The sequence below is a fragment of the Cherax quadricarinatus genome, chromosome 67 (assembly GCF_038502225.1).
Source record: "Cherax quadricarinatus isolate ZL_2023a chromosome 67, ASM3850222v1, whole genome shotgun sequence".
NCBI classification, from domain to species: domain Eukaryota; kingdom Metazoa; phylum Arthropoda; class Malacostraca; order Decapoda; family Parastacidae; genus Cherax; species Cherax quadricarinatus.
Genome location: NC_091358.1, coordinates 9493540 through 9565628, shown reverse-complemented (window position 1 = coordinate 9565628; position 72089 = coordinate 9493540). Strand labels below are relative to the sequence as shown.

The 72089-nt window shown below is 40.5% G+C and overlaps 2 protein-coding genes across 3 annotated transcripts in view; one reads left to right on the top strand and one right to left on the bottom strand.

Annotated features, from left to right (window-relative positions):
- LOC128699657 (histone H2A deubiquitinase MYSM1-like) overlaps positions 1–13212 on the bottom strand; it is a 16201-nt gene extending 2989 nt beyond the window's left edge. The window contains exons 1-3 of one of the 2 annotated variants that reach the window (XR_011393883.1): positions 13066–13212; positions 7962–8226; positions 3162–5440 (exon numbers count right to left, since the gene is read on the bottom strand). Coding sequence is in view for 1 of the 2 variants with exons in the window: in XM_053792412.2 (XP_053648387.1) it covers positions 3236–5440; positions 7962–8226; positions 13066–13145 (2550 nt within the window). In the remaining variant the exon portion in view is untranslated. Of the gene's footprint in view, positions 5441–7961; positions 8227–13065 lie in introns of both variants that reach the window. The other variant, XM_053792412.2, reaches the window with a different exon arrangement.
- A 9532-nt stretch (positions 13213–22744) lies between these two features.
- Positions 22745–51927, top strand: Ak6 (adenylate kinase isoenzyme 6). The gene is made up of 4 exons (XM_053792411.1): positions 22745–22885; positions 28179–28330; positions 43611–43756; positions 51686–51927. The coding sequence occupies exons 1-4, from the start codon at positions 22855–22857 to the stop codon at positions 51876–51878; spliced, it is 522 nt and encodes a 173-aa protein (XP_053648386.1). The 5' UTR covers positions 22745–22854; the 3' UTR covers positions 51879–51927.
- The last annotated feature ends 20162 nt before the right edge of the window (positions 51928–72089 follow it).

The window sequence follows — 72089 nt, the reverse complement described above, 5'->3', positions numbered from 1 at the left end:
TAGCTGAACTCGAGTCCTGGAAGTGGGAAATACAATGCCTGCACTTTAACCCTTTCAGGGTCCAAGGCCCAAATCTGGAGTCACGCACCAGTGTCCAAGATATTTCAAAAAAAAAATTTGTTATTTTTTCTTATGAAATCGTAGAGAATCTTTTTGTGAAGGTAATAAAACAAAAAGTACGAAAATTGGTGGAAAATTGACGAAATTATGCTCTCGCGAATTTTGATGTGTCAGCGATATTTACGAATCGGCGATTTTGCCGACTTTGACTCCCATTTTAGGCCAATTACATTATTCCAATCAACCAAATTCTTAGCTATTTCACTAGTATTACTTCTATTCTATCGATTGAGCACAAGAAATCGCCAAGTCAACTGTTTCAACTACAAAATAAAGTGATCGGAAATTGTTAATTTGGCCAATTTAACACAAAGTTCAAAATATTCCAATTTCAAAATAGGGTCCAGAATGAACAATGTAGGCATTCCTGGCACTAAACTAACATTTCCTCTGTTCATTAGTTATGTTTTGAGGCTTTACAAATAAATTCCATTTTGATTTTTTATTCACATAATGAATTTTTATTCACACCAAAAAATAGATGATTTACTGTTATGCAATACTGTAATAATTGTATAAATATCATCACCATATTTGTGAATGTATATTAGACCCACCAGCTGATGTGTATTAGATGTGTGAGGTCGTTTGTTTACTCTTGAATATCGGCAAAAATTTAACATTTCCGCTACTTTGAGCTCAGTTTCAAGCCATTTCCAATGCTAAAACCAATCAAAATCATCTATATTTCTGTAATATGTCTTCCATTCTATCAAATGAGACCAAGAAATCGCAAATACAACTATAAAAAACATACGAAAAAACACTGCAAAGTTGCTGTTTTAATCGAAAAATCATGATTTCATTTTTTTTCTCTCATTATGCACAGTGTGCTGCAGGATCTGTTTTATGTGGTGCACACATACCACATAGATGTATTCTCTCATATCTAGGCCCAAATGTACCACTCACAGTTTATCAGAGTGAGCTGAGCTCATGGCGTAGATCTACGGTTTGGACCCTGAACGTAAAGCCGTAGATCTACGGGACGGACCCTGAAAGGGTTAAAGGCGGGGTTTGGGATAAATATTTAATGTCTGGAGTGACATCTGAACTGTCGTATCTGAGTGCCTATGCAAAGACAGTGATTATGTGTGAATGACAATGAAGGTGTTTCTTTTCTGGGTCACCCTGCCTCGGTGGGAGACGGTCAATGTGTTAAAAAAAAAAAGGAATAAACTTTGAAATAATAAAAATAATTACATTATAATCAAACTAAACACTAAACCTGTGAAATATCAGAAGACAGAAACAGTCATCCTATACTGTATTGCAATACAGTACCATACTGTACTCAGTATTTGTTTCTCAGATATTATTAATCACACTGCCAATATCTTAGCACATGTGCTGAGGGATGCTAAGGGTTTTGAGCATCCAACAGGTTTTTGTGAAAACAGTGGAACCTCGGTGTACAACCAGCTCCCTACTCAAACAAAGATCATCACTCAATCAAACAAATACAACCTGCAAGAACTTGCTGTAAACTATTTTGTGTTTCTTCGCATTTTTTGGTGTGTGTTTTTTTTTATTATTTGTATAAATAAGTCGCCATAGGGCCTACGAAGATTAGTGACAACAACCAACCAAACAGAAAATTGGTTGGGAAGAACTTGTTCGATACTCAAATGGAATGGCACTCGAACAGCCTTCTGGAATGAATTGAGGTCGCATACTGAGGTTCCACTGTACAGCCTCTCCTCATTTAGCAACAATCATTTACCGACGCCTCGGACTTACGACAGGCTCTCTGACCAGTATTCATACTTAAATAATGTATGTATATTAGAGCTGATTTCCTCTATTCTGTTTATTTCAATATACAGTACACTAGTGTATAAACATTTAAAAATATACCAGAAATATTATAAATGGTGCAAAGGTGACATTAAAACAATATCAAAGAAGGCTGACACTAACTCACTACCATTATAGTATGCTCCTCACTTAGCAACGAATTCGTTTACCGACGTGATCTTAGGAACAGAACTCTGTCATTAAGTTAGGAGAGGCTGTACATTAGATCAGGGCAAGTGGAAGCAAATAGGTTTTATGATGTGACATGTTATTGAAGTGTGAGCAAGGTAACAGTCATCAAAGGATTCAGGAAAACTGGTTAGCTGGACTGTCCTGGAGGTGGGAAGTATAGTGCCTGCATTCTACAGGAGGGGTGAGGCTGGTACTGTTCAGAGAGCTATTTGAGCTGTGATATTAGCATGCATCTGGCAAGACAATTATTGAATGAATAATGATGGATGTGTTTCTTCCTTTCTGGGTCATCCTACCTTGATGAGAGATGGATGATATGTTAAAAAAAGCTTTGGTGTGTTTCGTGAATTGCACTGATTACAAAATGCAAATGTATCACCCATGTGAAATTACCAATAAATATGGGCCATTGCATAATGACAAATTTGCTTACAGTGAGGGGAAACCTTTACAGAGGGACCTGACAAGCTGTTGGAGTGTGAGCAGGGTAATATTTAGTGAAGGGATTCAGAGAAACTGGTTATTTTTATATAGCCGAACTTGAGTACTGGAAATGGGAAGTACAGTGCCTGCACTTTAAAGGAAAGGTTTGAGATATTGGTAATTTGGAGGGATATGCTGTGTATCTTTATATATGCTACTAAACTGTTGTATCTGGGCATCTCTGCAAAAACAGTGATTATGTATGAGTGAGGTGAAAGTGTTGAATGATGAAAGTATTTTTCTTTTTGGGGATTTTCTTTCCTTTTGGGTCACCCTGCCTCGGTGGGAGACGGCCGACTTGTTGAAAAAAAAAAAGTTTTAAATGAAAGTTAATAACCTTCATTAAGAAATACCTTATATACAGTAATCACCACATCTTTGGAGATGAATATAAAACATAACTTTAGTAATTAAAGACTTCAGCTACAGTAGTATAGAATATTAAAAAACTTCAAAGTATCAGTAAACTTAAAAGTATATGGCTTGAGTACTATTGTACAATAATACTGTACACATTTTTTAACTAAGATTACAATGTGATAGTTTAATCAAGTCATTATACTTCATACCTGTAATATACCTGTGACCAGTTTTGAGGGCTCATCTACCCTCAGAAGTCTGGTCTGAAAAGTTTTCCTATTAATCAGACATCCAAGCACTCCCTAACGGCAGCAAGGAAAGTAGTTCGTACAGATTGCAACGGCCCATGGAGATGCAATGGGAGATGATGGTTGACAGAAGCTATGGCCTTTTCCCAGTATGTCAACTGCCCACGCCACTCTCTTCTCCATTCTACAGCCATGGAATCCTCTCTAGCTCCTGCAACTACTGCTCTAACACCTTGGCACACCTCTTCCCATGCACCAGGTATCAGCTCACTCACAGACCAGAACAGTTTATATGGGCAATGGGATAATTCTACTCCATCCTTGCCAGACCTACCATGTGGTGGCTTATCTAACACTATACAACGTATTTCAGAAGCTTCATTGCGATTTGTGGGACAAAAGGGACTTACTATAATACCCAAAAATGGAGCATCTTGTCGTGCAAACCAGCGTTGCATCTGATCTTGACTTTCAACATCCTGAACAGATGGATTAGGTGGAAATGTTGGATGCGAGTGATACCAACCTACTACTTGTACACCACCCTCGTGAATAGCAGTACATGCAGCACTTTGAGATACAGGACACATGTCACACTCCACTCCTGAACTAACTGCTTGGGTGGGTACTGCAACAGTCACATAAAGTTTCTGTGCAGCAGGATCATAATAACCACCCAGTAACCCCATCACTTCAGCATGGGAAGTGTGAGCATGCAGATCTAATGTTATTAATGCATGAGCATGTACCACAACAGAAAATGGAGGTAAAGTGTCTGGGTCATATTCGAGGCAGCGAATCAATTTGAATTGTTCGAGCTTTCCACCAACTCGACCAGTCCCATGGCCTGCTCTACTACGAGGAGCTTCAGGAATGTGACACGCATCCACAATTGCTCCAGATTCATCATGACTAACTGTAAGACCTCCACCTTCACTCATTGCGGCATCCCATTTCTTTTTCTGCTTCTGTCGATTCATTTCTGAACGATCTACCTTTGCTAAAGGCTTACTTGGTATGGATAACTTTTCTTTTTGTTTGACACCCACAACTAATGGCAAACTGTAATTGCTCTCTGGACAGCCAAAATTAATAGCACCAATTTTCTCTAGGTATTCATGCACCTTACCTATGTAGTTAACATCTCCACAATTTTTTAACCCTGCACGGACTGCAGTTTTCCTCATATATTTAGGTTTCACCCGTTTCCAGAAACTAATAAGATAATTTCTTATTTTCAAGTACCTTTCTGGAGTTTTTACACCTTTACCATCAAAGTACTCAAAGTGGACTTTCTTCTCTTCATCTGTAACCTCATCTAAAATTAATTCTCTCTCTTCAGTCGGAGGAGGAAAAATAAAAACTTCTTGTTTTTTATTTTCTGACCTAAAATCTTCACTTAATTGTGTGTTCTCTTTACATTCTAAAGATTCATCAGGATTAGTGGTGTCATCAGGCTTTTCACAAACTGTGAGATCACTAGGAGGTTTGTCAGCTATTATCAGCTGTTCATCATCACTGATATCGATATCAACATCACTTTCTTCCATCTCATCTTTAACTAAGTGGACAACTTGTCCCAGTGCTGGCATATGAGTTGTGTGGAAATCATTTTTTTTATCTATCTTATGAGAATATTCTGCTTCTGCAACATTTTTTCTTTCATTGCTGTTTGAGCCAATTGTGATTTTCAGCTTTTTTTTCTTCACTGAATGCTTTTGAGGGGACTTCAATTTAAATGGTATCTGTGAATTATGAGATGTATTTTTCTTCTTTAATTTGATTTGATTGGTTTTCATTTTGGTTTTTCGAGTTTTCTTCTTCTGATTTTGTTTTGACGTCTCAAATTTTAAAGAAATTAAACCATCTGACTCTATCACCCATTCTTCACCAATACATGGAACAAATATTTCACCAGAAGAATTAAACCCTTTGCTCTCATTTTCCATGCTACCTACTGCCTGAAAATCAACAACCTCAACATTAACATTTCTTTTTGGAGAAAGTGGTGTGGTTGTTATAGTTGTTGTAGCAGTTTCAATAAGACCTAGAGGATCTTCAAAATCCGTGGTGATACAAACTTGTTCCACTGGCACATGTACACAGGTCTCCCCAACAGCTTTGGCTTCATGGACAATGTTAGTGCTCTCGGACCATTTCTTGTGAAAACTGCGAACTTGCCCAGATGATTTTGTAGCAATAAAATTTGAAATTCTGCTCCAATTTGGCCCAAAAAGTTCCTGCAAATAGTAAAAATGTATTACCTATCAGTACTGTATTTCCTACAATTATGACAGGAACAGAACAGTAGAAAAAATGTGAATACAGTGCATGTACTGCAGCTGAAATCTGTATAGTGCAGATCATGTAATGGAAATGCAAAATACAGCATTTCTATTACATCATTCTTATTCAGAATTATTTTTTTTAAATTAACCCTTCAACTGCCAATGGGATGTAAATTTAAGCCAACTGAAACTGCCAATGGTGTAAATTTATGCCCTAAATTCTAGTGCCTCCAAAATGGCCACAATCAGACTGGTTAGGTCTTCATGAGAGAAAACAAATTTGCACCATGGGTCTGTGCAGTATAGAAATAAATCCTGGCATTAATGAGGCATTGGAAGCATTTGCAAAATGCTCACCCCAAAATAGGATTAGCCTCCTACATAGCTCTTTGGATGAAACTTGCATGTACCGAGGATAGCAATGAGGACTTAAGCTCTGTGAGTTTAGTTAAACTCATGTGGGTAAAAGTAACACTGGAAATGTCCCAAATAATGACCTAAAAGCTGATGACCACATATTTTCCACCACTGGAGTCTCCCAGCCAGCGACCAATTGACAGCAGTGCTGGTGTAAACCTGAGGTTTTCTCGTCATTATTGACTATTCATCAATAACTGGTACACAAGCACTTTATTACCTGTCATTCCCTTTAAGCAACTGATAGACGTTTGCGGTACAGTTTGAGGATCGAGGAAGCCTACACCCAAATTTTATGTATTTGCCCAGGAAAATCAAGTGCAAGCTTTCATTGACATCAATATCAAGGCATTTCGGTTGCATGATAAGCGAGATGTAACTATGTTGACTACCATTCACCTGAATGAAATGCAACATACCAGTAAGACAAACAAGCACACACATGAACCTACTATGATTGATTACACTCACTAACAACAGTTTGGTGAACAACTGTGATATGCAGACTGGTTTTGTGGACTGTGTGCATAGGAGTTTCAAGCAGTGCATCAAATTGCTCTTTCACCTCATCAATATTGCTATGCTCAATGCATATGTGCACCAGGTAAAGGCCAGCAGGAGACCACTAAAAGAACTTCAATCCGGCCGTCATCAGCCAAATCTCAACTAAATTCCATATAAACCATACCACAGGCGGGGATAGAACCCGCGATCAGAGAGTCTCAAAACTCCAGACCGTCACATTAGCCACTGGGCCAGCTACCCACAGTGGCTAACACGATGGTCTGGAGTTTTGAGACTCTCTGATCGCAGGTTCTATCTCCGCCCGTGGTATGGTTTGTTTGCAATTGTGTCATTAAGATTTTGTGAGTCAAATTCCATATAAGAAAGAAACATTACTATGTACTAAACACACATTCCTACACATTCATGATCTTCCAAATTCATGGACTTTGATTATCTAATGTTTTTCCTGAAGGGCAACCAGCTAACAGATTTAATTGTCCAGCTTTTTCTAGCTCAATGACTTTCCCATGCTCAATTTTTTTAATTCAGGTCATTATTTATTAGGAATGTCAATAATAACCAGATTAATACATAGTATTACAAAAACATGGTCTCTGAACCACAAAATTAATCTAAATCTGAAACAAAAGTTGTTACCAAGACATGATTTTGAATTATTCTCAGTACCTCAAGGATCTGCAGATTTGTAGGTATGACTGTACAAATTGAAAGCAAAATATGGAAGAGAAGAATAAAATTTGAGTGTATGCTAGTATGGTACAATATTGTATGGCAAGGCCAATATACCAGTAATCAAAACTTGGTGGCTGCATGGATTGTACTGTTTTATGAAGCGGTAAACCATATGGGTCATTAGGTGCAAGGTGTGGTGGAGGCTTGATCCTCTGACCATTAATCATGGCTCAATCTTTGACCAGTCGGGCTTTTCATTGCCTAGAATAAATTACAAACTGAAAAGTAGTTAAAAAGATTGCTGGGAATGGTTTAGCAGTCCATATTATCTTGGTAGCTTCTTTAGAATAATAAAAACTACTTACAATTACTAGATAATCATGGGGGAGCGCTAAACCCATAGGATTATACAGCGCATGTGGGGGGAAGGGGGGATGGAAGGTATTCAGGTTCAATTCAGGGAACTGAAGCACAGATCCAGTTCCCTACATCAAGAGCCCCTCACCAGCTTCAAGGAACCTCCCTTGAAGAGTAAAAACTACTTATACTAACAGAGAATGACAGTTACAGCAATGCTGTAACTTTATGAGTGAGATCAAGAAGTGTGGCTTATTTCTAATGGAGTTCATGGGTCCTTTTTCCCAGGATGAAACACATAACATTTGACTAACTCCTATGTACAGTTTTTCTTTTAACTTGTAGGTGAACAAGAGTAGCAGATGTAAGGAAACTAGCCAAAGTGTTTTGCCTTGTCCAGTACTCAGCAAATTTACCACTCCCAATTCTTCTTTCTAAAAATAAACTCTTCCTTATGAATGTTAATATTAACCAATATTACTGACCACAGTTTTCTTACCAGTCCTTTCTGAAATAAATCCTTCTCAAGTGCATTCCAGTGGCTTTTTCTTTTGCAGGCAGTAACATTTCTTTTGCTCTCTGGTGATGCAGATGTTTGCTGGGTGTTAATTCCACCACTAACAATGACTGTACTTCCATGTGAGGTAGTAGTGCATGACTGATTGCTTGTAGTAGTAGTAGCTGTCGTGTGTAATGCCACTCCTGCTTCTCCAAATAATCCAAATTCCCCACCAGAGTCAAAATCAAAGAAGTCAGGTTCACTTCTGAAAAAAGCAAACCAAACTCTAATAATTTATTAAACAAATTAATTAAAAAAATTAAAAAAAAAATTCTTATAAGCCTTACAGGAGTTACAGAAGATATAAGTAACTGAACACATAATATGATACAAATGTAGGCACAGAAGAAAGCCATTAACCCTTTGAGGGTTTTTGACGTACTAGTACGGCTTACGACCCAGGGTTTTTGACGTACTAGTACGCCTAAATTCTAGCGCCCTCAAATCTAGTGGGAGAAAGCTGGTAGGCCTTCATATGAAAGAATGGGTCTATGTGATCAGTGTGCACAGTCTAAAAAAAAATCCTGCAGCACACAGTGCATAATGAGAAAAAAAAAACTTTGACCATTTTTTTGGAATAAAACAGCGACTTTGCACTGTATTTTCGTATGGTATTTATTGTTGTATTCTAGTTTTCTTGGTCTCATTTTATAGAATGGAATACATATTACAGAAATTGAGATGATTTTGACTGGTTTTACAATGAAAGGTACCTTGAAATTGAGCTCAAAGTAGCAGAAATGTTCGATTTTTACCAAATTTCAAAAGTAAACAAATCGTGCCAAGCGTGCAATACACGTCAACTGGTGAGTCTAATATTCTTTCACAAGTGCACCAATAATATTTATACCATTTTTTACACTAATGCAGTAGTCTGCATAACAGTAAATCTTATATTTTTTGTGAGAATAAAAATTCAAAGTGGAAAGCAAAAGAATATAAGAGGGGCCTTGAGACGTGACTAATGACCAGAAGAAATGTCATTTTAGTGCCAGGAATGTCTTTCTTGTTTATTCTGGACCCTATTCGGAAATTGGCATCTTTTGAAATTTGTGTGAAATTGGCAAAATTGCTAAATTCTGACCACTGTACTGGATAGTTGAATTTCATAAATGGGTGGTTTCTTGCACCCATTCGATAGAAAAATGGAGTTCTAGCGAAATATTCATGTGTTTTGTCGACTAGTACAGTGGAATTGGCCGAAAATGGGGCTCAAAGTGGGCAAAATCGCCGATGCGTAAACATCGCCAAGACCGCTAACTTTGCGAGAGCATAATTCCGTAAGTTTTCCATCAAATTTCAAACTTTTGGTGACCTTATGATCGGGAAAAGATTCTCTATCTTTTCAAAAGAGAAAATAATTTTTTTTTTTTTAAATTTGGCCGACCCTGAGAACGAATTTCGGAGAGGGCCTGTCGACCCTCAAAGGGTTAATTATGCAACAGATTTCAAGCAAACTAATCATAAAACTTACACACGATTTAAATATAAACACACAATATGTAAAACATATAGTACCATACAGTACAATACCAGTATAGCTTGTGTAGATCTGGTAATTTATTATAATGTAATTTATTATAATGTGGATCTAGTAATTTATTATAACGAGGTAGGATGTGAGATTTAATAGGTGCTTTTTAACAATATTATTAAAGATGTTGATAGTTCCAATTTTCTTTGCTTTTTATTGACATGTAATTTTTGAACAGGTTTAGATGTACACATGGAATGTCAGAGATATTTATTCCTTGCACTGTGACTGTGTGTTCTGTTGAGGATCTCCAGATAGACTTTAAGTTCTGGGTTAATGTTTGAGTTGAAAGTCCTGAAGATATAGCATGCACAGTAGAAAATGTGAATATTATATTTTGTATGTGAAGCAAATTTAAACTTTTGGAATAAGGGTGTGTGTGTCTGGAGCCTGAATGAGTGATTATTATGAGAGCTAACTATTTCTGAGTAGCAACTAATTTAAGTAACTCATTTCAACAGTAGTTTGTTGTGTGTGGTATCTTGTCTGTTGATGAAAGTACTTGAAAACATTTATATGAGTAATGCTGTACTAAATCCTATGCCTAACCAACCCAATCATTATATGATCAGCTTTGCTGATCATATAATGAGTCACACCACCAGATTCTCCAACAGCCAAAGCATCCCTAACCATGTACTAGACTCTTGTCAGGACCTGGAGTTGATCACCTCAGCTGAGAAGATGAAGATACAGTGGAACCTTGGTATACGACCAGCTCCCTACTCAAACAAAACTCAGTACTTGACCAAACAAATATGACCTGCCAGAACTTTGTTGTAAACTATTTCATGTTTCTTCGCATTTTTTTGTGTTTTTTTTGTATTAATTGTATAAATAAGTCACCATGGGGCCTACGAAGATTAGTGATAACAGCCAACCAAACAGAACGCTGGTTGGGAAGAACCTGTTCAATACTCAAACGGAGCGGTACTCGCACAGCCTTCTGGAATTAATTAAGGACTCAACCGAGGTTCCACTGTACTTAACAGGCATCCTCTCTAACAAAGAGGTGCATTCTGGAGATCCAGTTGCATGATGAGACTTGGCTAGAATATGTAACCAGATACAGGTATCTAAGCCACAAAGACTTGTTGTAACAAGTCTTTGTGGCAGCTTTTTATCCCAGGAATGGAGCTAATGTTAACTGAAAATGATATATGTATTTGCTTACATTAGATCACTGGTTATGCCACATCCCTACTTGTTCTTGTATACTGCACCTGGAGTATACCTGGAGAAGGTTTTTGGGGTTAACGCCCCTGCAGCCCGGTTTGTGACCAGGCCTTATGGTGGATCATAGCCTGATCAACCAGTCTGTTATGAGCCACAGCCTGGCTGGTCAGTTACTGACTTTAGATACCTGTCCAGCACCTTCTTGAAGACAGCCAGGGGTCTATTTGTAATCCACCTTATATATGCTGGGAGGCAGATGAACAGTCTTGGGCCACTGACACTTATTGTGCTGTCTCTTAGTGTACTCATAGCACCCCTGCTTTTCACTGGGGGGGATGTTGCATCTCCTGCCCAGTCTTTTGCTTTCATAAGGAGCAATTTTCATGTGCAAATTTGGGACTAGTCCTTCTAGGATTTTCTAAGTGTATATTATCATGTATCTTTCTTGCCTGCATTCCAAGGAGTACAGGTCAAGGGACTTCAACCATTCTCAGTAATTTAGGTGCTTTACTGTACTTACAGGTGCAAAAAAAGTTCTCTGTATATTCTCCAGGTCTGCAATATTACCTTCCTTGAAAGGGGCCATTAGTGTACAGCAATATTCCAGCCTAGAAAGAACAAGCGATCTGAAGAAAATCATTACTGATTTGGCATCCCTAGTTCTGAAGGATCTCATTATCCATCCTATCATTTTCCTAGCAGATGTATTAGATACATTGTTGTTATCTTCAAAAGTCAGATTCTCTGACATTCTCACTCCCAGGTCTTTCACATTAGTTTTTTGCTTTATTGTTTGATTGGAATTTGTTTTATACTCTGATCCAGCTTTTATTTCCTTGAGTTTTCCATAGCAGAGTAACTGAAATTTGTCTTCATTCAACTTCATGTTGTTTTCTAATGTCCAGTTAATGACTTGGTTAATATCCACTTGGAGATTTGCAGTGTCCTCGATGGATGAACACTGTCATGCAAATTCTGGTATAATAAGCAAAGGAATTCGGGTGTGTGTTGTCTGGTACTGGACTGGCATCCTCTCTTATATTTCTATGTTCCTCAAACATTACTTTGTACAACTCTCTAATCTATCCTTACCTCATCTCTGGTATTTGTGTTTGGAGATCTACCACAGCAAATCACCAGAGTCCAATAATAGCTCAACAAAAAGTGGCTTTTTGAGCTATTATTGGACTTGGGTGATTTGCTGTGGTAGATCTTCAAACACAAATACCAGAGATGAGGTAAGGATAGATTAGAGAGTTGTACAAAGTAATGTTTGAGGGTCATAGAAACATATAAGAGAGGATGCCTACTAATTTGGAGACCTTCTTTGTTGTGTGCTGGATGTGGGTACTGAATGTCAAGTTGCTGTCAAAGTAAAGACCTAAGAATTTTCCCCTCGGGTTGTCTTACAACTGGAGATCTATTAATCATTATAAAGAGCTGGACACTTGCAATTCCATTCCCAAATATCATGTAGAAGGTCTTGTTAATATTAAAAGTGAGATTATTGGTAGTTATCCAGGTAGATATCTTAAAGATGATTCTCTTTAACAGTATTATTGAGAAAATTTGGATTTGAGTGGGAGATGACAAAGTTGTGCCATCTTGACTCACGAAATCGTAATGAGATGATTGCAAACAAGCCATACCACGGGTGGGGTTTGAACCTGCGGTCAGAGAGTCTCAGTGACTAACACAACGGTCTGGTGTTTTGAGACTGACTGTGGGTTCAAACCCCACCCGTGGTATGGTTTGTGTCTGCATACAAAAAAGGTTCAAGTAACTGAGATGCATTGAGATTATTGACGTATATAAAGAAAAACAAAGAGCCAGGAACACTCTCTCAGGCACCCATATGTCGATAGCAGAGTTGCCAAAGTTATGCCCTTGATGGAGACATATTGTCAGGGCAATATCTCTGGTTCTGGCAGAGGACAAAACCTCAGGTTTCAGTAGTCAGGACAATACCTCTGGTTTACAAAATGATGGATCACTGGAATAAATTATAATACGAAATACTACAACCATTAGATATGTAAAAAAAATATATGAACGAATTACTGAAAACAGGACACAGCTTTACATACTAGCATTACATACTAATGGTTTTCTTTTGTGCCTACCAATGTTTTATTACATGTAAACTACATTTTTTCTGTGCCACACAAACAAATAAATATTTGCATTTGTATTCTGTAAGTAAAGAGAGGTAATTACAAGCAGTCCAAGGTGGCGCCGGGAGCCACTCAGGTTTTCACAAAAAAATCACTGTATTTTAGCCTCCGCAGAATGTAAAACTTCTGTCAAGTATAAAATAAATTATTGCTTTCATACTTAAAATCCAGATCGACTAGTCCCACCACATCCACGTCCAGAGTTCCTCCCAACTCATCAGACGACGCCATTATCAACATAACATTTGTTATTGTTGGGTTTAAGGGTTGAGATGGTCAGAGGTTGTTGGGTTTAAGGGTTGAGATGGTCAGAGGTTGAGTTTAAGAGTTGCGACGGACTGAGGTTGTTGAGTTTAAGAGTTGCGACGGACTGAGGTTGTTGAGTTTAAGAGTTGCGACGGACTGAGGTTGTTGAGTTTAAGAGTTGCGAAGGACTGAAGGCCATAAATTATAAGATTTCTACATTGTTTTAGCCGGAGAGTCAGCCACCCATGATAACCAGAGAAAGTCAGTGCGTCATTGAGGACTGTCTGTCTTATTTCTATTGGGGTCTTTCAGTCTTGTCTCCTAGGATTCCACCCACAACAGCCAACTAATACCCAGGTACCTACTTACTGCTAGGTGAACGGATACAGTAGGTGTAAGGAAACATGCCCAAAATTTCCACCCATGCCGGCGATTGAACCACGGATATTCAGTGTGTGAAGCGAGAGCAATGCCTACCAAGCCACGGAACACCCTAACTCCAAAGAATTAAATAAATAAAAAAAATAAATAAAACATGTTAAGCGCTAAACCAATGTGGGTCATTCAGTGCAAGACTTGGTGGAAGCTTGATCCTATTTGTACTCACCCTGATGTCCTGTCTAACTTTATTTTTACAAAATACATCATTTTGATGTATTTTACAAAATACATTATTTTATAGAAAGTCCCTGGTTATGCAGAGCATTTCGGACTGCTTTAAAATTAACTTATAAATATTGGATACCTGGAGGGTGTTCGGGGGTCAACGCCCCTGTGGCCTGGTCCATGACCAGGCCTCGCGGTGGATCAGGGCCTGATGAACCAGGCTGTTATTTCTGGCCGCACGCAAACCTATGTACGAACCACAGCCTGGCTGGTCAGGTAACGACTTTAGGGGCCTGTCCAGCTCCGTCTTGAAGACAGCCAGGGGTCTACTGGTAATCCCTCTTATAATAATAATAATAATAATATCTATTTCTACGAGTACATGTACAAGGTATACAGGCCTAGCTGATACCAGTCACGTACTAGTATACATAAAGCCCCTTGCTATACAGAGCATTTTGGGCAAATTAAGTCAGTTTTGTCCCAGAATGCGACCCCACACCAGTCGACTAACACCCAGGTACCCCATTTTACTGATGGGTGAACAGGGACAGCAGGAGTCTTATCGAAACACGTCCGTATGGGGTGATCGATACCCGGATCTCAGTGTGTGAGCTGTGTGCCCTAGCAATCGAGCTACGGGACACCTACATAAAAGAGAGAAGCTTACGACGACGTTTCGGTCCGACTTGGACCATTGACAAAGTCACATTGACTTTGTCAGTGGCCCAAGTCGGACCGAAACGTCGTCGTAAGCTTCTCTTTTATGTGCGGGTCATTTGTGTATCGTTCCAGTCACGGTATTGTGCCTTTTTTTGTTATTTACGGGACACCTATGTTTGCTGGGAGGCAAATGAACAATCTTGGGCTCCTAACACTTACTGTATTGTCTCTTAGTGTACTCAAGGCATTCCTGCTTTTTACTGACGGGATGTTGCAACGCCTGCCGAGTCTTTTACTTTCACAGGGAATGGTTTCCGTGTGTAAACTTGGGACTAGTCCCTCTAGGATTTTCCAAGGGTAATATTATTATGTAAGGTAGTAGGTTGGTAGACAGCAACCGCCCAGGGAGATACTACCGTCCTGCCAAGTGAGTGTAAAACGAAATCCTGTAATTGTTTTACATGATGGTAGGATTGCTGGTGTCCTTTTTTCTGTTTCATAAACATGCAAGATTTCAGGTATGTCTTGCTACTTCTACTTACACTTAGGTCACACTACACATACATGTGCAAGCATATATATATACATACCTGGAGACCTGGAGAGTTTACCTGGAGACCTGCAGAGTTTACCTGGAGAGAGTTCCGGGGGTCAACGCCCCCGCTGCCCGGTCTGTGAGCAGGCCTCCTGGTGGATCGGAGCCTGATCAACCAGGCTGTTGCTGCTGGTTGCACGCAAACCAACGTACGAGCCACAGCCCGGCTGATCAGGAACTGACTTTAGGTGCTTGTCCAGTGCCAGCTTGAAGACTGCCAGGGGTCTGTTGGTAATCCCCCTTATGTGTGCTGGGAGGCAGTTGAACAGTCTCGGGCCCCTGACACTTATTGTATGGTCTCTTAACGTGCTAGTGACACCCCTGCTTTTCATTGGGGGGATGGTGCATCGTCTGCCAAGTCTTTTGCTTTCGTAGTGAGTGATTTTCATGTGCAAGTTCGGTACTAGTCCCTCTAGGATTTTCCAGGTGTATATAATCATGTATCTCTCCCTATCTACCCTATCTACCTCCCCTATCTACCCCTCTGGGTTTTCTATTTTCTTTCTAGTTTTTGTTCTTGTCTATTTCCTATTATCTCCATGGGGAAGTGGATCAGAATTCTTCCTCCGTAAGCCATGCGTGTTGTAAGAGTCGACTAAAATGCCAGGAGCAAGGTGCTAGTAACCCCTTCTCCTGTATATATTACTAAATGTAAAAGGAGAAACTTTTGTTTTTCCTTTTGGGCCACCCCGCCTCGGTGGGATATGGCCGGTGTGTTGAAAGAAAGAAGAAAGAATATTATTATGTATCTTTCTTGCCTACTTTCCAAGGAGTACAGGTCAAGGGACTTCAAGCATTCCCAGTAATTATATGTGCAGTATGAGAAATTATGTGGGTGAATTTCACAGTTACAATCCCGAATTAACATTACACACACATAACTAGGGAGAAGTCTAGTACATTTAAAACTGATTACACTTACTAATACTAGTTGTATCCTGGAGACATATAGGACTTCAACAACATTGGGTCACATCACTGTGCCCAATATTAGATACCTCACCTATTTGGTAAGTTGATACCGTGTATCATCCTCATTATGACCAGATAAGTAGATTATTATTATTATTATAATCAAGGGGAAGCGCTAAACCCGTAGGATTATACAGTGCATTCAGGCTTAATTCGGGGAACTGGAGCACAGATCCAATTCCCTAAATCAAGAGCCCCTCACCAACATCAAGGAACCTTCCCTGAGGGGACCAGATAAGTAGAGATAGCTAGCGGTCCTCCAGTGAACTAGAGTGAGGGAGGAGGACGCTGGTAGCCATCTTTGAACAATGACAGTGTTAAGAGCACCTTACAAAATTCTATCTTTTGAGTCATACACGGTTTCCCAACGTTACCTGGCAGATAACAACGTGTTTCAGAAGCCTCCCAACGAATTTGTGAATAGGAGTCTCTGCGTCAGATCCGGTGGTGATAGCATTTCTGTATTTAACCCCAAGTCACGTAGCCACACAATACCGGGTGGGGAAAAAGGGATAGTTAACTTAGGATTAATAAGCGTGCCCATGACCAACGATCAGGTAATTTGTAATTTATATTTACTACAGTTAACAGTTTTTACTCCTGAGAGTTGTACAAGCCACTTGTGAGACTGAGATGATAGGAGTCTTGGGGGACATTGTCAAAAATCCTTTCTAGAGAGCGTCTCACAAGGAGGCAGATATTACAAACGTTTTCATAATTAAGGAAATAATAGAATATTAGTTCTCGTGTAACATAACATCTTTAAAAGTCACTGAAGATGCACATTACAAAATTTCAGATAAACAATATTATCCCCATTAATTCTTACACACAAATTCTAGGAAAATTATCAAAATTCTCCACATAAAACAAAAAAATAACAACAGATTTTATTTCCTTGCAAGATTACATTGAGATTATGAAATTACAATAATGAGTTGCAGTACAAAGAACCACTATCATGCCTGGCATTATGGGCAGACTTTATTTAATGGCTTACAGACTACATAATACTAAAGAAATTGATCATAGTTTGTTTAAGTTGTACATCTGTTTTTGTTTATAGTAGACAGTAATTTTACTTAAATTACAATAATTTCAAAAATAAATATTAAAATTATATTATGGGAATATAACATTGTGAGTTGCTGAAAGTAGTTTACAATATGAGAATGTTACAGTTGGGTGTAAGGCAGTATTGTTTTGGGTAGGTATTTATACTACAATGTAGTATTAATCAATGTATAAACTTTGGGCGTCTAGTTTCGAAGTTTTAAGATTTAGGTAATTGGGAGATTTTTGGGTAAAGTTAAGTATTTAGTTTAGGGTGAGTAGGTAGTTTTTGAGAAGAGTTTTAAATTGATGTTCAGACCGGGTTACTTTAATATTTACTGGTAATAAATTCCAAATTTTGGGGCCCTTTATGTGCATAGAGTTTTTACACAGTGTGATATGGACACGGGGTACATCAAAAAGAGATCTGTGTCTTGTGTTATGGTCGTGTGTCCTGTTAAGGTTGGTGAGAAGAAGTTTGAGTGGACGGTTTATGTTTGAGTGTAGTGTTCTGTGTATGTAGTAGGCACATGAATAAGTATGGATGTTCTTTACGGTGAGCAGTTTTAGACTTTTGAATATTGGTAGAGTATGCTGTCGGGAGTGGGAATTTGTTATCATTCTGATCACAACAGTGCCACGATCACAAGTGCAAAGAAAATGATAGGATGGATAATGAGAACGTTCAAAACGAGAGATGCCAAGCCAATGATGATCCTTTTCAAATCACTTGTTCTCTCTAGGCTGGGATACTGCTGTACATTAACATCTCCATTCAAATCAGGTGAATTTGCAGATCTAGAGAGTGTACAGAGATCCTTTACTGCACGTATAAGTTCTGTCAAGCACCTGAACTACTGGGAACGCTTGGAAGCACTTGACTTGCACTCGTTGGAACGCAGGAGGGAGAGATATATCATAATCTACACTTGGAAAATCCTGGAAGGAATGGTCCCGAATTTGCACACAGAAATCACTCCCTACGAAAGTAAAAGACTGGGCAGGCGATGCAAAATACCCCTAATTAAAAGTAGGGGCGCCATTGGTACACTAAGAGAAAGCACCACAAGTGTCCGGGGCCCAAGACTCCCACCAAGCATAAGGGGAATTACCAATAAACCCCTGGCTGCCTTCAAGAGAGAGCTGGACAGATACCTAAAGTCAGTGCCGGATCAGCCGGGCTGTGGTTCGTACGTTGGACTGCGTGCGGCCAGATGTAACAGCCTGGTTGATCAGGCCCTGATCCACCGGGAGGCCTGTTCGTGGACCGGGCCGCGGGGGCGTTGATCCCGGAATAACCTCCAGGTAGACTGCAGCCTTTTGCTGGGTTATTAATGGTCTTAGGTGATTTGATGTTGTTGACCCCCATGCACAAATTCCATATGTGAGATAAGGGTAGATGAGTGAATGATACAGTGCAAGGAGAGCTGATTGTGGAACATAGTACCGTATCTTTGATAGTATGCCTACTGTCTTAGAGACTTTCTTGGAAATTTGTTGTATATGTGTCTGGAATTTGAGGCTACTGTCAAGGTGGATTCCTAGGAATTTTCCCTCTGTGAGTCTTGTGACGGGTGATCCGTTTAGCGTTATGTTAAGTAGAACATTTGCAGCTCTGTTTCCACACTGAATGAAATAGATTTTGTCAGTATTGAGGGTTAGCTTATTAGTCATCATCCAGGTAGATATTTTCTGCAATTCGCCATTAATAGTGTTGCCTAGTATGACTGGGTTTGGGTGAGAGAAGACGTATGTTGTGTCCTCTGCAAATAATATGGGTTTGAGTAGTTGTGATGTATTCGGTAGGTCATTGATGTAAATGAGAAAGAGGAATGGGTCAAGGACACTTCATTGTGAGACACCGACTGTGATTGGTACACGTATTGGCTTCTGTTACTAAGGTATGGCTTTAGGTAGTTGAGGGAGTGCCCTCTTATACCACAGTGTGTTAGTTTAATGTGCAGCAAATCATGGTCAACTGTATCAAAAGTTTTACGTAAATCAATGAAGATTCCCAGCGGGACTTCTTTCTTCTCGAGAGCGGTGTATATTAGTTCTTGCATGTGTATAATGGCATCATTTGTGCTTTTATTATTCCTGAATCCAAAGTGACAGGGGTTTAGTATGTTGTGTGAGACGAAGTAGGAATAGATCGGTCTATGAACTAATTTTTCAAAGATTTTAGAGAGCAGAAGTAAGTTAGATATTGGTCTATAGTTGTTCAAGTCCGCTTGATCACCTTTGTGGATCGGGGTGACCCTCGCTATTTTGAGAATTGCTGGGAAAGTGGAGGATTCGATGGATTTGTTAAAGAGTGTTGCAATAATTGGTGACTACTTGTGAAGCATTTTTGTACATGAAAGGTGGTAAGCTATTTATGTCTCCTGCCTTGTTTTTAAGGGTGTTGATGATGAGCGAGACCTCTGTTGGGTTGGTTGGGGCTAGGAATAGTGTATTCGGGTAGGTGCCTGTGAGGTAGTCTAATGGACAGGTGTTTGAGCTTGGGATTTTGCTCGCTAGATTCTCTCCTATGGTGCAGAAGAAAACACTGAGTCTGTTTGCTGTTTCAGTTGGTGGGCATAGGGGTTCGTCTGACTTTGTTAATTTGATTGTTTTGTTTTTGGATATCTTTTTAGTTCCTAGAATTTCAGATAGAGATTTCCAGGTCTTTTTCATATCACCTTTTATGTTATGTAATCTGTTCTCATAATACAATTTTTTTGACCTTATCAGGCTGGTAAGGATTGACGAATAAAGCTTAGCATGGTCTCTAAGTTATTTGACCCATTCTGTACTGTTTTTCATATAGGTACTTTGTGTTACTGGATTAAGGATGCTGAGTGTTAGTCAGGGACTGTTCTGTCTCTTAGCTGTGATCTGTTTAGTTTTTTTAGGGCAATGCTTGTTATAGAGGTAGCGTTTTTTTTTTCTTCAGAAAATTATTAATACATTCATTCATATCTGTATATGTTTCAAGCTCATGCCAGTCGACGTTATTCATAGCTGTTATAAAGTTATTAACAGCTGTCTCGTTATGTAGTCTGAAAGTAACTTTAGTAGTGTCTTGGGGCAGTTTATGAGAAAGGTAGGATAGTGATCTGTGGTGTTGTCTGTGATTATGCCTGATTTTAAAGGGGATATGTTGTTAGTCCAGATGTGGTCTAATAAAGAGGTACTAGTCTCAGAGATTCTTGTAGGTTTTGTTATTGTTGGTAGCAACAAGCAGTTGCTCATAGTGTTTGTGAATTCGGTTACTTGTGGGTCCTGGTCATGTAGCAGATTTATGTTGAAATCTCCTGTGAAAGTTATCTGTATATTCTCCAGGTTTGCAATTTTGCCTGCCTCGAAAGGGACCGTTAGTGTACAGCAGAACTCAAGCGATTTGAAGATTAATTAAATTGGTTTAGAAGAATGTTAAGGTTTGCAATCTTGACATCAACTTTTATAGCCATCTGACCTTCCGCTAGCTTACTGGTCCACTCTTTAAAAAAAAATAGATTATCTCAGATTATGGGTCCTATAATATGCACTAGAGGTGGACCCCATCTGTATAAGGAGTCGTAATAGCACGACTGCAAACAAATCAAGGAACGGGTGGGACTTGAATAAATGGCAAGTGAGTCATAAAACTCACAGGACAATGCGTTAACCACTGGGTCATCTGGCTCTAATGAGATTAATCCAATTAAGTATATTTCTGTACACCATAGGAAGGTTAGCAAAGGCTACCATCTTGACATAAAATCATAATAATACTCTTGCATACATATCGCGAAATGGGAGAGTTCATACCCCAACCATTCCGTGATTTATATAGGGGAGTGTAGTAAAGTGTGGTCTGGTGAGTGGTCTTACTGACCGGCGGTCGGTTTCATACGGCCGTTTGGTTCATACGGTGGCCCATGGCCTGGTAGGCAATGCTCTCGATTCACACGCTGAGTGTCTGTGGTTCAATCCCTGGCAAGGGTAGAAACATTAGGCGTGTTTCCTTACGCCTGTTGTCCCTTTCACCTAGCAAACAAGTAGGTACTTGGGTGTTAGTTGACTAGTGTGGGTCGCATCCTGGGGAGCAAGATTGAAGGACCCCAATGGAAATAAGACGGTCAGTCTCTATGACACACTGACTTTCTTGGGTTATCCTGGGTGGCTAATCCTCCGGGGTTAAAAATCCGAACAAAATTTTATCTTACAATTCCGCGTTCATATGGCCGTTGGGTTCATACAATTGCCGGGTTCATAGGGCCGTCAGGCTCATACAATTGCAGGATTCATACGGCCGTCGGGTTTACCCTCACCCTCGCCCTGTACCTACATGCCCACCACCCAGGTACTCCTTGTCATATTGGGGCGTCCATGGCGGCGCCCACAACCTTAGGGTTTATAAAGGGCTGGTGTGGCAGTTGGTGTGGGGGCAGGGGCACCCTCCAACACAGTTCTTGTACAGAACAGTAATGGAGTAGGAGGCTTAGAGGTAAGGTGGTGTTGCTGTATGTCCGGACACTGCCTTGGTATGGATTTTATCATCTGGGCAGCCTCCAAATCTCCTGTGTTAACCTAACAAGAAGCGGCGGTGCGGATGATCACATACTCTAGCGCCAGACAACACATCAAACCACATAAAGGGCCCGAAGATCTGGAACTCTTTGCCCGAAGCAGTAAGAGGTCCCCTTCCCACAAATCAGTTTTGGACATGATACATAGTTGCACAAGGAATTATAGTTGGGTGTACATGCCAAAAGCCCCTTGTATGCAGAACATTATGGGCAGGCTTAAAATTAACTTAAGATTAACTAAGCAATGATATATTCAGTGGTAAAAATTACAGTAAACAAAATACAACATGAAGTACAAATGAATATTTTAAACAATGAAATTTGAACCTTTCAATTAAGAGGCATTATAATTGTACAAATTTGTAGCATAACAATGTATAATATAACAAAATGATCAATATGCTATATCAATATGCTATTTGTAGTGCAGAAACAGGTCACTTGGTCATTAGATGAGTTACTGTGCATTCAAGAGAATGGATTATTCTATTAGGTAATGTAGGGCTAATGTTAGGACTAGACTCAAAAATCCTCTCATCTCTCAATAGCAACCATACCCACTCTGTGCTAAACTCGAACCAAATTTAAAGCAACTCCCAAATATTTTATTATCCCTTAACAGTTAAGCCATTATTACAAGCTAAAAAATGTATGTATCATTAATTGTACTACTTAATATTAAAAATAGAGTAAACAAACTTAATTACAAACTTAAAAATGTGTGTTTGTATCATAAGTTGTACTACCTGGTATTAATAGACTAAAATATTGAATTTTTGTATTCTACCACTCTTCATCAGCCTAGACTTAAATAGTCTGTAAGTATTAAGTTAAGTCTGGCCGAAATGCCCGGTATGATAGTGGAGTATTTGCATTAATAACTAAAATGTAATTCGTTCATGATTGTCACGATATATAGACGTGTAGATGATTAATTACCTTTATAACTTGGTCTTGATTGTGACCAGATCTACCTGGAGTTCATTACCTTTGTAACTTGTTCATCTATCAAAACTTTGGGGCCCAGTCCCTGGACCCATTATGTACCTCTGTAATCTTTTGACTACCGCCCACAAGATGGGTATGGTGTGCATAATAAAGATATTAAACTAACGTCGGGTACATACAATTGCCGGGTTCATACAGCCGTCGGGTTCATACAGCCGTCGGGTTCATACAGCCGTCGGGTTCATACAGCCGTCGGGTTCATACGGCCTTAAAGTGTCATTGTCCTTTAACCTAACCAAAATATTGCTTCACCATGAAGTCTGGTCCGAACATACTTATAACAGGTGAGACAAGTATTAACGGTAATTACACTGCACGTGTGAGGAAGAAGGTGGAGAGGAAGATGGAACTTCTGTAACTGTATCCATTTTTTCACGTAAACAATTTATTACTGTCATTTGTCCCCCTTGTGGCCCTCTTCTCTTTCTCCTATACATAAATGACCTTCCAAATGCTTCGCAAATACTCAAACCCACACTATTTGCAGATGACACTACATACGTCTTCTCTCACCCGAGCCCAGTCACGCTAGCCAATACTGTAAATACCGAATTACAGAAAATATCTACCTGGATGAGGACTAACAAACTTACACTAAACATTGACAAAACCTACTTCATTCAGTTTGGTAACAGAGCTACAGATGTACCTCTTAACATAATGATAAACGGATCACCTATCACAAAACTAACAGAGGGAAAATTCTTAGGAATCCACCTTGATAATAGACTCAAATTTCATACACATATACATCAAATTTCTAAGAAAATTTCCAAGACTGTAGGCATACTATCGAAGATACGGTACTATGTTCCACAGTCAGCCCTCCTGGCCCTATATCACTCTCTTATTTACCCCTATCTCACCTATGGAATTTGTGCATGGGGCTCAACAACAATTAACCATCTCAGACCACTAATTACCCAACAAAAGGCTGCAGTTAGAATGATAACAAATTCTCACTACAGGCAGCACACTCCACCAATATTCAATACACTAAACCTACTCACCATACAAAACATCCATACTTATTACTGCACCTATTACATACATAGAACACTTAACTCTGATATTAACCCTCCCCTCAAACATCTCCTTGCCAACCTCAACAGAACACAAGGCACAGATCACTCTTTGATGTTCCTCGTGTCCATCTCACACTATGCAAAAACTCAATGCACATAAAAGGCCCTAAAATCTGGAATTCATTACCTGTAAATATAAAAGAAACACTACCTCTTTATAAATTCAAGTCTCTTCTCAAAGATCACTTACTCACCCAAAACCAAATAAATACTGAATAACTGAACCTTATAAATTGTATATCTTAAATGTTTCTCATAATTATATCACATAAACGTTAAACCTAAAACCCAATCTAACTTTATTATTTTTTAAATACACTACCTAACAGAATCACTACCTAACTGAATGCAACCATATGACCTGTCTTTGTAATACTCACTTGTGCTTTATAGTAATCTGTTTACATTAATGTTTTATCACTGATTTCATCATTGCTTAGTAGCAGCGCTGTATAGTCCTTGTGGCTTAGCGCTTCTTTTTGATTATAATAATAATAATAATCATTGCTTAGTTAATCTTAAGTTAATTTTAAGCCAGCCCGTAATGCTATGCATAGTATAAGTGGCTTTGGCATGCTGCTCTTATCTGTATTTTTTGTACCTCTGTATATTCCAAATAGGGAAATCAGATCAAACAAAAATGATCCTAAATGGATGAACAATAGATTAAAATATCTGATTGGTCAAAAGAGAGGCATATATAGGCAAATCAAAAGAGGAGAGGGGCAATTAAGAAATCGATATATTCAGTTAAAGAGAGAAATAAAAAAGGGAATTAGAAAAGCAAAAAGAGATTATGAGGTTAAAGTTGCAAGAGAATCGAAGACTAACCCAAAAGGATTCTTTCAGGTATACAGAAGTAAGATCAGGGACAAGATAGGCCCACTCAAAAGTTCCTCGGGTCAGCTCACTGACAGTGATAAGGAAATGTGTAGAATTTTTAACACATACTTCCTCTCAGTTTTTACACAGGAGGATACCAGCGATATTCCAGTAATGATAAATTATGTAGAACAGGACGATAATAAACTGTGCACGATTAGGGTCACAAGTGACATGGTCCTTAGGCAAATAGATAAATTAAAACCTAACAAATCCCCAGGCCCTGATGAACTGTATGCAAGGGTTCTAAAGGAATGTAAAGAGGAGCTTAGCACACCTTTGGCTAATCTTTTCAACATATCACTACAAACTGGCATGGTGCCAGATAAGTGGAAAATGGCAAATGTGATACCTATTTTCAAAACAGGTGACAGGTCCTTAGCTTCGAACTATAGACCAATAAGCCTAACCTCCATAGTGGGAAAATTTATGGAATCAATAATTGCCGAGGCAGTTCGTAGCCACCTTGAAAAGCATAAATTAATCAACGAATCTCAGCATGGTTTTACAAAGGGGCGTTCCTGCCTTACGAATTTATTAACTTTTTTCACTAAGGTATTTGAGGAGGTAGATCATGGTAATGAATATGATATTGTGTATATGGACTTCAGTAAGGCTTTTGACAGGGTCCCACATCAGAGACTATTGAGGAAAATTAAAGCACATGGAATAGGAGGAGAAATTTTTTCCTGGATAGAGGCATGGTTGACAAATAGGCAGCAGAGAGTTTGCATAAATGGGGAGAAATCAGAGTGGGGAAGCGTCACGAGCGGTGTTCCACAGGGGTCAGTGTTGGGCCCCCTGCTGTTCACAATCTACATAAACGACATAGATGAGGGCATAAAGAGCGACATCGGCAAGTTTGCCGATGACACCAAAATAGGCCGTCGAATTCATTCTGACGAGGACATTCGAGCACTCCAGGAAGATTTGAATAGACTGATGCTGTGGTCGGAGAAGTGGCAGATGCAGTTTAATATAGACAAATGCAAAGTTCTAAATGTTGGACAGGACAATAACCATGCCACATATAAACTAAATAATGTAGATCTTAATATTACGGATTGCGAAAAAGATTTAGGAGTTCTGGTTAGCAGTAATCTGAAACCAAGACAACAGTGCATAAGTGTTCGCAATAAAGCTAATAGAATCCTTGGCTTCATATCAAGAAGCATAAATAATAGGAGTCCTCAGGTTGTTCTTCAACTCTATACATCCTTGGTTAGGCCTCATTTAGATTATGCTGCACAGTTTTGGTCACCGTATTACAGAATGGATATAAATTCTCTGGAAAATGTACAAAGGAGGATGACAAAGATGATCCCATGTATCAGAAACCTTCCCTATGAGGATAGACTAAGGGCCCTGAAACTGCACTCTCTAGAAAGACGTAGAATCAGGGGGGATATGATTGAGGTTTATAAGTGGAAGACAGGAATAAATAAAGGGGATGTAAATAGTGTGCTGAAAATATCTAGCCTAGACAGGACTCGCAGCAATGGTTTTAAGTTGGAAAAATTCAGATTCAGGAGGGATATAGGAAAGTACTGGTTTGGTAATAGAGTTGTGGATGAGTGGAACAAACTCCCAAGTACCGTTATAGAGGCCAGAACGTTGTGTAGCTTTAAAAATAGGTTGGATAAATACATGAGTAGATGTGGGTGGGTGTGAGTTAGACCTGATAGCTTGTGCTAACAGGTCGGTTGCCGTGTTCCTCCCTTAACTCAATGTGACCTGACCTGACTAGGTTGGGTGCATTGGCTTAAGCCGGTAGGGACTTGGACCTGCCTCGCATGGGCCAGTAGGCCTTCTGCAGTGTTCCTTCGTTCTTATGTTCTTATGTTCTTATGTGTGCTCAAATTGGAAATAAATAAAATAAATAAATAAGGAAGGTTCCTTGATGTTGGTGAGGGGCTCTTGATTTAGGGAATTAGATCTGTGCTCCAGTTCCCCGAATTAAGCCTGAATGCCTTCCACATCCCCCCCACGCGCTGTATAATCCTCCGGGTTTAGCGCTTCCCCCTTGATTATAATAATAATAAATAATGTCATTTGTCCAACAAAGTGTTGGGACTCATTACTTGCACTTCAGTCAAGGGAGGTTAAATAATTTTTTTTAGGTACAGGTACACTTAGTACAATAATTATACATAGTGTAAATTACCAAGGATAACCCAATAAAGTCAAAGTGAATTATTTCCATTGGGGTCCTTGATGAAGTTAAAGGGCTCTATTGCGTGACCCCTCAAGGAGGTTCCTTGATGCTGGTGAAGGGCCCTTGATCTAGGGAATTGGATCTGTGCTCCAGTTACCTGAATTGAGACCTAATGCTTTCCATTCTCCCCCCCCCACACAGATGCTGTATAACCCCAACGGGTTTAGCTCTCCCCTCTAATAATAATCTTGATTCCATGAATTTTGGTTACCCTTCTCTTCCATGGATCAACCCTTATTATCTCCCAGTCCTCAAGCATATAGTACTATGTAAAACAGTTGTAATAACTTTAAAACTTATTGTACTTGGGTGTAATTGTACCTAAATAGCTGTATAGCCCTTGTGGCTTAGCGCTTCTTTTTGATTATAATAATAATGTACCTAAATAAACCCCACCCCCAGTGCGATTTATTTAGATACAAAGTTGTCATCATGATGACGGCTTTGAGGGGACTTGAACTACAGTTAGTCACGGCCATGCTGTGTCTGTAAAAACTTGCATTTATAGTCAAAGAGGTGCCTATGCTAACCTTCCTATGGTGTATAAATATATCTAGTTGAATGACTCTTATTGTAACCACCTGGCCCTGTGGCTAATGCATCGGTCTGGAGTTTTATGACTCTCTGATCACAGATTCTATCCCCACCCATGGTATGGTTGGTTTGCAGTCGTGTCATTATGATTTCGTGAGTCATTCCGCTGTTAATTTCTTTCTTTCATATCTCTTCTCTTTTCTCTTCTCATGTCTTTTCTCTTCTCTGTTTCCTTTTTTCTCTCTTCATCTGCCTTTTCTTTTCTCTGTCAGTGTCTTCAAAGGTAGCTTACTCATATATGACTACTATATTTTTGTTGAAACCATCAGAGGGGAATGAAATATGTCATCTCACTTCCTGGAGTGAGTTGCTGCACATACCTGTAAAAATTCCTGTCAACAAACAGCAAAAGAAAAATTGAAGTGCATTGGTTTCTGCACATGATGCCCTTTTGTTATCTTCTATGCTTGTGGCTTCCTTGTAAGTCACCAGCATCGAGAAAAGGTGTAGAATAACACATTGAGAATTTCTGCATTATTATAGATGTGCAGAAAAGCAGCGAAGATACTGCTATAGTATTGTATATGCACATGTTGCAACTTTTAAACAACAGGCTAAGTGGAGTGGCAAATGGAGAGAACTTGTGATCACCCAGGCTTAAATTAGAAAGCACAAATAGTGCCCCTCGCATCACATTATGCAGGGATTTGTAGATAGGTGGAAGAGAAAAATTAATATCCTCATGCTTTGGGTTATGTTGGTGACAAATTTATGAGGTCTGGTTCTATGTTTTATATGGTTTAGTTTGTCTTTTATTTGGATTCTAATAAATTGTGAATATACAATTTTATTTTTTGCCAGGTACACCAGGAGTAGGGAAGTCTACATTAGCACAACAATTAGCTGAACGTTCTGGACTGGAATGGATCAGCGTAGGAGACCTAGCAAGGGACAATAATTTTTTTGATGGTTATGATGATGAGAGAGATTGCCCCATTCTGGATGAAGATAAAGTAAGTGATATAATAAGGCCTAATAATAATCACCATATATACATGTATATGATGAGAGAGAATGCCCCATTCTGAATGAAGAAAAAGTAAATGATACAATAAGGCCCAATAATAATCACCATATATATATGTATATATGTAACAAAAAAAGGCACAGTATTGAGACTGGAACAATACACAAATAACCCGCACATAGAAGAGAGGAGCTTACGATGATCTTTCGGTCTGACTTGGACCGAAACATCGTCCTAAGCTCCTCTCTTCTATGTTCAGGTTGTTGTGTATGTATATATATGTCATGCTGAATAGGTAAAACTTGCGATTTTGGCATAAATAGCAATGCTCTTCTTGCCGAATAAGGAAAGCGAAAATTAGTGTATGCAATAATTTTGCAAAAATCATTCTGAATCTAACAGCAAAACATATTTCATTATGTTTGTTTGTTATTAAATTATTGTAAACTTATCTAAAATATATTTACAGTGGACCCCCAAGTTTTGTGATTAATCCATTCTAGAGAGACTGCCGAAAGTCAGAATTCACGAATGTCGGAACCATTTTCCCCCATAAGAAATAATGTAAATCCAATTAATAAGTTCCAGACACCCAAAAATATTAACAAATTTTTTTTTTGTGTTAGATTAAATGTAGATTTACATACAGAAAAGAATGAGAAATCAAATATAAAAGAATAATAGCACCCTTCTGGCAAGACAGTTATGGAGTGAATGATGGTGAAAGTTTTTCTTTTTCGGGCCACCCTGCCTTGGTGGGAATCGGCCAGTGTGATAATAAAAAAAAAAAAAAATCTTTATTGAAGGCTCTTGTTTTTGTATGGAAGACAGGAGGAGGGGAGAGGATGGAGAAGTAACACTATTGTTTGGAAGGAAAATCTCCTTCCATCAAGACTTTAGGTACCAAGTCCTTATCTGGGGTTTCTTCCCTTCTCTGTTTTTTAATGGCACCAGGACCAGCTTGAGAGTTACTGGACCCTTGTTGCACAAAAAAAAACTGTCCAGAGAGCTCTGTTTCTGGCGTCTCTTTAAAATTTGCCAAAAATGGGACATGGTATTGTCATTGTACATGTTGCCACTATGGCGTGCAGCAGCTTTGTCAGGGTGATGTTCCTCCATAAATGTTTGCACCTCACTCCACTTTGAACAAATGCCCCTAAGCTTTGAACAATTCACCTCCTTCCATCTCTCTTCCTTCTCTTCTGAAGCAATTTCCTGAGCTGTACTCTGTTACTGTTGCAGATGAAGGTCTTGCAGCTCTTCAGTGGTTAGCAATTGACTGTGGTCCTCCACCAACTCTTCCACATCCTGGCTACTCACATTCAACCCCATGGAATTCCCTAGTGCCACAATAGATTGCACAACTGGCATAAAGTTGCCAGGGTCAGCCTCAAACCCTTCAAAATCTTTGATGATTTCTTTGTTTAATTGTATTGTGTTTCTCACCTTCTTTAGCAAAGGGTTGGCACTAGAAGCTTTCTTTGGGCCCATAGTGGCTTATTTAGCAGTTTCAAGCACCAAAAACAATGGATTATTATGAAATGTATCATATGAACACCTGGAATAATGGTCACTCACGCAAAAACAGTGCCACACTGACGCTCTGAATGTTGTATGGGAGCCTTTGTGTATGCCTAGCCACTCCTGGATTACGGATGCGTTCCATACGACGGACGAATCGCGAGGCAAATCACAAACCATGAGGCTTTATTTTGACGAAAAAAGTTTCTAAAAGTCGTAAGTCACAAAGGGCAAGGCTCATGAAACTTAGGGATCCACTGTAGTTGGATTGGGCTGAATTAAATTGCACTTGTTATAATAAGGTTAGGTAAGTTTTCTAAGGTGCTTTTGGTACAAAATTATTAATTTTTACATTAATATAAATGAAAAATGTATATCTTTAAGCGTACAGTGGTACCCCGAGTTTCATACAACTCCCAACTCTAACAATTATGTAAGTGTAGTATTGTAAGTGCTTTTGTAAGTGTATTTTTTGGGGTCTGAAATGGACTAATCTAATTTACATTATTCCTTATGGGAACAAATTTGTTCAGTAACGGCACTCGAACAGCCTTCTGGAAGGAATTATAGCCAAAACTCGGGGTACCACTGTATAAGAAAAAATTTTTAGAGAGGACTTAATTTTAAATGAGTTATTGCTAATTGACCAATTTTACTTATACGGCAAAACACACACACACACACACACACACACACACACACACACACACACACACACACAGTGTAGTGGGTCACAAGCGCCAGGCTCCGAGAATCTTAGTGCTTTTAGGGCGTGTTTTAGCAGCTAGAAGCAACCAGTGTTAGTGACAACGTCAGTGAACAACCCTACAAGTGATAACCAGTGTATTAGCAAACATAAATAAAGTGAAGGCGAGAGAAAGCCTGAAATTATACAACAAAATTTCAAAGCGCCAGTCGTTGAGGCCTAGTTGGCACCTGTTGCCACATTGTTACACATATACAAAGTACAAATCGAGTGACTAAAGAGAAAAGACCAAATAGAATTAAGAGAGGCATAAAGTGATAACCAGTGTATTAGCAAACATAAATAAAGTGAAGGCAAGAGAAAGCCTGAAATTATACAACAAAATTTCAAAGCGCCAGTCGTTGAGGCCTAGTTGGCACCTGTTGCCACATTGTTACACATATACGTACAAAGTACAAATCGAGTGACTAAAGAGAAAAGACCAAATAGAATTAAGAGAGGGTGGCTAACGACAAAATGTGATGTAGCACACAGAGTGAACAAGCTAGCCAGAAAGGGGATATATATATATATATATACATACATATACATAAATATATATAAGCAGAGGTGGTGGCAGCAGTAGGCCTGAGGGAGTAGCGCCGCCATAACAGGCTGGGTGTCATCACAAATAAGTAGTGTACTTACCCAAAGTGAAGTGTAAATTATAAAAGTAGCAGTATACAAGTGATAAGTGTGGTAAATGAGGACTCAAAAGGGCAACGAGATAAGAATAGCGAAGAAGCCAGCGGCGGAAGGGCGAGGTGCACGAGTCATCGTACAGCAAGCATCGTACAGCGAGCATCGTACATCAGGCATCTGGATGGACGTCCCCTCTGACCAGTAACGTACAAATCACCTGTTTTGTGGTTGGCGGGAAGTCTGAGTGATAGAGCCGGCCCAGCGGTCACTGGTAACTCGATATCTAAACCCTGCTCCAGAGCGATTATCATACACACAACACCTAGCAGTAGTAGGAAGATAAACTTTGTAGGAGTAAGGATTAAGCAGGAGGATTAAGTCGTGGCTAATGGGACTACAGCCCTGACAACAGTTTCGAGAGATAATGGTCTAGGACACAAAGACAGTACAATCTGAGAAGCAAGTACTGGGTACACATGTAGTAAAAGGTAGTACATAACTAGGTGAAAGAATGACTTGTTAACACACGCTAGTATTATAATTATTAGAACTACTTTCAGTGTTAATGGTATCTCATTAGTATTACGGATACACAGAAGTGAATTGTATTTCTGGGACATATAAACAACTGACGTGCTCACACACACACACACGCGCGCACACACATACACACTCGGGGCCAGGAGCTGGGTCTCGACCCCTGAAACCACAACTAGGTGAGTACACACAGCTGATCCTTGGAATTTGACCGCCTCCCCCACAGACCTCTTACCTTTCCCTTCCCTCGCGTTTCTCCCTCTCAATACCCTCTTTCCCTCCTTTCTCCCTCTCTCTCTCTTTCTCTCCCTCTCCCTCTCTTTCTCCCTCTCTCTACCCTTTCTCTCCCCCTCACATTTCTCTCTCTCCCCCTTGGTCTTATCCCTCACCCCCATACTCTCTCCTCTCTCTCCCTCTTTCTACCCTTTCTCTCTCCTCTCTCTCCCTCTTTCTACCCTTTCTCTCTCTCCCCCACACCCTCTCCCTCCTCTACACATGTAGTAAAAGGTAGTACATAACTGGGTGAAAGAATGACTTGTTAACACACGCTAGTATTATAATTATTAGAACTACTCTCAGTGTTAGTGGTATCTCATTAGTATAACGGATACACAGAAGTGAATTGTATTTCTGGGACATATAAACAACTGACGTGCTCACACACACACACACACGCGTGCACACACATACACACTCGGGGCCAGGAGCTGGGTCTCGACCCCGAAACCACAACTAGGTGAGTACACACAGCTGATCCTTGGAATTTGACTGCCTCCCCCACAGACCTCTTACCTTTTCCCTCCCTCGCGTTTCTCTCTCTCATAGCCTTCTTCCCTCCTTTCTCCCTCTCTCTCTCTTTCTCTCCCTCTCCCTCTCCCTCTCTTTCTCCCTCTCTCTACCCTTTCTCTCCCCCCTCACATTTCTCTCCCTCCCCCTTGGTCTTATCCCTCACCCCCATACTCTCTCCTCTCTCTCCCTCTTTCTACCCTTTCTCTCTCCTCTCTCTCCCTCTTTCTACCCTCTCTCTCTCTCCCCCACACCCTCTCCCTCCTCTAGCCTTCTGTCTGTGGTAATAAAAAGTAAAAAAAAAAAAAAAAAAAAATGGGTGGCCTTAGAGGACGGAAACCCAGAGATCTGGTGGACGAACCAGGGAGGAAAGACTGGGAGCTAGAGCTCCAAAAAAGGGAGGAAGAGTGGGGAAGGAAGATAGTAGAGCTTGGTAAGAAAATGGAGGAGCGGATAGCTGAAGAGTGCAGGAAGTGGGAAGTACAGGTCTTAGCAGCAGAAGCTAGGATACAGTGCTTAGAAGAGAAACTGCAAAGCCTGAAACAGATTAGAGAGACAAATGACAATTCAGGTGTGACATCAGGAAATTCAAAGTCAGGCGCAGACAAGGGGATGGTAAGCAACAACGGAGACATGCCGAACATGAAGGCCCTATCAGACCCACGTGGGGCCAGGGAAAAGACGACGAGCACACTAAGATCAAACGACAGGTCCGAAGACAATGAAGGTATGCTATATGCAGAGATTCTAACAGCCAACTGCAGTAGCAAGGGACAGCTGGTCAGGAAAGACAGTCCACTGAGAATAGAAGTTTCAGATATGGCAGGGACTGAAGGCAAGAACATGTCAATGGAAGGAGATAAAATGCCTCAGAGGACGCAGATGGAGACTCAGTGGGAGGAGGAAAGGGCGAGGTCAGTTTTTGTGTACGGGCTCCAAGAAGCCAAGGGGGCCAACTTTGAAGAAATAAAACAGGAGGAGAAAAAAATGATTGAAGGCATGAAAACGACATAGCATCGAAAGTCAAATCTGACCCGAAACTGCTGTATAGCCACATTAGGAGGAAGACAACAGTCAAGGACCAGGTGATAAGGCTGAGGAAAGAAGGTGGAGAACTCACAAGAAACGATCAAGAGGTATGTGAGGAGCTCAACACGAGATTTAAGGAAGTATTTACAGTAGAGACAGGAAGGACTCTGGGGGGACAGACCAGATGGGGACACCAGCAAGGAATACACCAACAAGTGTTGGACGACATACATACAGATGAGGAGGAGGTGAAGAAACTGCTAAGGGACATCGATACCTCAAAGGCAATGGGACCAGACAACATCTCCCCGTGGGTCCTTAGAGAGGGAGCAGATATGTTGTGCGTGCCACTTACCACAATCTTCAACACATCCCTGGAAACTGGGCAACTACCTGAGGTATGGAAGACGGCAAATGTAGTTCCCATTTTTAAAAAAGGAGACAGAAAAGAGGCACTAAACTATAGACCTGTGTCATTGACGTGTATAGTATGCAAAATTATGGAGAAGATTATCAGGAGGAGAGTGGTGGAGCACCTGGAACGGAACAGGAGTATAAATGCCAACCAGCACGGATTCACGGAAGGCAAATCCTGTGTCACAAACCTTCTGGAGTTTTATGATAAAATAACAGAAGTAAGACAAGAGAGAGAGGGGTGGGTTGATTGCATCTTCTTGGACTGCAGGAAGGCCTTTGACACAGTTCCCCACAAGAGATTAGTGCAGAAGCTGGAGGATCAGGCACACGTAAAAGGAAGGGCACTGCAATGGATAAGGGAATACCTGACAGGGAGGCAGCAACGAGTCATGGTACGTGAAGAGGTATCACAGTGGGCGCCTGTTACGAGCGGGGTCCCACAGGGGTCAGTTCTAGGACCAGTGCTATTTTTGATATATGTGAACGACATGATGGAAGGAATAGACTCTGAAGTGTCCCTGTTCGCAGATGACGTGAAGTTGATGAGAAGAATTAAATCGGACGAGGATGAGGCAGGACTGCAAAGAGACCTGGAGAGGCTGGACATGTGGTCCAGTAACTGGCTTCTCGAATTCAATCCAGCCAAATGCAAAGTCATGAAGATTGGGGAGGGGCAAAGAAGACCGCAGACAGAGTATAGGCTAGGTGGACAAAGACTACAGACCTCACTCAGGGAGAAAGACCTTGGGGTGACCATAACACCGAGCACATCACCGGAGGCACACATCAACCAAATAACCGCTGCAGCATATGGGCGCCTGGCAAACCTAAGAACAGCGTTCCGATACCTTAGTAAGGAATCGTTCAAGACACCGTACACTGTGTATGTTAGGCCCATACTGGAGTATGCAGCACCAGTCTGGAACCCACACCTGATAAAGCACGTCAAGAAACTAGAGAAAGTACAAAGGTTTGCGACAAGGTTAGTTCCAGAGCTCAAGGGAATGTCGTACGAGGAAAGGTTAAGGGAAATCGGACTGACGACACTGGAGGACAGAAGGGTCAGGGGAGACATGATAACGACATACAAGATACTGCGGGGAATAGACAAGGTGGACAGAGACAGGATGTTCCAGAGAGGGGACACAGGGACAAGGGTTCACAACTGGAAGCTGAAGACTCAGACGAGTCACAGGGACGTAGGAAGTATTTCTTCAGTCATAGAGTTGCCAGCAAGTGGAATAGCCTAGCAAGTGAAGTAGTGGAGGCAGGAACCATACATAGTTTTAAGAAGAGGTATGACAAAGCTCAGGAAGCAGAGAGAGAGAGGATCCAGTAGCGATCAGTGAAGAGGCGGGGCCAGGAGCTAGGACTCGACCCCTGCAACCACAAATAGGTGAGTACAAATAGGTGAGTACACACACACACACACACACACACACACACACACACACACACACAACAGACACACACACACACACCTAGCCAAGCACATAAAGAAACTAGAGAAAGTGCAAAGGTTTGCAACAAGACTAGTCCCAGAGCTAAGAGGTATGTCCTACGAGGAGAGGTTAAGGGAAATCAACCTGACGACACTGGAGGACAGGAGAGATAGGGGGGACATGATAACGACATACAAAATACTGAGAGGAATTGACAAGGTGGACAAAGACAGGATGTTCCAGAGATTGGACACAGTAACAAGGGGACACAGTTGGAAGTTGAAGACACAGATGAATCACAGGGATGTTAGGAAGTATTTCTTCAGCCACAGAGTAGTCAGTAAGTGGAATAGTTTGGGAAGCGATGTAGTGGAGGCAGGATCCATACATAGCTTTAAGCAGAGGTATGATAAAGCTCACGGCTCAGGGAGAGTGACCTATTAGCGATCAGTGAAGAGGCGGGGCCAGGAGCTCAGACTCGACCCCCGCAACCTCAACTAGGTGAGTACACACACACACACACACACACACACACACACACACACACACACAAACACACACAAACACACACACACACACACACACACACACACACACACACACACACACACACACACACACACACACACACACACACACACACACACACTACAAACCTCATCCAAGGAAAAAGATTTTGGGGTGAGTATAACACCAGGCACATCTCCTGGATGCACATCAGCCAAATAACTTGCAGCATATGGACGCCTAGCAAACCTAAGAACAGCATTCCGCCAACTTAACAAGGAATCGTTCAGGATCCAGTACACTGTGTACATTAGGCCCATATTCGAGTATGCGGCATTAGTTTGGAACCCATACGTAGCCAAGGACGTAAAGAAACTAGAGAAAGTGCAAAGGTTTGCAACAAGATTAGTCCCAGAGCTAAGGGGTATGTCCTATGAGGAGAGGTTAAGGGAAATCGACCTATTGACACTGGAGGACAGGAGAGATAAGGGGGACATGATAACGACATAAAATACTGAGAGGAATTGACAAGGTGGACATGTGATGTAGTTCAACCCCTCCCCCTACATGACAGACAGAGACAAAATGTTCCAGAGATGGGACACTGCAACAAGGGGACACAGTTGGAAGCTGAAGGCTCAGATGAATCACAGGGATATTAGTAAGTATTTCTTCACTCACAGGGTAGTCAGGATGTGGAATACGTAGTTTGGGAAGCGATGTAGTGGAGGCAGGACCCATTCATAACTTTAAGCAGAGGTATGATAAAGCTCATAGTGCAGGGAGAGTGACCCAGTGGTGACCAGTGAAGAGGTGGGGCCAGGAGCTATGACTCGGCCCCTGCAACCACAACTAGGTGAGTACACACACACCTGCGTGTGCAAGTCGCACTTTTAGTGCTCTGTGAATATAAGTGTTTTTGAGGGCTACCCAAGGTTACTGCAGGGGTCATTAAGTGTGTCAAGGTAATGAACAATCCTTGAATTGATTTGCAAGTTGCCCAGAGCCACATAAGTGTGGGGTGAGCCACAGTTTTGTAAGTGAATTTGAAAATTATATTTGTTGGCGCAAGTCAGAGTGGGCAGGCCTAGTGTGATGCAGGTGACATTGCCAAATGTGTCATCCAAGAAAGATAATACAGTGAAATAAATGTGTGACCAATGAAAGAAGTACAGTGAATAGGTTATATTATATATCGACAAGAAACGGAGGTGGATATATGCCAGGACACCACAACGAGTTGGACAATCTATGGGCTGGTTTTCAGGGAGTCGGGTGAGAGTTCCAGTTAACCACCAAGTGGTTTGTGAATGGTCCAACTCTCCTAGTTCGATAAAGAACAGGATATCAAGTACTCAATAACAAATTGCAATTGGTAATTTATAGCAGAAGAGGATGAGCAGACAGGTGTTTATGAGACTAGGAAGAAGGAAAAGCATAGAATACATAAACTAGTAGGTAGGTGTGGGTCAGGTCAGGTAGAGGAGCACCGTAGACCATGTGTCATATGCAAACCCCACATACACACTCGTACACCATAACACACAATCCCATCCACTACTTTTCACACAATAAACCCACATTTATATAGTTCCACACACAGTCCTTCCCACCCACACTTAGACCACACACATTCCCACACATATACACACCCCTGCGCTCCCCCCCAACTCTCCCATTCCCTCACCTGATCCATCCACTCTTACCCTCCTCCTCCTCCTCCTCCTCCTCCTCCTCCTCCTCCTCCTCCTCCTCCCCCCTTCCTCTCCATCTTTTCCCCCTCTCCCATTCTCTCTCCCCCTTTGCTTCTCCCTCCTCCTCTCTCTCCCCATATCCCCCCCTCTTCCCACCTCCCCACCTCTCCCATTTTGCCACTGTCTCCAGCTTCCTCCTCTCTCTCCCTTTTCCCCCCCCTGCACACACACACACTCAGACAAACACACATCTCAAACAACTGCACAGAAATACATAAGTTTTTCATTCTGTGGCAACCCCAAAAAAAAAAATGGGGTATCAGAGAGCAGGATGGAAAACCAAGGGACTGGAGGATGAGTCTGGGAAGGAAGATTGGGTAGCAGAATGTTTTGTTAGTGGGATGGATTGTAAAGGACCTGCCAAGTATGGGCCAACAGGCCTGTTGCAGTGTTCCTCCTATCTTATGTTCTTAATTTGTGAAAAGGGAACATGAATGAGGAAGGAAGCTAGAAGAGCTTAGCATGAAAATGGATGAGAGGATAGCTGCAGAGAGCAGGAAGTGGGAGATGCAAGTCACAGTAGCAGAGGCTAAGATATAGAGATTAGAAGAGGAACTGAAAAATCTGAAACAGCCTAAAGAACTGAAGAACAGTGAGGGCATGACATCAGAAACTGTTGCCTCAGCCATAAACAAATGGACTTTAGGGAACGAAGGAGTGAAACTGTATGCAGAAGCTCTATCAGACCATCGTGGAGCCCAAGAAAAAAAGAGGATCACATCAGGAACAATTGAGGGGATTGTAGAAAATTAAAGAGCTAAGCTATATGTAGAGACCCTAACAGACCACAGCAGTGCTCAGGGAGAGCTGAGAAGGGAAAATGACAGACCACTGGGCCCAGGGACAACAGATAGTGAAGAGACTGAAGTATGGAAAGCTGCAATGGAGGTAACTAAATTGAACCAGGGGATACATAGGGATGTGCAGTGGGAGAATGAAAGGGAGAGATCAATCTTTGTTTATGGGCCCCAGGAAGTTGAAGGGGAAACTTACGAAGCAAGAAGACAAGGGGAGAAAAAAGCGATTGAAAGCATCATGAAAGCAATAGGAGAAGACCACATGACCCAGCTGGCAAATTTTCTGAGAATGGGGGGGTTTACCAGAGGAATAATCCAGCCAGTCAGTGATTTTCAAGGCAGAATCGGCTTGAAACAGGATCCTGCAGAAGAAAGTGCAACTAAGGGACATTTCCACATACCAGAGGTTGTATCTCAACTACGACAGAACACGAGAAGAAAGGCAGAATCTGAAAGGGAGGGTACAAAGATGAAAGGAGGAAAGAGAGGCAAAGATGGAGATGGACAGAAGAACCCAGACTCAGGAGGAAGATCAAATGTAACCTCCTTCACAACCACCTACAGAAGCCCCCTAACCAGGACAACCCCACTGCAACCAAGCATTCTAATCCAAAACACACATGCCATACCCAATGCCCCTATCCACCTCATTACAAACTCCACCTTCACAGCAACCACCCATAGTTCCTCATCAGGTCTCCCGCTTCCCCAACCCCATTGTACCCCCGAGACCACAGTTTTAGAAAAGAATTTAAAGGTTTGGTATTGAAATGCAGATGGAATAACAAATAAATGTGATGGGTGACATGAAAGAATCAAGGAGACATCCCCAGACATAATAGCACTCGCAGAAATGAAATTCACTAGGGTGGTAACTTATGCAATCCTTCCATCCGGATATCAAATCCTGAGGAAAGATAGAGAGAGCAGAGGGGGAGGAGGAGTTGCACTGCTCATTAAAAACTGGTGGGGATTTGAGGAAATGAAAGGAATGGACAGAATGGGCAAAAGGGACTACAGAGTAGGAACAATCCAGTCTGGGGGCCATAAAGTGGTAATTGCAGTGATGTACAACCCACCACAGAACTGCAGGAGGCCAAGAGAAGAATACAAAGAGAGCAACAGAGCAATGGTAGACACTAGCTGAGGTGGCCAGAAGAGCTCACATGGGTAGAGCAAAGTTACTAGTTATGGGTGATTTCAATCACAAGGAGATTGACTGGGAAAACCTGGAGCCCCTTGGGGGTCCCAAAGCATGGAGAGCCAAGATGATGGATGTGGTACTGGAAAACCTCATGCATCAACATGTTGGCAACACTACCAGAGAGAGAGGTGAGGATGATCCAGCAAGACTGGACCTAGTATTCACCTTGAGTAGTTCATACATCGAGGATATCACGTATGAAAGGCCCCTTGGAGCTAGTGATCATGTGGTTCTGTTCTTTGAATACATAGTTGTGCTACAAGTGGAGAGGGTAGCAGGAATAGGACAGAAGCCAAACTACAAAAGGGAGGACTACACAGGCATGAGGAACTTCCTGCAAGATGTTCAGTGGGAAAGGGAATTGGCAGGAAAACCAGTAAAAGAAATGATGAACAATGTGACAACAAAATGCAGGGAGGCAGAGGAGAGGTTTGTTCCCAAGGGAAACAGAAATAATGGGAGGACCAGAACAAGTCCTTGGTTCACCCAAAAGTGTAGGGAGGCAACAACTAAGTGCACTAGAGAATGGAAAAAATAGAGAAGACAGAGGACCCAGGAAAATAAAGAGATTAGCCGAAGAGCCAGAAACGAATATGGACAGGTAAGAAGGGAGGCTCAGCGACATTACGAAAATGATATAGCATCGAAAGTCAAGCCTCACCCGAAGCTGTAGTATAGCCATATTAAGAGGAAAACAGTCCAGCAGGTAATCTGACTGAGGAAGGAAGGTGGGGAGTTCGCAAGAAATGACCAAGAAGTATGTTAGGAGCTCAACATGAGATATAAAATTATTTACAGTGGAGACAGAAAGGACTCCAGGAAGTCAGAATAGGGAGGTATGTATGCCAACAAGGGATACACCAACAAATACTGGACGAAATACACACAACCGAAGAGGAGGTGAAGAAGCTGCTATGTGAACTTGATACCTCAAAGGCTGTGGGACCGGACAACATCTCTCCTTGGGTTCTTAGAGAAGGAGCAAAGATGTTGTGTGTGCTACTAACAAAAATCTCCAACACATCCATTGAAACTGGGCAACTACCTGAGGTATGGAAGATGGCAAATGTAGTCCCAATTTTTAAGAAAGGAGACAGACACGAGGCATTACACTACAGACCTGTGTCACTGACATGTATAGTATGCAAAGGCGTGGAGATCAGGAGAGTGGGGGAGCACCAGGAAAGATAAAAACTTATAAACGACAACCAGCACAGTTTCAGGGAAGGAAAATCCTGTGTCACAAATCTGCTGGAGTTTTATGACAAGGTAACAGAAGTAAGACACAAGAGAGAGGAGTGGATAGACTGCATTTTCTTGGACTGCAAGAAACCCTCAACATAGTTCCTCACAAGAGGTTATTGCAAAAGCTAGAGGATCAGGCACATACAACACAGAAAGCACTGAAATGGATCAGAGAATATTTGACAGGGAGGCAACGAGTCATGGTATGTGACGAGGTGTCAGAGTGGGCACCTGTGATGAGTGGGGTTCCACAGGGGTCAGTCCTTGGACCTGTGCTGTTTTTGGTACATATGAATGACATAACGGAAGGGATAGACTCAGAAGTGTCCCTGTTTGCAGCTGATATGAAGTTAATGAGGAGAATTAATTTGGATGAGGATCAGGCAGGACTACAAAGAGACCTGGACAGGCTACAAGCCTGGTCCAGCAACTGGCTCCTTGAATTTAATCCTGCCAAATACAAAGTCATGAAGATTAAGGAAGGTCTAAGAAGACTGCAGACAAAGACTTCAAACCTCACTCAAGGAAAAAGATCTTGGGGTGAGTATAATACTGATCACATCTCCTGAGGCGCACATAAACCAGATAACTGCTGCAGCATATGGACATTTGCCAAACCTAAGAATAGCATTTCATTACCTCAGTAAGGAATTGTTCAAGACTCTATACACCATGTGTGTCAGGCCCATATTGGAGTATGCATCACCAGTTTGGAATCCATACCTGGTTAAGCCTGTCAAGAAATTAGAGAAAGTACAAAGTTGACGTGTCGGCGGATGGATTTATGAAGCATGAGGTTAATCATAGAATTGATGAGGGAAAAAAGGCGAGTGGTGCGTTGAGGTATATGTGGAGACAAAAAACCTTATCTATGGAGGCAAAGAAGGGAATGTATGAAAGTATAGTAGTACCAACACTCTTATATGGATGTGAAGCTTGGGTTGTAAATGCAACAGCGAGGAGGTGGTTGGAGGCAGTGGAGATGTCCTGTCTAAGGGCAATGTGTGGTGTAAATATTATGCAGAAAATTCGAAGTGTGAAAATTAGGAGAAGGTGTGGAGTTACTAAAAGTATAAGTCAGAGGGCTGAAGAGGGGTTATTGAGGTGGTTTGGTCATTTAGAGAGAATGGATCAAAGTAGAATGACATGGAGAGCATATAAATCTGTAGGGGAAGGAAAGCGGGGTAGGGGTCATCCTCGAAAAGGTTGGAAGGAAGGGGTAAGGGATAAGGGAGGTTTTGTGGGTGAGGGGCTTGGACTTACAGCAGGCGTGCGTGAGCGTGTTCGATAGGAGTGAAAGGAGACAAATGGTATTTGGGACCTGACGAGCTGTTGGAGTGTGAGCAGGGTAATATTTAGTGAAGGGATTCAGGGAAACCGGTTAGTTTTATATAGCCGGACTTGAGTCATGGAAATGGGAAGTACAATGCCTGCACTCTAAAGGAGGGGTTCGGGATATTGGCAGTTTGGAGGGATATGTTGTGTATCTTATATGTATATGCTTCTAAACTGTTGTATTCTGGGCACCTCTGCAAAAACAGTGATTATGTGTGAGTGAGGTGAAAGTGCTGAATGAATGATGAAAGTATTTTTCTTTTTGGGGATTTTCTTTCTTTTTGGGTCACCCTGCGTCGGTGGGAGACAACCGACTTGTTAAAAAAAAACAAAGGTTTGTAGCAAGACTAGTTCCAGAGCTAAGGTTATTGTCCTATGACGAAAGGCTAAGGGAAATTGGCCTGACGACACTGGAGGACAGGAGGGTTAGAGAAGACATGATAATGACATATAAAATACTATGAGGAATTGACAAGGTGGACAAAGACAGGATGTTCCAGAAATTGGACACAGAAACAATGGGTCACAATTGTAAGCTGAAGACTCCGATGAGTCAAAGGGATGTTAGAAAGTATTTCTTCAGTCATAGAGTTGTCAGGAAGTGGAATAGCTTAGAAAGTGATGTAGTGGAGGCAGGAACCATGCATAGTTTTAAGACGAGGTTTGATAAAGCTCATGGTGCGGGTAGAGAGAGGACCTAGTAACAGTCAGTGAAGAGGCAGGGTCAGGATCTGTGACTTGACCCCTGCAACCACAAATAGGCGAGTATAAAAGTTGCAAGTTTTACCTATTCGGCACAACAGGTATATTGCTTCCCCATGATTATAATGAGTAATAGTAATAATTCTTGACAAACCTTCACTGTGACTACTATCATAGTAGCTATTTTTTTTTTTTCAAGAATCATCAGGTGATACATTATTGCTAACTTCCACATGCATGTTAAATGATGATGACCACATATAAGAATTTAAGTAATACAGTAATAATATTTAACTAGTAAATACAGCACTGAATTAATGGTTTGTTGAGTTTATAACTTTTGTGTTTATGGTTGAATTTTTATATGGAATGACAGTGTTAAACATGTGTGATTTGCACATTTTGTTACATGTGATGATCAGTATATCAGCTGCCTATAGAAAGTTTGTAGAATATATTTCTGTGTTAATATGCAATGTTTTAAAAATTTTGTTTTTAATTAAATTATATTATTTGTGTAATTAATTTATATGTTAAGTATTCTTATATTACAGTAACTGTTGCTATAATAGCAGAAAAGATAAATATTTACTTTTTCTTTAGGTGTTAGATGAATTGGAGGATATGATTGAGGAAGGCGGCAAAATAGTTGATTATCACGGCTGTGATTTCTTCCCAGAAAGATTTTTTGACATCATATTTGTGCTGAGGACTGATAACACACTGCTATATGACAGACTTGCTGCCAGGTATAGTGGAAATTCGTTTTATACATTTTAATTGTTTATTTGAATGAGATTATACAGTATGTACAGGTGTCCCTTGCTTTATGTGATACATGTAATCCCAGCCTATGGTACACAAAGAAATTTCAACATAAACTGTCAATCTTAGGGAAGCTTTCTGAGACTTTGCAAATTCTACATTTCTTGACTAATATTTACCATTAAAAAAGACAGTGATTATGTATGAGTGATGGTGAAAGTGTTGAATGATGATGAAAGTTTTTTCTTTCTTTTTGGGTTTGTTTTCTTTTTGGGCCACCCTGCCTCGGTGAGAAATGGCCTACATATTAAAAAATAAGTTTCCATATGTGCACCAAATGACCATATAAAAAGAAATCCATTTGGTCCAAAATGAACTGAGAAAAAAATCAGCCCAAAATTTAATCTAACTCTGTATACTATTAACAGAGATAGAATCAAGGGAAAAAATTTTCATGTTGATTTATTTTTACCAAAATCTATGATATAGCAGATAGGCACTAAATGACCACATACCAAAAATTTATTCAACAATTAATCATTATTCTCTTCTATTTTGCTCTCCCGCTTCCCTTCACCAACAATCACTCAATACTTGAATGGTATACAATACTGACAAGATGAAAATTAGACACACGTGCAACACCTGGGTATCTTTATTATAGACGTTTTGCCAACCAGTATATAAGTGCCACGCTCCATAACTGTGCCTCACTTCCTTCAAGACTACAGTGCTCTTCGCCAACTTCAAGGCTGAGAGACTGATTACCTCATCTTTTGTATATAATTCTTTACATAATGTTTTTGTATTGATAAAGCCCCTGGTTGGCAAATCGTCTACAATAAAGATACCCAGATGTTGCGCATGTGTCTAATCTTCACCAACCACTCAGCCTGTTTTTATCCTAGTCCCAACTTTGTGCCAATGCATGTCATAGAATTTTGTTGAAAATATACTCATTAGGTTACTTTCTTTCACATTCCTGTCTTATGAATGTCAGTATAAACCAGTTTAGTGTTTAAAGAGTTAAGGTTAAGAAATCAGTGGTCCTGGTCTTGAATGATTGCACAAGAGCAAACTCATACCACACATCGTGAATAACTGGTAGAAATGGAGCCGTAAAGCAACAGATATCTTTACAGCTTTACTTAACATGGGTTGGATTGATCCACTGATAATTAGTATAAATTTACAGTTTTAAGTATATTATAGATTTAAATTTGTATCACCATCAGTATGTACTGAAATAGGATGGTAGATCATATTTCAGTATATTTAATTGCTATGTACAGTGGAACCTCAAATATCGAACTTTCTTCAGTCCAGAAGGCTGTTCGAGTGCCTTTACTGAATGAATTTATTCCCATCAGGAATAATGTAAATTAGATTAGTCCATTTCAGACCCTCAAAAATACACTCATAAAAGCACTTACGAAAATACACTTACATAATTGGTTGTGTTGGGATCAGTTCGATTTTTGAAGTTCCACTGTACTGTATGTACTTCCTGTATTTTTCCTAACACTGGTTCTGTACCTATGTAAAACTCCTGTACATTTTACAGCTAATTATTAAAATGTATATTTTTCAGAGATGTTTCTGTGAAGCTTTTTTTTAATAACACTTTCACTAGTGGCTGCTTCAAAATACAACAGGCTCATCCGAGAGTATGTTTTAAAGAACCATGTATTGTGTAATTGTAAGGTAACAGGTTTTACGCAGGATGATATAAGAAGTTTTAAATTTGTCAGTGATCTGCCAGAAGAAGTAAACAACACACAAACCCCACTGATCAGTGCCATTGAAAGCACTGCCCTCTTGTATTATTCAACACAATGTTCTCCTGCCTTTTGTTATCCTCATCTACCATACCAGTCAGAATCACTGAGATATCTATTTCTTTAGCTTCAGTGGGATACGGCCAGTTTGTTGAAAGGAGAAATCTATTTCTTCATTAGACCAGCTATAAACCCACGAAAGACTGGCATAGTTACAATGTAACAGACCACTTCTCCACTAATCACAGACATCAACAACAACAAAAATATTGAAGGCAAAAAATAGCAGGATTCCACAGCAAAGCATCAGTAACTTTATTTCCTTATTGAAAGATATTAACTGCATTGGAGAACTAACCATCACTACAACATTAGTGCAGGTTTGAACATCTTACCAGATAAAATTAAAGAGTCTATACAGTATACACTGCCTCACGAAATCATAATGACACGATTGCAAACAAACCATCTGATCGTGGGTTCTATCCCTGCCCGTGGTATGGTTTATACACTGCCATTTAAAAACCAAAACATATCAAGCCAGGTTAACCAGTAAGTTGCTTAGATCCATTGATGAAAAATATGACCATGAAAAAAATTACAGTAAATACTCTAACAAAGTGCAAGTCATGTGTGCAATAATCAGCTCATACCGTAATGAAGTGAAGGGCATATGGAAAAAAGTAGAATTATGTTCCAGACACCTCCAAATTTGCCAACAAATTTTTTTTTCTATTGCATTAGGTTAAAATTACTATGGTATAACTTCCCTTATATTCTGTTAGTGCTTTTTTTCTTGAAATGGAAGAATGTGGAGAGGGTTGGTCTGAGTATACTAGACCAAGGTGGATGGCTGGGGTGCTTGTGATGACATGGATGTAAAGTTACCTCTGGAGTGCTCAAATATTCTGTGATGTGTGTCTGGTATGTTTTACTCTACATTAATACTTGATGGAGCTGACCAAAAAAGTATTTTAAAACTCTCAAACCATTCAGCACTGAAAATAAACTGTTGTGAAGGCTCTCCTTCCATTTGACACACTTTTTATAGTATGATGAAAACTATATTTTTTCTTTCATCCACATGTTCAGTAACTTTTCCATCATATATAGCTGTAGTGATCTCTTAGTGTACAACCTCTTATTTTTTCTCATCATTACTAATTGTACAGTTGGTTGATTCATTCATGCAAAACTCATGGTAGTTTCTGTCACATGAGCCTGGCCCATGGCCAGGCTCTGAGAGTAGTAAGACTTGAAACTCATCAAAGGTATATCACAGGTATACACCACCTCTAAGAATATCCAACACTTCCATTTTTTCAGCAGTCATAAATTCATATCTCTTCTAAGGACCTCCAGCATCACTAGCATTCCTTTTGGGTGTCATGGTAATATGTAGGTGACAGATATATTGATGAAAAATATTCAAAATAACTTGATGAACACAGTAAGGAAGGCACAATATATTTCTAGAATGCCACTGTAAGTGGTGTTGAGTGTCAGTGGGGAAAGGAACCATGTAACATGGTGTGTAGTACCCAGTTTTCTTGTAATAGCAGATTCCTCGATACTTTATGATGCATAATATCAATATTTTTGCCTGCTATCCACTTTTTTATTGTGCTTTTTTGAGTTGTGTTGCAAACAATTCACACATTGTGAAGTTACATTGTAAGATGATTGATTGTATAGTTAGACCTGATCTCCCCCTTCCCCCCAAAAATATTTTTTTGATATCTAATAAGCAGTCTCTTTCGATTCAATCAAGCCCCTCAACATGTCAAAAAACATCTGTATAAAATGTTAATACGACCTATACTCGAATACCCTTGTGTCCCAATGTCATTAACAACAAAGACCAATATGCTACGGTTACAAAGGGTCCAGAATAGAGCTCTTCGCTTCATTACCGATACCAGGAGGAGAGACAGAGTTAAAATGGCAGATTTACACGTACAACAAGATATTACTGCCATAAATGTACGCCTTGACACACTAAAAAAGAAACAACTCTATACAATGCAAGAACTATACATGCCAGATAGAGAACATCCTATACAAGTGGTAAATACCACGGATTATATCATCAATACTCCTCCTCACAGGACTCAAAGAATGACTCTCCCACAGAGGGTCCGTCGTTTTATACATAAAGATGATTACCATCGACCCATGATATTGAGCAACCTCCCTGATGAAGAACATTGGGTAACACCAGAACCCTTCTATGTATACTGAGAACATCATCGCCCCCAATTAGGGAGAAATCTTATATAACAATCTAATGTAAAAATTATGCTATTTACTATGGCTGGACACCACCTGTAAGAAGCCATTGTCACGTAATTCTATAAACTGGCCAGAAAATTATTGCCTTCATTGTCGCATAAATATCTGTTGTGCAATCGCAAAAAAAAAAAAAAAAAAAAAAAAAAAACAATTGCAACTTGTATAATTACTACCAATTCAGAGTCATGTACTTATATATCTGTTATATCTATGTGACTCTGATGGGTTAGTCTTATACCTCTTAAAGAATATCTTATCATTTCACGTACACTTTTTGAATTACACCAAAGTGGTTGGGCCACTTACCTTTTATATCCTACCTCTCTCCCCCCTCCCACCCTTTTCCAATATTTCTATCCTTACCCATCCTTCTTCCTTACCCATCTCACCAAAGCTCTGGTCTGGACAAGAACAAGAATAAGCTAATTAAGAACTCTAAACAATATTTCTTGAATAAAAACAAAAGAGGACATAAAATAGACTTCGAAATCTCTCGTAATTCTTGGGATCCTCTAAAACACAATGAAAGTATGTATATTTACCAAAGAAATATGACCTCTTATCTCAGGTACTAATGCTGTTAATTAACCCTTCAAGTGTCCAAACGTAGATCTACATTTTTTCAACATTTGAAAGTATGTAAAAAACGTAGATCTTTTTTTTTTTTTTTTTTTTACATTTGAAAACGTGTAAAAAAAAGATCTACGTAGGTGATCGACACCCGCCTTTGATCTACGTTTTTTTTTTTTTTTTTTTTTGTTATATTTGAAAATATGTAAAAAGAAATGTAGATTCATCACTCTGAGCCTTTATATACCCTCTGTGTCCATGTATTGTTTGTAATGGCTTGATAAAGCTCCTGGAGAGCGAAACGTTGCCACAATAAATGTCACATTAGTTGCACTTGTGTCCTTTTACTTTAAATATTTCTTGAATAAAAACAAAAGAGAACATAAAATAGACTTCGAAATCTCTCGTAATTCTTGGGATCCTCTAAAACACAATGAAAGTATGTATATTTACCAAAGAAATATGACCTCTTATCTCAGGTACTAATGCTGTTAATTAACCCTTCAAGTGTCCAAACGTAGATCTACATTTTTTCAACATTTGAAAGTATGTAAAAAACGTAGATCTTTTTTTTTTTTTACATTTGAAAACGTGTAAAAAGAAATGTAGATCTACTTTTGGAGCACTACGCATGTGAACGTAAATATGTTTGGACAGTTTAAGGGTTAATTCAATTATTTCTCATCAGTAGACTTAGTTAATAAAATCCCAGACACTCAAGCCCATGTCAAAAATGATCTTAAAAAAGAAAGAAACACTTTTGCCATCATTCAACACTTTCACCAATATTTACACACACTCACTCTCTTTGCAGAGGCACTCTGATGTGACAGTTTAGATGTCACTCCAAACAGCCAATATCTAACATAACTCCATACATTAGTTCTAGCCACTCTTTCTATCTGTTGTATACCTTTTAGTGGTTCTGGAGATCATCACCCACACAACCAAGTATCGGACCAGACCTCCTGGTTAACTGCCTGGTCAGTTTGCACTAGTATTACTTCCTGTATGCAGTGCAACATAGGCACCACAGTCTAGCAGATCAGTTACTGCCTGATGCAACTTATCAGATTCTTTCTTGAAGATGCAGTAAGCAATAACCAGTACAACTCTGCATCCACATTAACACAGGAACCCCATGGCCTGGCTGGCAAAACTCTTGCTTCACACACGGACGGCTCAGGTTCGATTCCCAGCTGGGTGAAAACATTTTTACGCGTTTCCTTACACCTGTTGTCCTGTTCACTTAGCAGCAAATAGGTACTGGGGTGTTAGTCGACTGGTGTGGGTTGCATCCTTGGGGACAAGATTGAGGACCCCAATGGAAATAAGACAGACAGACCTCGGTGACACACTGTCTTTCTTGGGTTATCCTGGGTGGCTAACCCTCCAGGGTTAAAAATCTGAAGAAAATCTTATCTTATCTTGAACCACAGCCATCCTCCTCAGTCCAGTAGGGCCACATCATCTCTCTCCATACACTACCATATTAATGAACAATGTAAATTAGAAGGTAAGGTGCAGTAAACTGTATTATTTTAGATGAAGTAGGTTTTTTTATAAAAGTTGTTTGGCAAATTTGAAGGTGTCTCACAAACCCTATTTTTCTCATATATTCTTTCTTTCAACACACTGGCCGTATCCCACCAAGGCAGGGTGGCCCAAAAAGAAAAACAAAAGTTTCTCTTTTAAATTTAGTAATTTATACGGGAGAAGGGGTTACTAGCCCCTTGCTCCCGGCATTTCAGTTGCCTCTTACAACACGCATGGCTTACGGAGGAAGAATTCTGTTCCACTTCCCCATGGAGATAAGAGGAAATAAACAAGAAGAACAACTAGAAGGAAAATAGAAGAATACCCAGAGGGGTGTGTATATATATGCTTGTACATGTATGTGTAGTGTGACCTAAATGCAAGTAGAAGTAGCAAGACATACCTGAAATCTTGCATGTTTATGAGACAAACCAAAGACACCAGCAATCCTACCATCCTGTAAAACAATTACAGGTTTTCGTTGTACACTCACTTGGCAGGACGGTAGTACCTCCCTGGGCGGTTGCTGTTTACCAACCTACTACCTAGGTTTTCTCATATATTCTTCACATCAATTAGCACTACTTAAGATTAGATGCTGATTTCACCTCCCCCCCTTTCCCCTCCACAACAAAAAAAAAAGCACTGATAATAAAATTCTTGACAGAATCTTCTCTTCTTAAAAATAAATACTGTAATAGCCACTAATCAAATTATTGGGCTGCAAAAAAAAAAAGATTTCATAGCATTGGCTACATTTTTTTTCATCTTGAGCACTCTGGGCTTAGAAGCCTTATATTTTCTTTTGTCAGATCCTGCCCTAACAGTAGAGACCAACATGAGACTATAAATTATATTTCCTTATCAACTCTGCCTACAGGTTGGTCTTAAAAGACTCACTACCAAAAGTAATAAGGATAAAGACTTTTAACAAAACATGCCCTTATTGGGACAACATTTTACTCTAAGACAGCTTAATAAAGTTCTCCTTAAAGTGATATATTGCCCCAATATTAACTTGTCTTGTTACATGTGTCTGTATCTTCATTCTTAGCTGCACTACAACTTCAAACCATCTTGTCTGGACACAACAGTAACATGGATCTCTTATTCAGAGGAGACATTGAAAACTTGATAAAGTTTTCCTTAGAGTGAAATGTCCTAACAAATGTTTGTTCTACTATGGTACATGTGTCTTTGTTTTCATTCAGCTTTACTTAAAAACATTGAGGTACACTGCAAGGTAATATCCTGGACTGATGAATAAGACATGTGCAACACCTGGGTATCTTGATTCTGAAGATGTTTTGCTAACCAGAGGCTTTACTAATTTAATAGTGAGGTTATTTGAAGGTGCACTCATGGAAAAAAAATCATTTGGATTTAACAGACAATTGACTTAAACAGACACTGCCTTCTCCCCATTTGCCCACAAAATCTAGGGTTCACTGTATCAGGATAAACAGTACTCGGATAGAAAGAATGATGGTCAGTTCTTAGGCCTGCACCAAAATGTTGAACAAATTCCTTTCTTACAACAAACTGAAACTCATCCTGCACATAAGGCTTAATATAATATAAACAAAAGTTATAAAAATCAGTGGATAATCTTTCAAAGATGAGTTACTGTGTGTCCACATGGTACACTGCTTACATTTATTCTTTTTGATCTGTCATAACAATGATAACCGAAATAATAATAATATAATGCTCATTGCAAACTGCACATTTTTTCAGGGGTTACCATGGAAAGAAACTAGAAGACAACATAGAATGTGAAATAATGAATGTCTTAAGAGATGAAGCCAAGGACAGTTACGCTGACCACCTAGTACATGAATTGCCATCCAACACTACTGATGACATGGAGAACAATCTTGAGAGAATGCTGCTGTGGATAAATGCATGGAAGAGAGACAACAATTGTTAAGACTTTTCCATTATCAACAATTCACAGAATATCTGTAGATAAGTCAAAATTAGTTTTATTGTATCCTTATTATATCTGCTTTCCCTTTAAATTTACTTAAAAAATGCAATAAAATACATGATAAACTTCCATTCCCCAGATGTAACCCTTTCAGGGTTAGTATTTCCCCATGTATATATTAATATTTATAATGGGAGCAAGGGGCTAGTGACCCCTTCTCCTGTATAAATTACTAAATTTAAAAAGAAAAACTTTTTTTTTGGAGGGTAGGGGGGTCACCCAGCCTTGGTGGGATGCAGCTTTTGTTGAAAAAATAATAATAATACATGTACATTGTTTCTAACCCAAATAATTATTACAATTAAAATTGTCAATGCAACTTTGAATTAGTTTCGTATTAATGTGCTTTACATATACAAAATCTTATTGCTTAAAAAATATGCTTAATAATCTTATGTCTGTGAGCAAGGGGCTATTAACTCCTCCTGTATAAATCAACTAAATGTAAAAAAAGAGAAAAACTTTACATTTCTTCATTTTTGAGTCACCCTGCTTTGGTAGGAGACAGCTGATGTGTTAAAAATATAATAATAAAGTAAAAGTAGGCCTTAGACAAGGATGTGTGATGTCACCATGGTTGTTCAATATATTTATAGATGGGGTTGTAAGAGAAGTGAATGCGAGGGTCTTGGCAAGAGGTGTGGAGTTAAAAGATAAAGAATCAAACACAAAGTGGGAGTTGTCACAGTTGCTCTTTGCTGATGACACTGTGCTCTTGGGAGATTCTGAAGAGAAGTTGCAGAGGTTGGTGGAAGAATTTGGTAGGATATGTAAAAGAAGAAAATTAAAAGTGAATATAGGAAATAGTAAGGTTATGAGGATAACAAAAAGACTAGGTGACAAAAGATTGGATATCAGATTGGAGGGAGAGAGTATGGAGGAGGTGAATGTATTCAGATATTTAGGAGTGGATGTGTCAGCACATGGGTCTATGAAGGATGAGGTGAATCACAGAATTGATGAGGGGAAAAGGGTGAGTGGTGCACTTAGGAGTCTGTGGAGACAAAGAATTTTGTCCGCGGAAGCAAAAAGGGGAATGTATGAGAGTATAGTTGTACCAACACTCTTGTATGGGTGTGAAGCATGGGTGATGAATGTTGCATCGAGGAGAAGGCTGGAGGCAGTGGAGATGTCATGTCTGAGGGCAATGTGTGGTGTGAATATAATGCAGAGAATTTGTTGTTCGGAAATTAGGAGAAGGTGTGGGATTACCAAAACTTCTATCCAGAGGGCTGAGGAAGGGTTGTTGAAGTGGTTCGGACGTGTAGAGAAAATGGAACAAAACATTATTATTATTAAAGATTAGCCGGTATTCTCCCGGCCCGGGCCTTTTCCAAGTGGTGGCCCGGCCTTGACTCCCTCTTTAGGGAGTGTCTGAGACCTAAGTCTCCCATGGGAGGAGGCACAAGTACCTCCTCATCTTTGGGACCAACTGTCCCCAGGCCTAGCCACAAGCTAGGCCTCTCTGGTCTGCCATCCCCGCCCCAAGGGGGCAAATGGGAATGACAGTCTTATGAGCTAAAGGCTCGGGCTCAGGCACCTACCCTACCCTAGAAGGGTTAGGCATGGTATCGATCGGAACAAAACAGAATGACTTCAAGAGTGTATAAATCTGTAGTGGAGGGAAGGCAGGGTAGGGATTGGCCTAGGAAGGATTGCAGGGAGGGAGTAAAGGAAGTTTTGTGTGCGAGGGGCTTGGATTTCCAGCAAGCGTGCATGAGCTTATTTGATAGAAGTGAATGGAGACAAACGGTTTTTAATACTTGACATGCTGTTGGAGTGTGAGCAAAGTATCATTTATGAAGAGATTCAGGGAAACTGGCAGGCCGGACTTGAGTCCTGGAGATGGGAAGTACAGTGTCTACACTCTGAAGGAGGGGTGTTAATGTTGCAGTTTTATAACTGTAGTGTAAAGCACCCCTCTGGCAAGACAGTGATGGAGTGAATGATGATGAAAATTTTTCTTTTTTGGGCCACCCTGCCTTGGTGGGAATTGGCCGATGTGTTAATAATAATAAAATAATAATAATAATAATATTGACATTAATGATAATGCCATAATAGATGACATAATTAAAATTGATATTAAATGTTGGCCTTTTCTTTTTGGGTCTTGTCTTACCTTACCTTGATTGGAGATGACCAGTGTATTAAAAATAAAACAAAAATTGAATTATTCATACAATAGAACATACTGTTTTTCAAGCCATTTTTCTCTCTGTCATTTGACTTTAATTCTTGTTTGTAATGCTAAGGAGGCAGTGTTTCTTAGTTTCTTCTCTGACTAATTATATCTGCCATAATTTTTTTCCTTAAATTACTTTTTGACCCATTTTGCTCTCATCTTCCCCTTTTTAAAACCTCTCCTTTCTTTAGCTTCCTTGTTTTATTGCAACTGACATTATACCTGTCTTTTACCTTACTTACCCATTTCTTTTTCCCCTGCAAAAAATGATATTTATAATGCCAACACAACACATATTAAGCCTTCTTTTGAACAATTCCCAGTTGCTTATTGCAAGGCTCTTATTTTTGATGGAAACAAAGAGTGTTGCACCTACTCTGCCTTCTTCAACTTGGGGCCCCTCTGTTGAATTCTCCCTCTGTGTACTTTTTTGCAGTTCTCTTCTTAAATTTCCTTACTATTATTTTTTAATAATGGCCAGCATTCCATGTGTAGGTCCTTAAATGTGTCTTTTGTTACCACATCCTTACTATGTTCACTATTACCCTTTCTAATATTATCTTTGCCTGTTGCATCTCAATTTTTTTCATTTATTATTTTGCAGTGAAATATTAGAGGATTAAGGGAAAATCATAGAGAGCTTCAGTTGCTGATCTGCCACTTTTCTTGTACAGTATTCATCATTAAAGTATTTCCCCCTCCCCTCAAACCATGACCATAAAATAAGTCATTCTTTGTGATTCAGGACATCCTTCTACCATCTAGGAAGTGATTAACACATTCTTCAGGGTTTCATTGAGTAAATCCCTCATGAGTCATGGATGGTGACTTACTGCTCTTGTAGTAGGCTGATATCCTTCCTCTAGTAGATTATCATCACTGTTCAGAGGTTCTCAATAGGGCTAAAGTCTGGGGAGTTTCCTGGCCAGTCATCAAAGAAGGGTACCTCAATCACAATGCCACTGAATAACAAATTTTGTGGTGTGAGAAGGAGCACTGTCTTGCATAAAAACCCTTGCACCACAGTATGTGAAAGATCTGGGCAAATGATGACAAAGCAATTATAGGTATGTTATTACAGTTAAAACTAGTGGAGATGTTATTTCTAGGCTTCCCTGGACGTGCTTTTGGTGTGGGCACGAAATCACCACCATAATCAAGGAACCAATGAACACATCAGTGGCTTCTACTATTTCCTTCATTTAATGGCCTGCCTCATGTAATCCAATGATCTGTGTGATTGTCTTTTCTGTTAGTGACTTACTCATGCCCATTTTATTTTATCAGTAACCAAAAATGTCTGACAGACTTGGCATTCAAGACCAAACAGTGCAGGGTGACCAGAAACAAATCCATCCACAAGCCTAGAATGAACCAAAGATGCAGCCAGTAGACTTGGAAAATCCTGAGATGTCCTACTATGAGCTGCCAAGCCAGCATAACTTTTTGTTCAACTGAAACAGCTAACAGGGTAGGGTATTACTTTTAACATTAAAGTATGGTGGGTGCCTCCACCTGGAATACTTTCATGATGATCACTGTATATTCTTTTGTTAACAGGAAGCTAAACAATGGCACAGTGTTGGTCTTCCTTTCTCAAGTTACAGAAACTCTAGAATTTCTGTGCAGTACTTTAGTACACCATATCACAGCAAAAGTTCTTTAAGATATGAGGTACGCCATTCATTATGTTCTATTTACTTCTCTCCTTGTCTTTTCCTATTGGATGACTTCCAAACTTTGCTTATCTTCTTGCCTGAACCACATCCATTTTTTTTTGGTGATTTTAATTGCCCTCATGTTCTTTGGGACAGGTCTCTTTGTGACTGAATTGACAGTCATTTCCTGTATTTGTTAACGTTTCTGGGAATTTTATCTCCTACAGTCCAATACTGAACCAGATGTCATAAATTGAAAAGGAAATATTACGGAAATGGGAGCTTTTAAGGAACAAGTAGGAAAAAAAGATGTGTACTGAATGTAAGTAGAAGTTGCCCATGCATGTTCTGAACACCACAGTTCCAACCCATATTTACCCTGTGACTCACATGCCTTCTTACATTCACCTCACAGTTTTCTCATCTGACATAGTCTCTAAATTTCATTTGGGGAGGTGTTAAGGATCTTCATAATATTGTATCATCATAACTACTCACTCATATGTCTATCCATATCAAACCTCATTAAGTGGAGATTAAAAGTATTTTAACACTTATTACCTGTCCCCAAGGGGGCATAGAAGAACTACAGTAAGCTAACTGGTCCTAATAAGGAGAGAAAAGGAAGCAAGAAAGAGGAAAGTCAGAAGATGGGGAAAAGCAAAGAAAATACAGAAGAGGAAAGGAGAGGAGGAGGCAAAGATCAGGTCAGGTCAGGAGTGTTCTGAAGATTAAAGCATTTGACAATGTATTGAGAAAGGCAGGCATTTACAGAAGCAAAGTCAGAACTAAGGCTCAGGTTAGGTAAGTTGTGTATAAGGGCTTTGAAAGCTAAAAAGTGAGTAGGTAGTTATATATCAGAGGGCCAGTTAATAGGATGGTTGTGATCTCTGACATGACAGAAAGGAGCGCTATTGGTGCCAAAAAGGCAAACTCATGGTTTGTGCTTGTTAAGTCTCTCTTTCTGACATCAAGGCTCCTCCACACAGCAGTGATAACCAAAACTATTTGTAGATCTATAAGATAAATAATATCCTTTTGTTCTTCCAACATTGCACTCTGTTGTGAGCTTAGCTGTACTCCATGCTCCAATTTCTTTAGTATGTAATCGAACATTCTCCTCAGTTGTTAGCTCTCTGATGGTCTAACCTTTGCTGCAATCTATGATTTCTTAGCCATTTTTTTTTATTAACATATCAGCCATTTCCCACTGAGACAGGGTGACCGAAAAAGAAGAAATACTTTCATTATCATCAGTATTCACTATATCACTGTCTTGCCAGAGGCTCACCAACACTACAGTTCATAAACTGCAGCACATAAGCACTTCTCCTTCAGAGCGCAGGCACTGTATTTCCCACCTCCAGGACTCAAGTCCAGCTAACCTGTTTCCCTGATTTTTTTTTTTAACAAGTCGGCCATCTCCCACCGAGGCAGGGTGACCCAAAAAAGAAAGAAAATCCCCAAAAAGAAAATACTTTCATCATCATTCAACACTTTCACCACACTCACACATTATCACTGCTTTTGCAGAGGTGCTCAGAATACAACAGTTTAGAAGCATATACATAAAGATACACAACATATCCCTCCAAACTGCCAATATCCCAAACCTCTCCTTTAAAGTGCAGGCATTGTACTTCCCATTTCCAGGACTCAAGTCTGGCTATATAAAATAACCGGTTTCCCTGAATCCCTTCACTAAATATTACCCTGCTCACACTCCAACAGTTCGTCAGGTCCCAAATACCATTTGTCTCCATTCACTCCTATCTAACACACTCATGCACGCTTGCTGGAAGTCCAAGCCCCTCGCCCACAAAACCTCCTTTACCCCCTCCCTCCAACCCTTTCGAGGACGACCCCTACCCTACCTTCCTTCCCCTACAGATTTATATAATCTCCATGTCATTCTACTTTGATCCATTCTCTCTAAATGACCAAACCACCTCAACAACCCCTCTTCAGCCCTCTGACTAATACTTTTACTTACTCCACCTCAATTATTGGGAGCGCTTGAGGTTCCTAAACCTGTATTCCCTGGAACGCAGGAGGGAGAGATACATGATTATATACACCTGGAAAATCCTAGAGGGACTAGTACCGAACTTGCACACGAAAATCACCCACTACGAAAGCAAAAGACTTGGCAGACGATGCACCATCCCCCCAATGAAAAGCAGGGGTGTCACTAGCACGTTAAGAGACCATACAATAAGTGTCAGGGGCCCGAGACTGTTCAACTGCCTCCCAGCACACATAAGGGGGATTACCAACAGACCCCTGGCAGTCTTCAAGCTGGCACTGGACAAGCACCTAAAGTCAGTTCCGGATCAGCCGGGCTGTGGCTCGTATGTTGGTTTGCGTGCAGCCAGCAGCAACAGCCTGGCTGATCAGGCTCTGATCCACCAGGAGGCCTGGTCTCAGACCGGGCCGCGGGGGCGTTGACCCCCGGAACTCTCTCCAGGTAAACTCCAGGTAAACACCTTCTAATTTCCACACTCCAAATTTTCTGCATAATATTTACACCACACATTGCCCTTAGACAGGACATCTCCACTGCCTCCAACCGCCTCCTCGCTGCAGCATTTACAACCCAAGCTTCACACCCATATAAGAGTGTTGGTACCACTATACTTTCATACATTTCCTTCTTTGCCTCCATAGATAATGTTCTTTGTCTCCACATATACTTCAACGCGCCACTACCCTTTTTTCCCTCATCAATTCAGTGGCGTTCCGCAGGGATCAGCTTTAGGCCCATTGTTGTTTATAATTGTAGGGGGATGGGTCTGTTGAGTATGCCTGGTGGGGTGTATGGCAGAGTTATTATTGAAAGAATTAAGAGTAAGACGGAGAATAGGATAGCAGATGAACAAGGTGGCTTTAGGAAAGGTAGGGGGTGTGTTGACCAGGTGTTTACAGTGAAACATATAAGTGAACAGTATTTGGATGGGGCTAGGAAGGTTTTTGTGGCATTTGTGGATTTGGAAAAGGCGTGTGACAGGGTGGATAGGGGGGCAATGTGGCAGATGTTGCAGGTGTATGGTGTAGGAGGTGGGTTGCTGAAAGCAGTGAAGAGTTTTTACGAGGATAGTGAGGCTCAAGTTAGAGTATGTAGGAAAGAGGGAGATTATTTCCCAGTAAAAGTAGGCCTTAGACAAGGATGTGTGATGTCACCGTGGTTGTTTAATATATTTATAGATGGGGTTGTAAGAGAAGTAAATGCGAGGGTCTTGGCAAGAGGCGTGGAGTTAAAAGATAAAGAATCACACATAAAGTGGGAGTTGTCACAGTTGCTCTTTGCTGGTGACACTGTGCTCTTGGGAGATTCTGAAGAGAAGTTGCAGAGGTTGGTGGATGAATTTGGTAGGGTATGCAAAAGAAGAAAATTAAAAGTGAATACAGGAAAGAGTAAGGTTATGAGGATAACAAAAAGATTAGGTGATGAAAGATTGGATATCAGATTGGAGGGAGAGAGTATAGAGGAGGTGAATGTATTCAGATATATGGGAGTGGACGTGTCAGCGGATGGGTCTATGAAAGATGAGGTGAATCATAGAATTGATGAGGGGGAAAGGGTGAGCGGTGCACTTAGGAGTCTGTGGAGACAAAGAACCTTGTCCTTGGAGGCAAAGAGGGGAATGTATGAGAGTATAGTTTTACCAACGCTCTTATATGGGTGTGAAGCATGGGTGATGAATGTTGCAACGAGGAGAAGGCTGGAGGCAGTGGAGATGTCATGTCTGAGGGCAATGTGTGGTGTGAATATAATGCAGAGAATTCGTAGTTTGGAAGTTAGGAGGAGGTGCGGGATTACCAAAACTGTTGTCCAGAGGGCTGAGGAAGGGTTGTTGAGGTGGTTCGGACATGTAGAGAGAATGGAGCGAAACAGAATGACTTCAAGAGTGTATCAGTCTGTAGTGGAAGGAAGGTGGGATAGGGGTTGGCCTAGGAAAGGTTGGAGGGAGGGGGTAAAGGAGGTTTTGTGTGCGAGGGGCTTGGACTTCCAGCAGGCATGCGTGACCGTGTTTGATAGGAGTGAATGGAGACAAATGGTTTTTAATACTTGACGTGTTGTTGGAGTGTGAGCAAAGTAACATTTATGAAGGGATTCAGGGAAACCGGCAGGTCGGACTTGAGTCCTGGAGATGAGAAGTACAGTGCCTGCACTCTGAAGGAGGGGTGTTAATGTTGCAGTTTAAAAACTGTAGTGTAAAGCACCCTTCTGGCAAGACAGTAATGGTGTGAATGATGGTGAAAGTTTTTCTTTTTCGGGCCACCCTGCCTTGGTGGGAATCGGCCAGTGTGTTAATAATAATAATGTTGTTTATAATATATATAAACGACCTTGACGAGGGAATTACTAGTGACATAAGCAAATTTGCTAATGACACGAAGATAGGTAGGATAATTGATTCAGACGTTGATGTCTCACATCTTCAGGAGGATTTAGACAAACTCAATTCGTGGCCAGAAAAGTGGCAGATGCAGTTCAATGTAGATAAATGTAAAGTTCTAAAGCTCGGAAATGTCCATAACCCATAACCTACCAGCTTAATAATGTTGAACTTAGCCATATAGAATGCGAGAAGGATTTGGGGGTTATGGTAAGCAGCAACCTTAAACCAAGATTAGATTATTGGGATTTGTATCAAGAAATGTAAGCAACAGAAGTCCAGAGGTTATACTGCAGCTTTGTACATCATTAGTGGGGCCTCACCTAGATTATGCAGCTCAGTTCTGGTCTCCATATTGCAGAATGGACATAGATTCGTTAGAAAACATTCAACGTAGAATGACAAAATTAATACATAGCATTAGAAAACTTCCTTATGAAGAAAGATTGAAGACTCTTAAATTACATTCACTTGTTAGACGAAGAATTAGGGGAGACATGATCGAAGTGTATGAGTGGAAGATGGGTATTAATAAAGGGGACATTAATAAGGTCTTGAGGATATCTCTCCAAGAGAGAACCCGCAGTAATGGATTTAAATTGGACAAGTTTAGATTTGGAAAGGACAGGAAAGTATTGGTTTGGAAATAGGGTAGTTGATGAGTGGAACAGTCTATCTAGTTGGGTTATTGAGGCTAAAACCTTGGGTAGTTTCAAATTTAGGTTGGATAAATGCATGAGTGAGAGGGGTTGGATTTGAGTGGGACTTGCATATGAGAGTGGATAGAGTTATCAGAGCTTATTTCTTGGGTGGGATTGAAAATTGGGTTGGGCAAATGTTTTGTTAGTGGGATGGATTGTAAAGGACCTGCCAAGTATGGGCCAACAGGCCTGCTGCAGTGTTCCTCCTTTCTTATGTTTTTATGTAATTCTATGATTAACCTCATCCTTCATAAATCCATCCGCTGATACATCAACTCCCAAATATCTGAAAACATTCACTTCTTTCATACTACTCCCCAATTTGATATCCAATTTTTCTTTATCTAAATCATTTGATACCCTCATCACCTTACTCTTTTCTATGTTTACTTTCTACTTTCTTCCTTTACACACACTTCCAAATTCGTCCACTAACCTCTGCAATTTTTCTTTAGAATCACCCATAAGCACAGTATCATCAGCAAAACGTAACTGTGTCAATTCCCATTTTGAATTTGATTCCCCATAATTTAATCCCACCCCTCTCCCGAACACCCTAGCATTTACTTCTTTTACAACCCCATCTATAAATATATTAAACAACCATGGTGACATTACACATCCCTGTCTAAGACCTACTTTTACCGGGAAGTAGCCTCCCTCTCTTCTACACACCCTAATCTGAGCCTCACTGTCCTCATAAAAACTCTTTACAGCATTTAGTAACTTAAAACCTGTTTCATATACTTGCAACATCTGCCACATTGCTCCCTTATCCACTCTATCATATGCCTTTTCTTAATCCATAAATGCAATAAAAACTTCCCTACCTTTATCTAAATACTGTTCACATATATCCTTGGTTTAGAAAGACACGTAAGCAAACACTATGACATATTTATTAGAAAATGTTTCGGTCCTGGGACCTTGATCACTTCTAACATACAGAGGTAGAAAGACATTATATATATAGGCGGAGAGTGAGGTGTGACGCACGTGACCTGAGGAATGTCATAAGAACATAAGAATGGAGGAAAACTGTAGAAGGCCTACTGGCCCATGTGAGGCAGGTCCTTATCAAAACAACCTCTACCTATGATGAGGACAGGTAGACGATGAAATCATGTGACTCCTGTGTTGTTGGGTTGGTGGTGCTTAAGTATCATGTATGCCAATGTTTTTGAAATTTTTGTAGTTTCCAGTGTTGCGTTCTATAGTGTCGGTGACGGCGATTAGTGAGGCTTCTAGGCACCGTCGGCATCTGAGGTCTGTTCGGTGAGGACAAGTTGCGCCTCATTCCAGTTCATCAAATGCCCCATGGAGTCTCTGTGGAGGACACAGGCGTACCTTACATCGTCTCTGTTAGAGGCATTTCGATGCTCATTCAGGCGGACTGCAAGATCTCTGCCTGTCTCGCCTACATATTTCTTGGGACAGAACCCACAGGGGATAGTTTAGACGCCTGCTGTAGAAGTTAGAGGTGATAGATGATATGTTTATGGTGGAAACGTTGATGTTACTCATAGCAAGTGCCCGGCGAGTATTCGTGGCAACATCACCACATGGGAGTACTATGAACTGCTTAGGGGGCTGTTCCATGGGTGGTTTGTTGAGGATAGCTTGTGCCTTGAGTCTGCAATCTCGGATGAAGAAAGATGGGAACTGAAGACGTGTAAAGGCTTGTGTTATGTAAGTGCATTCTACTTCTAGAAAACAAGGGCTGGAGATGCAAAGAGCTCTCAAGAAGAAGCCAATGAGCGGGTGTCTTGGTGTGAATAAAAGTGTATAAGATCGTCCTTGTAGGTAGGTTTTCTATACACTTTGAAGAGAAGTTTGTCGCTGTCGGGAGATCTGCACAGTAGAACGTCAAGGAAAGGAAGTTTGCCATCATTTTCGAGTTCAAGTGTAAACTTTATTGATGGTTCAACTGCATTGATCTTGTTGAGAAGGGCCTGGATATTGAGATGTCTCGGATAGAAAACCAATATATCATCAACGTATCTTAGCCAGGTAACGGTGTTGGGAATGAGGGTGGTAAATTTCTCTGTCTCCAGGTTTTCCATGAAGAGGTTGGCAAGCACAGCACTGAGCGGGCTGCCCATTGCCATCCCAAAGCACTGTTTGTAACAGTTGTCCTGATACTTGAAGAAGTTGAAATTAACACAAAGTTCCACTAGATTGATGAAATCTAGAAGAGGTAAAGGGAGGTCGTGGTTTTCAGTGAGCCTCTGTCTTAGAATGTTGATTGCAGCATCAGTAGGAACGTTGGTAAAGAGGGCTGTGACATCGAAGGAAGCCGTGCTTTTATTTTTGACATTCAGGTTGGAAATTTGGGAGAGAAGGTCACCTGAGTGTTTGAGGGGGCTTGACTGATGGTGCCCAGAAGTGCTGAAAGGTATTTGGCAAGGTGGCTGGCTAGTCTGTGTGGTGCACTCCCTATGCCCAAAGTGATAGGCCGTAGTGGGATGCCAGGTTTGTGTGTCTTAGGAAGGCCATACAGGCGTGCTTGTTTCGGTTGACCTGGTAAAAGTTTAAGTAGTTTTTTGCCTTGTTCTGATTTTCGTAAGATGCTACGAGCCTTTTGAAGAAAAGTCTGGGTACTTTGAAGTAGCACTGATTCTGATACAGGCTGGTATGTGCTGGCATCGTTGAGAAGATTTAAAACTTTATTGTTGTAGTCGACAGTGTTGAGTAACACCACACCACCTCCTTTGTCAGCGGTTGTAATGACGATATCATCGTTGTTGGCCAAGTCCCTGAGTGCTTGGATGTATCTTTTGGGAATGACCGGTCTTAAAGGCTCAGTAGCTGCAGCAGTGATAATTCCTTGAACAAAGCCTTTTTGAAACTCGGAGCCTCCAAAAGGTTGGTTCTTGGTTACCATATCCACCAGATTATGTTTCTTGTTGATGCCAGTAGTAAACTTGAGCCCTAGGCTGAGGGCTTCTGTCTCGGTGACGGTTAGTGTATAGGAAGATAAACACAAATAACCCGCACATAAAAGAGAGAAGCTTACGACGACGTTTCGGTCCAACTTGGACCATTGACAAAGTCACACTAACCAGAAGTGGAGTAGGACAGCTATATATAGGCAGGAAGAGGTGGTGGTAGTAGTAGTAGTAGTACAAGAATGGTATATAATACTGACAAGATGAAATTAAGACACATGCGCAACACCCGGGCATCCCTATCGTAGACGTTTCGCCATCCAGCCAGCCACTGGATGGCGAAACGTCCACAACAAAGACAACGAGACGCCGCACATGTGTCTTAATTTCATCAGTAGTTGTAGTAGTAGTAGTAGAGGTAGTAGTAGTGGTAGTGGTAGAAGTGGGAAATAAGGAGGACGAGCCAGTCAAATACAAAGGAAGGGGATCACTGCAAGAGAGCTAGGTGTCCACTGAGTGAGAGCAAGCGCACAGAGGTGTGTGAAAGGGGAAGTGGTGAAATAAATGAAGAAGGAACAGAAACACGAGACAGAAGAGAGAAAGACAACCCAGAGGAGGAAAGGAAAGATGAAAGGGGAAGAGGGAGAAGAAGAAAAAGAAAAAGAAAAAATGAGGAGTCAGGTTAAGTCACGGGTGTTCTGAAGTTTGGAGCATTTTACAATGTAGTGGGAGAGGAAGGCATCTACAGAGACGAAGCCAGGGCTAAGGTTCATACAAGGAAAGTTGTGTATTAGAGAGGATTCAACTAGACGGCGACTGTTCGAGTTGGAAGTAGGAAAGACAGTTTTAGCAGAAGACCAGTCAATAGGATGGCTATGATCTCTGACATGACAGAAAAGAGCATTGTTAATGTCGGCAAGCCTAACACTATTTTTGTGCTCCCTAAGTCTGTTAGAAAGAGATCAGCCAGTTTCTCCAAAGTATTGAAGAGGACAGGAGGAGCAAGAAATAGAGTAGACACCAGGAACATCTGTAGAGGGAGGAGAGGTATGAACAAGATTAGTGCGAAGAGTGTTAGTCTGGCGGAAGGTAAGCTTGATGTCTAAGGGACGGAGAGAATTGTTGAGATTAGAAAGACCGGAAATGTAGGGAAGGCAGAGGATAGAAGAGTTCCCAGGAGTAGAGAGTTTGGAAGAGAAGAAATTGCGTTTAGCACGTGAGAGGGCAGAGTCTATAAAATGGGAAGGGTAGCCAAGACGGGAAAATGAATTATGAAGAGTGGAAATTTCTGCTGGAAGGAACTGAGGATCACAGATGAAGAGGGCACAGAGAAAGAGGGAGATAAAAACACTTTTCTTGACAGGGGAAGCATGATAGGAAAAGTAGTGAATGTACATGCCACTGTGCATAGGTTTTCGGTAAACAGAAAAGGAAAAACCTGTATCTGAGCGGTGGACATGGACATCAAGGAAAGGAAGCAAGGAATTAGATTCCCATTCCCGTCTACGATAGGGATGCCCGGGTGTTGTGCATGTGTCTTAATTTCATCTTGTCGGTATTATATACCATTCTTGTACTACTACTACTACCACCACCTCTTCCTGCCTATATATAGCCTTCCTGCTCCACTTCTGGTTAGTGTGACTTTGTCGATGGTCCAAGTCGGACCGAAACGTCATCGTAAGCTTCTCTCTTTTATGTGCGGGTTATTTGTGTGTCGTTCCAGTCACGGTATTGTGCCTTTTTTTGTTATTTATAGGAAGATAAGTTATTTATGATTTCTGATCGTCCCATTTCGCTCCATTTGCTGTGGGAGCACAGGTCTTGTAGTTTTCGTGATAGCTTCAATTTCTGTTGGATGTTGGCAGTGGTAATTTGGCTGAGTATATATTCTGCAGTTCTTCGGTCAGGAGTAGGAAGTGAAGCATGAATCTGAGCAGCACGTAATGAGGCCTCCTTCTGAGCATGTCGCAGTTCATCAGAGCTTTCTCTAAGGTAGGCATAATTTGGTGGATATGGTAACCAAGAACCAACCTTTTGGAGGCTCCGAGTTTCAAAAAGGCTTTGTTCAAGGAAATATCACTGCTGCAGCTACTGAGCCTTCAAGACCGGTCATTCCCAGAAGATACATCCAAGCACTCAGGGACTTGGCCAACAACGATGATATCGTCATTACAACCGCTGACAAAGGAGGTGGTGTGGTGTTACTCAACACTGTCGGCTACAACAATAAAGTTTTAAATCTTCTCAACGATGTCAACACATACCAGCCTGTATCAGAATCAGTGCTACTTCAAAGTAACCAGACTTTTCTTCAAAAGGCTCGTAGCATCTTACGAAAATCAGAACAAGGCAAAAAACTACTTAAACTTTTACCAGGTCAACCGAAACCAGCACACCTGTATGGCCTTCCTAAGACACACAAACCTGGCATCCCACTACAGCCTATCACTTCGGGCATAGGGAGTGCACCACACAGACTAGCCGGCCACCTTGCCAAATACCTTTCAGCGCTTTTGGGCACCATCAGTCAAGCCCACCTCAAACACTCAGGTGACCTTCTCTCCCAAATTTCCAACCTGAATGTCAAAAACAAAAGCATGGCTTCCTTCTATGTCACAGCCCTCTTTACCAACGTTCCTACTGATGCTGCAATCAACATTCTGAGACAGGCTCACTGAAAACCACGACCTCCCTTTACCTCTTCTAGATTTCATCAGTCTAGTGGAACTTTGTGTTAATTTCAACTTCTTCAAGTATCAGGACAACTGTTACAAACAGTGCTTTGGGATGGCAATGGGCAGCCCGCTCAGTGCTGTGCTTGCCAACCTCTTCATGGAAAACCTGGAGACAGAGAAATTCAGCACCCTCATTCCCAACACCGTTACCTGGCTAAGATACGTTGACGATATATTGGTTTTCTATCCGAGACGTCTCAATATCCAGGCCCTTCTCAACAAGATCAATGCAGTTGAACCATCAATAAAGTTTACACTTGAACTCGAAAATGATGGCAAACTTCCTTTCCTCGACGTTCTACTGTGCAGATCTCCCGACAGCGACAAACTTCTCTTCAAAGTGTATAGAAAACCTACCTACAAGGACGATCTTATACACTTTTATTCACACCAAGACACCCGCACTAAGAGAGGAGTCCTCATTGGCTTCTTCTTGAGAGCTCTTCGCATCTCCAGCCCTTGTTTTCTAGAAGAAGAATGCACTTACATAACACAAGCCTTTACACGTCTTCAGTTCCCATCTTTCTTCATCCGAGATTGCAGACTCAAGGCACAAGCTATCCTCAACAAACTGCCGATGGAACAGCCTCCTAAGCAGTTCATAGTACTCCCATGTGGTGATGTTGCCACGAATACTCGCCGGGCACTTGCTATGAGTAACATCAACGTTTCCACCATAGACACATCATCTATCAAAGACCTCACTACGAAACGCAGCCCCACACCTCTAACTTCTACAGCAGGCGTCTACACTATCCCCTGTGGATTCTGTCCCAAGAAATATGTAGGCGAGACAGGCAGAGATCTTGCAGTCCGCCTGAATGAGCATCGAAATGCCTCTAACAGAGACGATGTAAGGTACGCATGTGTCCTCCACAGAGACTCCACGGGGCATTTGATGAACTGGAATGAGGCGCAACTCGTTCTCACCAAACCAGACCTCAGATGCCGACGGTGCCTAGAAGCCTCACTAATCACCGTCACCGACACTATAGAATGCAACACTGGAAACTACAAAAATTTCAAAAACATTGGCATACATGATACTTAAGCACCACCAACCTAACAACACAGGAGTCACATGATTTCATCGTCTACCCGTCCTCATCATAGGTAGAGGTTGTTTTGATAAGGACCTGCCTCGCATGGGCCAGTAGGCCTTCTACAGTGTTCCTCCATTCTTACGTTCTTATGACATTCCTCAGGTCACGTGCGTCACACCTCACTCTCCGCCTATATATATAATGTCTTTCTACCTCTGTATGTTAGAAGTGATCAAGGTCCCAGGACCGAAACGTTTTCTAATAAATATGTCATAGTGTTTGCTTACGTGTCTTTCTAAACCAACTTGTCGGTATTTATTACCAAGGTTTATACCACATATATCCTTCAATGTAAATACCTGATCTACACATCCCCTACCCACTCTAAAACCTCCTTGCTCATCCGCAATCCTACATTCTGTCTTACCTCTAATTCTTTCAGTAATAACCCTACCGTACACTTTTCCTGGTATACTCAGTAAACTAATTCCTCTATAATTTTACAATCTCTTTTGTCCCCCTTCCCTTTATATAAAGGGACTATACATGCTCTCTGCCAATCCTTAGGTACCTTCCCCTCTTTCATACATTTATTAACCCGTAAATGGTCCAAGCAGATCTACATTCACATGTGTAGTGCTACAAAAGTAGATCTAAGTTTTTTTTATATATTTTCAAATATAACAAAAAAAAAGTAGATCAAAGTTTTTTTACACATTTTCAAATGTAGAAAAACGAAAAGAAGATCTGCTTTTTTTGGCATACTTTCAAATGTTGAAAAAACGTATATATTTGTTTGGACCGTTTACGGGTTAAACAAAAATACCAACCACTCCAACACTATATCCCCCCCTACTTTTAATATTTCTGTCATGATCCCGTCAGTTCCAGCTGCTTTACCCCCTTTCATTCTACAAAATGCCTCATGCACCTCCCCCACACTTACATCTCTGTCCAGTGCATGAAATTACCGCCTCCCTTTCTTCGTCGACATATAAAAGTTCCTCAAAGTATTCTCGCCATCTACCCAATACCTCCATCTCCCCATCTACTAACTCTCCTCCTCTGTTTTTAACTGACAAATCCATTTGTTCCCTAGGCTTTCTTAACTTGTTTAACTCACTCCAAAATTTTTTCTTATTTTCATTAAAATTTCTTGACAGTGCCTCTCCCACTCTATCATCTGCTCTCCTTTTGCACTCTCTCACCACTCTCTTCACCTTTTTTTTACTCTCCATATACTCTACTCTTATAACACTTCTGCTTTGTAAAAACCTCTCATAAGCTACCTTTTTCTCTTTTATCACACCCTTTACTTCATCATTCCACCAATCACTCCTCTTTCCTCCTGCACCCACCCTCCTATAACCACAGACTTCTGCCCCACATTCTACTACTGCATTTTTAAAACTATTCCAACCCTCTTCAACCCCCCTGCTATTCATACTTTCACTAGCCCACCTTTCTGCCAATAGTTGCTTATATCTCACCCGAACTTCCTCCTCCCTTAGTTTATACACTTTCACCTCCCTCTTACTTATTGTTCCCATTTTCCTCTTGTCTCGTCTACCTCTTACTCTAACTAGCTACAGCTAAATAATGATCCGATATATCAGTTGCCCCTCTATAAACGTGTACATCCTGGAGCCTACCCATCAACCTTTTATCCACCAATACATAATCTAACAAACTACTTTCATTATGTGCTATATCATACCTTGTATATTTATTTATTCTCTTTTTCATAAAATATGTATTACTTATTACCAAACCTCTTTCTACATATAACTCAATTAAAGGCTCCCCATTTTCATTTACCCCTGGCACCCCAAATTTGCCTAATACTCCCTCCGCAACATTTTTACCCACTATAGCATTGAAATCCCCAACTGCAAGTACTCTCACACTTGGTTCAAAACTCCCCACACATTCACTCAACATTTCCCAAAATCTCTCTCTCTCCTCTACACTTCTCTCTTCTCCAGGTGCATATATGTTTGCTATAACCCACTTTTCACATCCAACCTTTATTTTACTCCACATAATCCTTGAATTAATGCATTTATACTCCCTCTTTTCCTGCCATAGCTTTTCCTTCAACATTATTGCTACTCCTTCTTTAGCTCTAACTCTATTTGAAACCCCTGACCTAATCCCATTTATTCCTCTCCACTGAAACTCTCCCACCCCCTTCAGCTTTGTTTCACTTAAAGCCAGGACATCCAGCTTCTTCTCATTTATAACATCCACAATCATCTCTTTCTTATCATTCGCACAACATCCACGCACATTCAGACATCCCACTTTGAAAATTTTTTTCTTCTTATTCTTTTTAGTAATTATTAGAGGAAAAGAGGTTACTAGCCCATTGTTCCCGGCATTTTAGTTGACCTTTACAACACGCAAGACACCAGCAATTCTACCATCATGTAAAATAATTACAGGCTTTCATTTTACACTCACTTGGCAGGACAGTAGTACCTCCCTGGGTGGTTGCTGTCTACCAACCTTCTTCACACTCCAACAGTACTTCGTCATAGAAACCATTTGTCTCCATGTGCTCCTATCTAACACACACACTTATACTTGCACACAAAACCTCCTTTACCCCCTCCCTCCAACCTTTCCTAGAATGACACCCTACCCTGCCTTTCTTCCACTGCAGATTTATATGCTCTCCAAGTCATTCTGTTTTGTTCCATCTTCTCTAAATATATGAACCACCTCAACAACCCATCCTCTGCCCTCTGGATAACACTTTTAGAAATTCCTACCTCCTCCTAATCTCCAAGCTACGGATTTTCTGCATAATATTCACACCGCACATTGTCCTCAGACACGACATCTCCACTGCCTCCGGCCTTCTCCTTGTTGCAACATTCACCACCCATGCTTCACACGTTTTCACGAAATACCTTTCCAACAGCACTTCCAACTCTTCCCCCACCTCCTGTCTCTTTAATCTCTGTGGTGCAGAAAGTAATGAATCCCTTTATAAATAAATGACACTGCCAGTACAATACTATAATACTATTTGGATTTCACCGCTCAAAAGGGTGCTTTGATGCTTATGAAAGACTGTTGGGTCTAAGAATTAGAGCTACCTTTCCCTTCTTCAGATTTTACCTGATTGCCTCCCATTCCCAAGACAATGTGCGATGCCTGTGAGTTTGTTTCCCAGCAAACATTACAATAATGGACCTCACTTATTTTAAGCACTTTTACACACATATATCTGTGTGAGAACTTTAGTGCCCCTCACTAGTGTGGAAACAGAAAGTTGAATGGTGGTACTGACTCTCCTCAGAGTATGGTGGGATACGTCCGGTTTGTCGAAAGAAGATGATTTCAAAACCTATTGCTAAATGTGAAAAGATGAAAAACTTTATAAAGTGTTTTTTCTTTTTCGGGTTACCCTGCCTCATTGGGAGATGGCCATTGTGTTAAAAAACAAATTGGAAACCTCTGGATTTGGAGACTCTTGACAGTAAGAATTGGACCTGTTCTTCTCTTCCACAGATCAAACCTGGTTGTTCCCCATTTTCCCAAACACTGTGACCCCTACACATTTAGTGCTGTCCCTACATATAATAATATTAATGTTTACTTGCATCTCTTGATTTGTTTGAGTAAGCTTTGTAGACCCCAACAGTCCTTCAAAATTATCAATGAGGTCCTTAGGCATTTCTGCACTATAATTCTCTTCATTTTCTACCAATACAGCCTGATGTTCTTCAAGCTGAATCAACTCCTGGAATAGGCCTGTTACATACCTGGTTTCGAAAGCCATTTTGCTCTGAGGACCCCACCAGCCTTAGGTTAGACTTCATTATTGAATGTTTGGTCAATAAGGCTTTTACTGTCTGTAGCCTCCAGGCCTTCATATTCTCCCCAAGAAACAATTAAGTTCTAATCACGTCAGCCTTCTTGACTTCAAAGCCATAGTTCTCTGAATATCTGTAATTGACCTGGAAGTCAATGATGCATCCAGCTTAGATTTTTTTATATTGTACATTATGGCCACCAATTGTTCTCAGATTTATGGAGGTTTACAATGAAGTCCATGATACAATATTTTTGAAATTCTTCCTTTCAATGGAGGTTTCTTGGATCAAAACTGATTACCTCTCATACGTCAGGCATTATATGACCTTTACAGGTTTAGCGTCTCTAATGAACATAAATAATCGAAGTCTCTTTGTTGGCTTACTCTTGCAATTAGTTTTGAATGTGCTGGGAATAGATGTATAATTAGTAAGTCTTAAAAGTGGCTTTAAGGAAGGATATCCATATTTAAGGACAAAAAGTTACAATACCATGGCTGGTACAATACACAAATAGCCTGCACACGTGTGACTAGTTAATGGTTCAAGTCACACCAAAACGTAGTCATAAGTTTCATTGTTGTATGTGCGGGTTGTTTGTGTATCCACATTCTTAGGAAGAAACACAACTTTGATATGTATGGAAAAGTATGGGTTAAACTTTGGTAACTAATAGTGACAAGTGATTTAAAAAGATGTGGTAACAAATGCTAG

Excerpts from the sequence above, each read along its gene's own strand:
- Ak6 (XM_053792411.1), top strand. The coding sequence starts at position 22,855 with ATGAAGTCTGGTCCGAACATACTTATAACAG. Across the intron at positions 22,886-28,178 it reads TCCGAACATACTTATAACAG|GTACACCAGGAGTAGGGAAG; the intron begins GTGAGACAAGTA and ends ATTTTTTGCCAG. Across the intron at positions 43,757-51,685 it reads TATGACAGACTTGCTGCCAG|GGGTTACCATGGAAAGAAAC; the intron begins GTATAGTGGAAA and ends ACATTTTTTCAG.